Here is a 72089-nt window from a genome sequence, read left to right on the forward strand (position 1 = left end):
TACATCTCATAAGGTTTACTGATACCTTAGGCATTATATTTAAAACTACACAGTGCACTGGTCTCTGCAATTTGTATGTGGTCATTTTACTCCTTCCTGCACCATAAAATGTATTGAGTGCCATCAGATTGAATATATAGTGATGGGGAATTGGTTGGCTTAATGAAATGATAAAGGAATACAGGTTGGACTTGTGGATTAGGCCTGGGACTGGGATCATAAGCAATGTGCTTCCAATATGAGTTATTGTGGCGGGGCGATGACTCACCTGCCACTGGCCCCTGAGTCCCTCCCGGACCCTGGTGTCCTTTCTCTCGGGGTTCTGCCCTCTGCAATACCCCCGCAGTCTCTAGGTCTCCCCATCTTGGGGAGCCCCCAATACTCTATCCTTCTCTTGCCTCAGTGGTTACTGCCAGTCATCATCTAGCCCCCGCTCCCTGGGACAAACTGCAGTCTATAAACCACTCATCATTGGCAAGGGGGGGTTGGACCACCTGCCTCTGCCTATATCTGGGCTGCCCCCTGCAGCCCTGGTACTCTTTTGTGGGCCCTTAACTAGGCCTGAAGCCTGGGGCTTTGCTAGGCTGGAGCTCCCCAGCCCTCTCTGCCCTTCCCCAGCACTGCTCCACCCTAGATACCCTTCTCAGCTTCCCATGCAGCCAGGTCCTTCTCTCTCAATGAGGCTAGAGAGAGTGTCTGTCCCCAGCTTATGGCCCACAGTCCTCTTATAAGAGCCAGCTGGACCATGATTGAGCTGACCCCAGCTGTGGCTACTTCTCCAATCAGCCCAGTTTTCCCTGCTGCAGCCCTCTCCCAGGGCTGTTTTATGCCCTTCAGGGCAGGAGTGGGGTGACCACCCCGCTACAGGTATTTATCTAAAGTAACATGTAATGTTGCAGAATTACATAACAATGCCTTCACCGTGCACTTATTAATTGCACTTAAGTATAATCCATATCTAAAATGCATGTGTTAGAGAAGAATAACTCTTGAATTATTGAATTTGGATCTGGTGCTGAACACTAGATGAGCTCTGGGACCGTTCAATGAGATATGTTTTATGTGGATACTGGCCCTATTTTCCCCCTAGCTCTGTGCAAAAAGGCAATATGAGAACTAGCCTTTTTAAAAAGCAGGTTATTTGTGGAGAGTTGTTTCCTTCCCCCATCCCCTAACATAGTATTTCCACCATAGCATTGCAGGATGGGCAGATTCAGTCCTGCTCCAATGACAACTAGTCTATACATAAAATTACTTCAGAAGTCCGTCCAGGCAGAGATAGAAACTGGAGCTTTTTTATTAGTGGAAAGGGAGATTCCCAGCATTTTCAATGGGACCCAGAACTTGTTTTTAGTCTTGTCAGTGAAGCCTGAAATAAGAGGCTTCAAAAAGCATGTGATTTTTATATTAAGTAAAACAGCTGTTCACAAATCTTTTTTAGTGGTTTTATGGCTACCCCTGAGCCCTATACAATTGAACTCATGTTAACTAAGATAAGAGTAAGATTTCATGTTACGCTATATATGTTTCTGTAGAGTACAAACACAGTTTGGGGTTTTATAATAATATGCAGGGTGTATAGTAGGCCTTATGACTAAAGTGAATGGAAGGTTTTTGTATATTCAGATTTTCAGACTGATTAGCAAAACACTCATCAGTTCAATTAACAAAGCACACACTTTGATTGGTAATTTTATTGAAAATCTCAGGCTCCACAGAATCCAACTGGATCATCAAAATGTGTACCTGGATCCATGAAATATCTAATTGGAGCATCAGCTGTGTGCTGTAGCTCAGACTATACCCTATACATTCTAAAATACAAACATATGCAGATGAAACAATAAAATATTGTTTATCAGTAAGGGATATGAAAAAAAAACCAGGAGCCTACCTTAACTGGGTTATGGCTGCTTTGTGTCACTCGAGCAGTGCAAAGCATTGAGTGTACCAATTAATCTAGACTCATTCATGTCTTTTACAATATAAGTCACCCTGAGTTGAAGCTATATTACATGTTCATGCTTTCCAATTTACTCTGTGCCTACAGTGATTTTTCCCCTTTTCTACTTAATCTGTACAGGAGTTATAGACAGTCCCACAGATTAAAAATGAAAAGAAATCATATAGGCTCTGACTAAGCTTTTGGTTATTCCAACGTGAAGGAGAAATAATTCCATTAGAGTCAGTGGTGTAGCTCTGGCTCAGAATCTATAACACAGTAACAAAAACAGATATCTAAACATCTGCAGGATAGCAAAAGAGCTATTCACAAAACAAAGAGCTTCAGGGAAGAAAACAGAAAGGTGCTAAGTCATACAGTGATCTGGTGATAATTCTGGAACTGGCTGTGTTGTAGGTTGACTACTTCCTACCAGTGAATCACAATACACATATGAGAACACTGCTGTATGTGTTCTCTCTTTCTACAGGTCTGAGAGACTAAGAGATTGGAGTTTGTGACTTGAATTAACCTTAGGTTTTCCAGCATTATCATCTGGCTTCAGCCAGCATGCTCTTTCCTCGTAGAAGAATAAATAGCATTTGTACATATCCTCTTTCAATTGGTCCCCTGCACACACAGATATGAGGAGCTAAAATTTCTCTATAGTTTCATGTGAAGAACCCTGAAGTATTTTACAAACATCAATATACCCTCAAGCCCTCTGTGACAACTGGGTATTATTGGACCATATTTACATATTGCAACAGTTCCTGGTTATATGGTGCCCTTCCTAGATAGGCGCTCCCTGTCTTGCTGGTTCTTGATGTTAGCATGTCCGCTTGCCCAGCTCCCCCTTACCTCTTCTTTCACTGCAAGCTTTTTCCCACTCCTTCCGTTTGTTCATTATTTCACCACACACCTCCTCCATGTCTCCTGCTCCCAACCAACTCTCCGGTCTGACTTCTACTATCCTACACCTTGCATTCACTCCAATATCTTCCCCGTTCCTTCTCTCCCCTGACTCCTCATTACTGTTCCCTGATTTCTGGCTCCCCACTTCTCCTCTTATTCTGTTCCTAGCCCTTTGGCTTCTTGTAGCTCTTTCATACCTCCACTCCCACCCCCTCCTTCTTCCTAACTTGACTTCCACTGAAAATACCAACTTTCCCAATCACTCCATTCTGGAATTTAACATATCAGTAATTCATAGATTTTATGGCATCTAGTCTGACCTCCCATCTGACATAGGCCATAGAATTTCACTAGATTTACCCTTGCATTGAACTAGTAACCTGTTTGACTGAAGCATATCTTCCAGTCTTCATTATAAGAAATGAGGGAGTTAAGGGAAATAATGATTTATACAAATATATCAAGAGGAAATAAATACTAGAGTTAAACAGACCTATTAATAAAGGAGGGGTTTAAATGAATGAAGACTCAAAAATAGCTAAGCTATAGAGCTACTTTTAAAAATCTCTCTCTAGCACAGGGGTTGGCAAAATCTGGCACCTGGCTCGCCAAGGTAAGCACCCTGGCGGGCCGGGCCAGTTTGTTTACCTGCTGCGTTGGCCGGTTCAGCCCATCGTGGCTCCCACTGGCCGCGTTCGCCGTCTGAGGCCAATGGGGGTGGCGGGAAGCGGTGTGGGCGAGGGATGTGCTGGCCACGGCTTTCCGCCGCCCCCATTGGCCTGGGACAGCGAACCACGGCCAGTGGGAGCCACGATCGGCCAAACTGGCCAATGCAGCAGGTAAACAAACTGGCCCGGCCCGCCAGGGTGCTTACCTTGGCGAGCCAGGTGCCAGAGGTTGCCGACCCTGCTCTAGCAAGTAATAGAAGGATGAAGAGTAATTAGGACCATCAATATAGCGATTGATTAAACACAAGTAAGTGAATTCTTGGAAAGTGTGCACATATACATATCAGCAGAAGATTGACTAGGAATAAAATACCTGAACTGAATGGGGGCTTGATTCTATTCCTATTGAAGTCTGTGGCAATGCTCCCATTGCTTTCAAATGATGCAGGGTCATGTGCCTACCAAACCATCAAATCTTTCTAAACTGCTCCATTCTCATATTGTTTCTCTGTCTTAACTCTGAAATATTTCCTTATACTTACTGTATCAATATATTACTCCTTTGCAGACTCACTCTTTTTTATAAGAAAATAAAATAAGTACACAGCTCATATTATGCCATAAGAAAAAACTAAAAGATACAGTAGAATAAAATTAGAATAGCTGATACACCGTAAAAAGGGTACAGTATAGTAAAGACTACATAGTGCAAGTAAGTAATTGTCCAGGATATGCTATAAATTGATTTTATATGTTTTAAAACCCAGTTCCTGTTGTCTGTCAGCCCACAGCATACAGTATTAAGCAGTAAAGTTTATCTGATAAAGACAGAGCAATATAAAGTGTTATTGTGTGTGTCATTCTTTGGTGGGAGCAGGGCCGGCTCCAGACACCAGCAAACCAAGCAGGTGCTTGGGGTGGCACATTCCCACATTTTCAGGGGCGGCATTCCAGCCAGCCTCTTTTTTTTTTTTTTTTTTTTTTGTGCTTGGGCGGCAAAAGCCTAGAGCCGGGCCTGGCAGCAGCAGCGCATCCTGCACTGGAGGTGCCCTGGGGCCGCTGCGGTTCACATCGGAGGGGAGCAGCGCCCGCACCTTCTGGCCGGGTGGGCTCCGAGTGTGGGACACTCTGGCTGGGGGCCGCCCCTCGGGGCACATTGAGCCGCCTACAGGTACCGCAGGGAGGCTGCCCCCCAGCGCCACAGCTGCGGCTGGGTGAAGCGGCCAGAGCCGCCCAGGGACTGCGGCAGGACGGCCAGGAGCAGCAGCAGGAGCGGGGCCATAAGAGGGTGGGGCGCCGCCATGTGGGGCCCGTGTCCCACTCCCCGGGGCTCCGTTCCCTCTGGGGCTGCTCCTCCCCAGTCCCGGCCGGTCCTGGAGGCCGGAGCCCTGTCTGGAGGGACCCTGCTCTAAGGCACGGCCCGGGAGCCCCACTGCTTACCCCGACCCTGCCAGTGCTGGACCAGCTGGAGGCAAGCGGGGAGCGGACGGAGTCAGCGCTGGTGGGGGGAAGCCCAGCACTGGGGCGGCAGGCGGTGCGGGTGGGGTGGAGAGCCCAGAGTTGGGGTGGCAGGGGGTGTGAGTGAGGGGGAGAGCCCAGGGTTGGGGCGGCAGAGGGTGCGGGAGGGGTGAGGGGGGAGAGCCCAGAGTTGGGGTGGCAGGGTGTGCAGGTGGGGGGAGAGCCCAGGGTTGGGGTGGGGGGCAGCCAAAAATTTTTTTGCTTGGGGTGGCAAAAAACCTAGAGCCAGCCCTGGGTGGGAGACTGAATGGGAGTTGGTACATGGGAAAGGTTGTCTGAGACACAACTATTGGTCCTATATTACCAAGGGCAGAATGCATTGTGTTAGCAATATATTTCCTGGAGTTGAGAGTGTAGGGACCAATGAAGGACAAGATTAACATACTGTATAAAAGGTGAATGAAGAATATGGGAGACCCGAAGGAGAAAGCTAAATATTCTTTAAGGAAAGAAGTAAGAGGGAGGGAAAAATCTAACCAGGTGATGCTACTGGGATTCAGTTAGCCCATCAGGGAACGTGAGTCTTTTCAGACAAGGAAAACATACGCTAAAATACAATCCATGTACATTTAAAGGAGTCAGGTTAGAAAAATATTTTTTGCTGTTCAGCTCGTATATAGCAACGTGCGTGTTTTCATCTCAGCAATCTGTATATACCAGTCTTTGATCAGCAGTCCCCCAGCAATCTGTAATTAAATCTTATGTACAGCGTAGTGCTGTGGCCAGGCATTTCCCACTTAGTTTGATACAGCCAGTATGTTTCCAAAGTTAAGAGAAGTTGCTATCAGTGGAAGTCCATTAAACTTTCAAACCCCAAATGTAACAGGTAATATTGATATCATGAAGCTTGGAGGACTCTTTATGACTATTGAAAGTGTCCTATCCACCCCAATCAGCATTTGTACTTTAGACCCATCAAGTGTCAGTAGGTTATAGTCTCTTCTATGCATCCCTCAAGTAATTCCAATTCTTCTTTTCCATTATTTGTATGTTATAGTCCTATCATAGTGGCTTATTATCAAATGCTGAAATGGACACATAAAAAGAACAAAAAGTATCCAGTGGCCAAAAGCAGGAGAGACAAGATATTGCCTTTCTTCAAAAAATGCATTTAGGTGAATCAGCCACTAAAAAACTTTCATAGGAGAGATTTTCTGGAGTAAACTTCTTCTCTGCTGATTAAAAAATGGGGGGATTCCCATGCAATTTGATAAGCACTTGACATTTCCTGTTCTTTCTCGAATCTGTTTATTAAACAGTGTATAACAGCAGAAGTCTGTAACAGGAGGAAAAATATAAATGTGCACAACCTAAGCATATTTATTTTTCTTCCCAAAGGACATTAGTTCCATTTTCTCTATAACAGCCAAGAAAATTTCCACAGGAGGGATATATTCTACGACAAGTTTGTAGAGCATTGTATATAATTCTAACTTGAGGCAACTTTCTAGAGTTATCTCCTGAAAATGGATCGAAAAGAGAATGATGGCATTGTGATGTTCTCCTGGTGTTATCTGGACCGGTGATCTGCTTGGTCACGCCAATCCTCAGCTCTGGGAGCCAGCCTGACCCTGCTCTGCTGTGAGAACCCCCACTTCTGGGCTGTTCATGCACAGCCTCTAGCATGTAAGCTGCTCCCAGCTACGTGAGTGAGCACTTTTAGTCAGCCACTGCTTGGATCGTGCAACCGAATGATGCTAGCCAGTATGTCTGGTCCCAGACACAACCCTAGGAACCTCCATCTTGCAGTGTCCAGTTATGCCCTCTGCACACAGCAAGCTTATATGAGTTTGTCAATTTAACAAAGAAATTTATATGTACCAGGCTTGTTATCCCAAGGGAAGTCTCTGATAAACTTCAAACCAAACACACTGCTTCAGGTCAAATAAACAAACAATTTTATGAACTACAAAAGATAGATTTTAAGTGATTATAAGTCAAAACACAACAAGTCAGATTTGGTCAAATGAAATAAAAGCAAAACACATTCTAAGCTGTCATTCTAAGCTTTCAGTGCTCTTACAAACTTAGATGCTTCTCACCAGAGGCTGGCTGGTTGCCCTTCAGCCAGGCTCTCCCCTTTGATCAGCGCTTCGGTTGCTTGGTGGTGGTGTCTGTAGATGGAGGTGGAAGAGAGAAAACTTGGCAAATGTCTCTCCCTTTTATCATGTTCTTTCTTCCCACTTGGATTTGCCCCCCTCCCCTTCAGAGTCAGGTGAACATTACTTCATCATAGTCCCAAACTGACCAAGGGAAGGGTGGGTGACTCACTCAAGAGTCCAACAGATACTTTGTTGCTACTTAGGCCAGTGTCCTTTGTTCCTGTGAGGATGGGCTGGGTTTGTCCCATACATGACCTGATGAGGTGTGAACTGCCTCTCTGCTCCTGGAGAGTTTTGCCTCACCTTATTTTAAGCCATGAGCACACATTTCAGCCTCATAACTATATACAGGAAATTAAAACCTATAACATTATTATAACAACAATGCTCAGTGCATCATGAGCCTTCCGAAGACACCCAACATGACAAACTTTGCATTGGATACCACACAATCATATTATAAGGATGAACGTGGGGGTGCACGGTGTTCCTCCGAGGTACAGAGCATCACAGGCATACAATGGGACATATGAAAAACAAATATTCAATACAAACATTTCCTCCTTTGTATCATACGTATCCTCTGTTTTTCTCCCTTCTTTAGGATCCAGTTCAGAAAAGCATGTGTCTCTTTCAATATAACTTCTTTAAACTTTGTGCTTAAACTTTGACTTCAATAGGATTTAGATGCTTGCTTGTAGTTAACAATGTTCTTAAGTGTTCTTTCTGAACAGGGATGTTTTCCTAAATCAGAGTCTTCATATTTTTTATTAAGAATGTGTGTGAAAACAGGATCTGTGTTTTCTTAAGAGATTACCTTATCCTGCTGCTTATTCCCACTTTAAGCCTTTATTCTCTATTTTTGACATCATTATTATTTCTACAGAAGCAAATGGTCGTCACAAATATTAAATCAAGTAGTGAGTAAGTTAGATGACATCTGTTGACTTTGGGGGCCATCTGTTAGGTTGGGAAATTATGTATAGGATGTTCAATTTAAATTATGTTAATTGTAAGTACAATGGGACAGTGTAATGAGATGTTTTGGGGGGCTGAATCTCTTAATTCCACCCATGCAAATCTGGCCTAGAACCTGAAATTAATGGAGTTATACCAGTGTAAACCAGTGAGAGATCAGAATTAGATTTAGTGATGCATTCTTTAGTTGTTTGGGAAGCAGGAAAATAACAACCCTTGAATGGATATGGTGGGTATTAGATTAAAAGGTGTGCACTTTTAGGCCCTGATTTCGCCAGGCACTTAAGCATGTACTTCACTTGAACAGGCCTTAAGCATGTGCTTAATGTGCTTTGAGGAATCGGAGGGTTGGACTATAAATTCATGGGGGTAAGGACCTTCTTAATGGTATTTTAACAGAACCCAGCACAAAGGAGCTCTGACCCTATTTAGGTCTCTTGGGTGCTACTGTAATATGAATACTAAATACTAATATAGGTTTTTATATAACTGATGTGTTTGTGGGACAGAATTTTGGGGATACATTTCCACAACATACTTCATCTTGCCTGTTTTTTTCTCTTATCATCAAACCTATATCCGAATTTCAGATGTCCAATTTGTATGATTTTAACAGACTCAGATAGAAAATTATATTGTTTGAGTCAATTTTTTTTTGCACAAATTCACAACATTTTCCATATAGAACAAATGTCAATTTTTCTCTCAATTCCAGTTTGTTATTTGAAATGTAGTCTAGCAACCTCCCTCTTTCCCTCTTCTGCCAACCCTCAAAATGCCATGTACACCAGCCCTTCTTCAGATGCCTTCTCTGAGTTGCCCTCATCTTCCACATCAAGTTTAAGCTCCTTCATAGTTCTTCCCATCAAAGACCTACATGGTCTAGCTCCTTCCTACCTCTCTGCTTTCATATATTTCCCCTCATCCCCCTTGCCCTTTGTGGTTTAACTGACCCACACAGCTAACTGCCCTCTTCATTTCCTCACTCCACTCTCATCTCTGCACCTTCTTCCATGTGTCCTCCAATACCTGTAACCACCCCCTGCCACATTCTTTCTTTCAAAAGGCCCATGGCCTTCTGTCTGCTTCCCCTTCCTCAGCCTATTAAATGATGGTGTGAAAGAAAACACAAGAGCTCATGTATGAGAGAGAGGGAGAAACAAGTTATGGTCAACTACAACATCACTCCTTACTCAGTCATTGGCTTTAGTTGCATCCCATTCCCACCTCCTTCATCTGCTTATTGTCTAATTCAGTTGCAGTTCCCTCAGAGCTGATTTGGGCCTTTTCTCCTGATTTGTTCATAAAGACCGTAGCAGAGTTTGAGTGCTATATAAATAACATTATATGAGACATAGACTCTGAACTGCATAATGTAAGACTATGGACCTGATTCACCTTGGCATAACTCCAGTTTTATGATAGTCCAATTCCATTGGAGTGAGGCTGGAGTAACAGTGGTGAATAAAGCAATTTGTTTTGTTTTCTTTTCCCTCCCTCAGCTCCAGTAACTATATTAACCATAAAAGAGAAGCTCATGTGACCATGTCACTTTTAGTGAAATTCTTTTGGAAAAAAAATATATTGTATGGCCCCATTATACAGTGACATCTGAAAAATAATCAGAATGCCAAAATAAAAATGCCCTATTACAATGTGTACTTTGGCTATGCATTGTTTTAATACACGAGGAAATCAAAAGCAGTAAGGCTTTGTTTTGTTTTTTTTCAAACTTCCTGCTGAATCAGCAGATCATGACAAGCAACATGCTAAAAGCATGAGGACAGATTAGATCTCAGTCACACCAGAATACATCCAGAGCAACACCGTGAGCTTCAGTGGATTTACTAAAGATTTACATGGGTGGAACTGAGAACAGAAATGTGACCATCATCTACTTGTTTCAGAATAACTACAAATCTTTTTTTGGAAAATATCACAAGTCTGCCTGGGACATTGTTTTAATATTCTTTTGAGATGGAATAATCATTGTTACACTCTTTATAACTAAAATACAAAACTTAGAATCATTGCAGCTACATGGAATCGGTTGTTGCATGAAGATAATGCAGATTTTCAAAACATAACAAGAAAAATATTTTCTTATTTATTTTATATTTGCTATGTGTGAGTTTGTGTTGTCAAGGCAGTGTGTGTAATTTCACAGTAAACGCAAAATAAAATTCCCTGTTCAATGTCTCTACTATTCACAGCTCCTCCAAAAATGCATTTCTCCTCTTCTCTTTGTGTTACTGATTTGTATCAACTTTGTGGTTCATTGTAGCAAATTCTGAACAATGATGTATGATATCAATTTTCTACGACAAGTACATGAAGAGCACATACACAATGCTGTACAATCGTTGTGCTGTGAGCCATACACTATATTCAGCAACACACAATAGACAGTTGAGAGGTAGCCAACCCAGGCATCCTGTGACCAAAAAGGAGGAGATATCCAATATTTCTTCCCTTTCAAACATTTTTAACTACTTATTTAGGAAATTTTAACACGTTTACAAAAACTTCCCCAGTTCAAGATCTTTGTCTTACAGACATGCTTCCAGGTGTTAAGATGGGGTGGGGATGGGGGAAGAAGGGCCAAGAGCCACTGTCTCTCTTTTGATTCCTTCTTCTAGCTGCTCGAAAGATCCTTGCTGTGACTTGGGGGGGTCCCCATTGGTCAAGCAGTGTACATTGCATATGTGCTTCTCTAAGAAGCCTCTGTTTTCTTGATGGGCAATTAAAGCTCGCTGGGCCCTCCTTTGTTACAACTGAAAGGCTGGTTGTGGGTGTTCTCAATCTCAGAACATATTTCAGTAACACATAAAGCAATACTTCATAACTTCACATACATACATGTATATTAATGTTCAACAGATCAAGATTTTTAAAATGATATCTCACAAGGTATACTGTGTACAAAACTTATAATCATATTGGAGCGGTGAATATAGGGCAAAGTGTCACAGAGTGATCCTGAAACATTTTGTGAATTCATGTTGGTTTTTGACAAATTGTTTCGGTTGAAAATTCTGGAAAAAAATGTAAACATTTTGTTTTGAACTTTTTGAAAAGAATGATTTTTGAAAAGAATTATTTTTTTTTTTCAAAATGACTTTTGTTTCTAAATGTATTTATATTTTATTTGAATGACAAAAAATCCTTAAAATTGAAATGAAATATTTTGAGTTGAAAAAATATTTTGTTTAAACTAAATATATTTTTTTCTGAATTACCAGTGAACTGAATATCTGCTCAGCTCTACACATGAATTCACATAATGTGGTTATTACTATCATCATAAAGAAAAAATATCCATATCACTTCCCCAAGATTTATTTTTTTCATACAAAAAGAGACTTACAATTCATGCTTGGGAATGTTTTTTATCAAGTGAGGATTTATTTTCACACTGTTTGTATTAATATTCAAATTTTTGTCCCCAAAATACAAGGCAAATATTATTAGTTTCATGCACAGCCCTACCAATTACACAGTTATTTGCATATGTTTTAATTTCTTTTCTACTCTGCCTAGAAATATGGATCCATGAATTAGGAAAATGTGCACTCTTCATTTTGTTAGGTAAGATGCAAAGTGATTGAAAAATATTGCAGCTCCTGTCTTGTGTTCTATGTACAGTTCTTAGCTGTTCTTAAGAGAATAATATTTTATCTCTCAATTTATGTACAATATTATTACTCTTATTGATAATGCTTTGTAATATATAAACTTATTTATCCATTTATGCACATGCAATGTTTAAATTTCTCTGAATTTACTATAATCTGCCCAGTCTTTCTATTCAACATAACCTATTTTGTTGCTTTCAAGTGCTTTCTGTTTTGTCCTTTATAGTGTTCCTTACCCACTGCCCAACTCCAGTGGCTTCTGTACTTCATGACATGCTAAGATAAGGTAAGTTGCACTAGCTTGATCTTTATAAAATATTTTTCTTTTTTGTATAGAGATGATTCAGGAAAAATAACTGATTGCTGTCAACTTTATTCAAGTAAGGTCATTATTTTGCAAGAAAGATTTTAAAAAGATTCATAGATTCTAAGGCCAGAACGAACCACTGTGGCCATCTAGTCTGACCTGTATAACCGAGGCCATAGAACTTCCCCAAAATAATTAATAGAACATTGATTTTTTTTCTAAAATCTATCTTGAATTAAAAATTGCCAGACATAGGGAATCCACCATAACTCTTGGTAAATTGTTCCAGTTACCCCCAGTGTTAAAAAAAATGTACACCTTATTTCCAGTCTGAATTTGTCTAACTTCAACTTCCAGCCACAGATTCACGTTAGACATTTCTCTGCTAGATTGAAGAATGATTATAAAATATTTTTCCTCATGTAGATACTTATAGACTGTAATCAAGTCAACTCTTAACCTCTTTGTTAAGCTAAATAGATTGAGTCAATGAGCTCTGTCACTATAAGGCAGGTTTTTTAATTCTCTAATTATGCTCTTCTCTGAACCCTCTCCAGGGGGGAGGAGGGGGAAGGCAGCGCACTCGGGGAAGAGGCGGGGCCAGGGTGGGGATTTGGGGAAGGGGTCCAATAGGGGCAGGGAAGGGGTGGAGTTGGGGTGGGGACTTTGGGAAGGGGTTGGAATGGGGGCAGGGCACTGGCGGGGCAGGGGTGGAGTCGGGGCAGGGCTGGGGGCAGGGGGGCGTGAGCACCCACAGGCGCCGGGAAAAGTTGGTGCCTATGGACACCAGAATAGGTCACAGAATTCCATCAGTGTTTGCGCCAGTGCCAACTACACAGGTATAATAACCTCTCTACTTCTACTCGAGATTCCTCTGTTTATGTATCCAAAGATTGAATTAACTCTTTTGGCCACAGTATCACACTGGGAACTCATGTCCAGTTGATTACCCACCATAACCCCCAAATCTTTTTCAAAGCCACTGCTTCTCAGGATATTATGTAAGTATGACCTACATACTTTGTTACTAGGTGTATAATTTACATTTATCCATAATAAAAAGCACATTGCTTGTTTGCTTCCAGCTTATCAAGTGTTCTGCATCACTCTATACCAGTGACCTGTCCTCTTAATTATTTACTACTCCACCAATTTTTGTGTCATCTGCAAACTTCATTGGTGATGATTTTATATATTCTCCCATGCTATTGATAAAAAATGTTAAATAGTGTTGGACCAAGAACCAGTCCCTGTGGGATCCCATCAAAAATTCACACATTAAATTATGATTTACTATTTATAATTACATTTTGAGATCTATCAGTTAGCCAGTTTTTAATCCTTATAATGACTGCTATGTTAATTTTAAGTATGCAGTGTTGTTGTAGCTGGGTCAGTCCCAGGATATTAGAGAGGCAAGTTGGGTAAAGTAATATGTTAATTGTAATTTTATATCATTCTAGTTTTTAAAATTATTGTGCAGTACCAAACCAAATGCCTTACAGAAGCCTATTACATCAAGACTACTACCTTAATCCATCAAACTAGATATCTTTTTTAGATGAGATTACAAGTTAGATAGACTAGTTCTATATAACATAAACTCATCTATTTATTCATCTTCATGCATAGTTTCACAAGCATTTTTCTGAGAAATGTTGTGTGATACCTCCTTAACATGGGGTTGGAGCTCTGTGGCAACTTGTCCTATCTCCTGGACCTGACAAAGCCCTCTTCATACAGTCTGAGTCCAGAGGGAGGCTGGGGATGGTCTTCCTCATGGGCAGCAGGTATAATAGGCAAGGGAAGGCAGTATCTCCCCTAGCACAGCCGTCCTGCTGCCCGACACCTGGCCATGGTGTCCCCCTCCACACCCCTCCCTGCTCTGATGCTTCCCAGAGGCTCCCACGGCCTGCTGATGCTGCCTGATATGAGTCTCCTCCTTTCCTCTCCTCTCCTCCATTCCACCCTCCTCTCCGTTTGGAAGTCCCTGCAGCTGCAGGCGCTTCCCCCCTCCTCACCCTCCATCCCCTCAGGGCACGGTGTGTGTGTGTGTGTGTGTGTGTGTGTGTGTGTGTGAGGATGCAAGCGGCAGGGGGGAGAGTGAAGAAACGAGGGGAGGGGATCTCTGAGTAACTTTACACAGTGAAAAAGCCTTCCAGACCAGAGACTTAGGGCTTGTCTACTCTTACATTTTATAGCGCTCTAACTTGCGGGCTCAGGGGGGTGAAAAATCACCCCCCTGAGCGCAGCCAGTCTGAGCACTTTACAGCACTAGTGTAGACAAGCGCTGAATGTTGGGAGCCATGCTCTCAGCGCTTGGAGATTATTCCCTCCTGGAGGTGGATTACCAGGAACGCTGGGAGAGCTCTCCACGCGCGACCACACTCACACTTCAAAGCGCTGGCACGGGAGCGTTACCTTGGCAGCGCTTTGAAGTTTCCAGTGTAGACATAACCCTTGTAGCAGAGATCACTGAATTTGTTAAAGGGCAATTAACGTGGTAATGAAGACATTTAACAGGCATTTACCAATGCCCAGGAAGCCTTTGGCCACATTCAGCTGGCTTTTATATTGAATGAAAATGTGTTACTGGGGTTAAAAACAGTTTCCAAATGACCTGTCAGTTATTCTCTGTACCAAGCAGAAGTATTTTTGACTAAGCTCGCTCAAGAAGGAGCTGACATAGCCAGTGAGTTTATTTCTTAATCTAGTCAGTTTTTTCAAACCTAGTTTAAGTAAATGAGTCTGGCAGGGAATTCTGTGTAAGAAAAGTTATTAAACTACTGCCTTAATGCAGGATGTCAATGGCAAACACTTTTTAAAAGGAGAGATTAAGCTTCTGTTTGGCGCAGGTAACCTGGCTTTTCGTCTCTCTCTATACAGCATACACTGAACTCCCTGCCATGCAGAGGAGAATCCATCTGGCAATTGATCTATAACTGTTTAGTTCTCTTGGGGAATGTTATAAGTCAGGGATCGGCAACCTTTGGCACATGGCTCGCCAGGGTAAGCACCCTGGCGGGCCAGGCCGGTTTGCTTACCTGCCGCGTCTGCAGGTTCGGCCGATCGCGGCTCCCACTGGCCGCGGTTCGCCACTCCAGGCCAACGGGGGTGGCAGGAAGTGGTGACATCCCTCGGCCAGCACTGCTTCCCGTAGCCCCCATTGGCCTGGGATGGCGAACTGCGGCCAGTGGGAACAGCGATCGGCCAAACTTGTGGACGCGGCAGGTAAACAAACCAGCCCGGCCCGCCAGGGTGCTTACCCTGGCGAGCCACATGCCAAAGGTTGCCGATCACTGTTATAAGTGTTTTAAGGTGTAAAGGGGGAAGGGTCTCATGGCAGGGTGGGGTGGGTGGCAGCAGGGTGAGGAGGCGAGCCAGCTGCATGGCAGGTGGGGGTCTTGTGGTGGGGGGCGGGTCTGGCAGGAGGATGAGGAGGCAAGCAGCAGATGGGCAAGCAGCAGGTGGGCAGGGGAGGAGGTGAGCGGAGGGGGGACCTCATAGGGAAGGGTGAAGAGGAGAGTGGCAAGTCAGCAGTGGGCAGAGGTGGGGCCTGGGGCATAGCAAGGGTGGAGTGGGCGGGGCTGTGGAGGAAGAGGTGGGACAAGAAGCTAGCCAGGGGAAGTTTCACCCACTGCCCATGGTCTTACTGGGGTGAGGCCAAGGGGATGCAAATTCTCTTCCCTCCATCCCTCTGGATCTTACCTAGAAAAGGTGATATGCCCTCAAGCTTAGCTCTGCAGAATAGACTTCACCAGTGGTCCTGGGGTCAGCTATGGCTGAACAGCTGTGTGTGTGTGTGTGTGTGTGTGTGTGTGTGTGTGTGTGTGTGTGTGTGTGTGTGTGTGTGTGTGTGTGAGAGAGAGAGAGAGAGAGAGAGAGAGAGAGAGGAGGAGATCCAGAAGATGCAGCACCAGGGATCTGGGAAAGGGGAGACTGGAGCCAGTCCAAAGGCAAATGTCCTTCAAGAAGAAGGTATGGGGGTATGCAAAGTTTGGGGGCATACCTCCTGGCTTCCCTGTAGAGCTAGGCAGGTCTTCTTCTCCTCCCTCTGATTGGACGATCTGGAGGAATCGCATGTGGATACTTTCATCCAAAAGTCCTCTCCAGTGGCCCATTGGGATGAACTTCTTTTTTTCTAGAGATGAAATCTTTCAACTGAGCATCCAGCTGTAACACCCAGGGGATGGGGGAGAAGAGTTCACATGGGTGGGGGTGGGGAAAGATGCGGCAACCCACCTGTAGTCCTAGGTAGGCCTATTTTATCCCAGACACTCCAGCCTCTGCAGTCTGATGGTCAGACTGCTCCCTAGCTCTCTCTGCCCCATTATTCCCTTTAACTATCTAATTAGCCTGAGAGATTGTCTGTCTCTTTAAATCCTTCTAAGACTTTGACCTCCCAACAGCTGGGGAGGGGGGCTTAGTCATTTCTGGAGAAACCTGCTTAACAAGCCTAATAGGGGGTCTAGCCATCCCATCACAGCAAATGGCTCCAGCATTGTTTAGGTGTTGGAGCAGCTGTTATCAGCTTACTGTCTACCTTCCTGCTGAGTAACTACATGCAGCTAACCCCTTCTTGAATTAACCCTTTGTACACTCATAGTAAACAACACAGCAACAATCACACAAATAGATGGAACATAAAGTATTACAGGCAGCCCAATATCCTTGACAAACATAATCTTAAAAACAAACAAACAAAAACTTCTCAAAGTTCTAGTGGAGCAAAATAAAGTTCTAAACTGTAAACGAAAAATCCATTTATTTGTAGTAAGTTATTCATAATGTAGCAATGTTTTCTGATTAAATAAGTTAATGTACAGCTTGTGACATAAAAATAAACAACTTACTTTTTGAAAGGCTGTTAGAGCTGGTAAATAGCTATGAATAAAAATAATCATAATTCATAATATGAAATCTCCATTTTATATACAGCGCACTGAGTATGCTAGACTGTTGACCTGAGAATATTTTGTATTTTTCATTTGAAGATCTCAAAACCCTTGAGAAAGGTGATTCTCTCCCCCATTCTACCAAAGAGAAAAGATAAAGCACAGAAGAGTTAAGTGACTTGCCAAGATCACAGAAGTATTTTAGGACCACCAGGGTTGCCTGCTCTCATTATTTTATCATGAGTCTCATGATAATTATTGTTTTCCTTAAAGCCCCAGCTCCAGGAGTCAAGCGAATATGTGACCATTTCAGCCTTCATTCTTAAAGAAAAAGGAAGATTCTAGCCCTTATGGCTGTGGAGAAAGTTTCAAAATGTGACCCCCATGCAACCTAAAAGTTCAAAAAGCTAAAAGAAAATAAAAAGAACACCAATCTATTATTTTTTTATATAATCTCACGATTTTAAAGCCAATCGCATGATTTTTTGTGAGCCTGACTCATGATTTTTGAACATTTGGGGCTGGCAATACTGGACCACAGATTTGACCTTTGACTCCTCCCCTGCACTATTATGCACAAGTTTCATTCTGGCCAAGTGGGAAACATTATCTTTGGGACAGACTGTTTTGTTGCCTAGACTGAAAATGTGAGAAACTTCAAATGCATTTATTTTCATTATTATGAAATCAGGGTGGGGTCAGTATCCTACAACTTGCCAGCCAATAGATTTGTAATATGCAAATATTTTCACACAGCTTATTCTGTTCACTTTGGAGATCCCCTCAGAACTAAATTCTGTTCTCACAGTTACTCTGCAATTACATTAGTGTAACTCCTATGTTTTCTACAAAGTTTTTCTGGATTTAGCAGAGCAGGATTTGGCCTTAAGTTTGTAATTCAGATTTTGGGATGTTTTGGCATTTAGTGTCATTAGACTGACAGTGGGCCTGTTGTTATCATGTGCAGCACCTGCAGTTTGACCTTTTAGTCATTTGACTCCTAGTCAGAAAAGTTAGGCCTCCGAAGTGTGACCTGGATGCCAAGTAATTGTCCAAAAATGAATGCCAGGAGTTAGACCAAATGTTTTCTCAGCAGAACTCAGCAAAGCCACCGGAGAGAGCATAAAATACTCTCCACACAGGTCATCCACAGAAAACAGGAAGGTAATGGGGAATATTAAAGTGAGAAGGAATGATATCAGAAATTCCAGCTGTAATCATTATTCAGGCAAAGCTCCCATTAAATTCAAGTGAAGGCCAGCAAATTCATGCTTTTTTGAGTAGCTGACTCAAGAACTTTTCCTTTCTTCTGGACTCCATAAACTTACCACTGACAAAGACAGTTTCTCCAATAGCTATTCCTTTTCTCATAATCCTTACTTAAAAACATAAACCTTGGTCATCCTAGGAGAAAGCACCTGCAAAATTCTAATTTATTTTAAAACTGATTAGGGACAGACAGTAGACAAGCTCCAGGCACCCAAAGCTGCTCTGACAAAGCCAGTTTATAAACCAGCCGTAGGCCATTTGGAACCAGTTTTATTTCAAGTTACCTTGGTCTTTTGCCCACACTGTGGGGCAGATCTCCTGCAATCTCGTTTAATTTGTTGCAAATCATTGATGAACCCAGCTGATCTCTGGAAAGATTGTCTGTTGATCAATGCATCAGTGGGTGTTGTCAGCAGGAGGTTACAGTGATTTACTAATCTGGTTTTTGGTTAGATTTCTAACAACCTACTGTGAATGTGCAATGAGAAAGATTTAGGGTTTGTCTTCATTGGCTGCAATAGTTTGCTCAAATTAGTAGACTCAAATTACAGTGCTCAATCCAGCCTGATCGGAGTGTGGGCAATCACATTTCAAAACAAAACTGGAGTTATACAAAATGATTTGATTACAGCCCTGAGTGACTGGATTAGCAGAGAAATTGGATTAGCTGCCAAGAAATTGTAATTTGCGCTGTTGAATACCCACTACATTAACAAGTTTCAACCCAACATCCTCTGCTCCACAATGGACCAACTAGCTTGATCTTACAGCACCACTTAACTTGAGCTACAGATTTTTGTGTGTGGACAGGAGTTGAGTTAAGGGTAACACTCAAGTTATAACTCAAGCAAACTGTGCTGTGAAGATTCATCCTAAGGGTCATCTCATATAAATAGTACTGATGCTGCAGCCAAAGTTTCCCCATCTATTTCAATTCTAAGGAAGTGGGGATGAAATTTGGCACTATTCCCTTCAGTGAAATTCTGCCTCCCCTACTGTACCATAGTACACCAACAGCCCCATTCATTTTTGTTAGACTGCTTTAGGACTAGGTATTACTCAACATATATAAAGGTAACAGAATTTGGCATCCTTGTGACTACAGGTCTATAAGGCCCCATGGGTCTAGCACCCAGGCCTCAGAGTTGCCAGGCACCTTGCCTCTCCATGATACCACCCAGTAGCAGCTGTAACTAGTTTGTGCTCTCCTGCCCATGACACACTATGGACACAGAACATGGAAAGTCCCACCTGAAGAGGTGAGAAAGGCAGAAGACGTATGGCTCCTCAACCTATATAAATCCAAGGAGTAGTCCAGGAGGTGTCCAGGCAGCAGTGTGGATTGCTTATAGTTGTCAAGAACATTTCTGCTTCTTTTGTTGTCCTTGGCTTGATTTGGACTTCATCACCTGACTTGGATTCTGACCCTTGGTATTGATCCTGGCCTTGAATCTAACTGTGAACTCCGTTGTTACTCCCAGCCTCAGGTTTGACCCATGTCTGACACTTTGTCCTGACTGATCTTGTTAGAATTCTGGTAGGCCAGATTGTGATACCCTTACTTCATGAATGGTACCTTACACAAGTGGTGTACTTGCATTTTTTAAACAACATGCACCTTCACAGTTTATTTTCTTTTAGAGCTTGCCTTCACTGCAGTGTTAGCTTGAGATATAATCTAACGGAATTCCTGTCCACACACATCTCTATCTTGAGGGAAGTCATGCTGTAAACTCAAACCAGCTAGGTCATCAGGAGGTGAGCGTTGAAGCTGGAGTGCTCCTGATGCTTTAACTAGTAATGCAGTGGAGATGCAGCAACTCTAGTTAAATTAATCAACTGCTAATCATAGAATAATCGGAGAGGAAGGGAGCTCGAGAGGCCATTTAGTCCAGTCCCCTGCACTCCTGGCAGAACTAAGATTATCTAGATCATCCCTGACAGGTGTTTGTCTAACCTGGTTTTAAAAATCTCCAAAGATGGCGATTCCACAACCTCTCTAGGCAATTTATTCCAGTGCTTAACAACCCTGGTAGTTAGGAAGTTTTTCCTAAAGTCCATCCTAAACCACCCTTGCTGCAATTGAAGCCCATTGCTTCTTGTCCTGTCCTCAGAGGTTAAGAAGAACAATTTTTCTCCCTCCTGCTTGTAACAGCCTTTTATGTACTTGAAAACTGTTCTCATGACTCTCTTCAGTCTTCTCTTCTCCAGACTAAACACATTCAATTTTTTCAATCTTCCCTCATAGGTAATGTTTTCTAGACCTTTAATCATTTGTGTTGCTCTTCTCTGGACTTTCTCCAATTTGTCCACATATTTTCTGAAATGTGGAGCCCAGAACTGGACACAATACTCCAGTTGAGGCCTAATCAGGGTGAAGTTGCGTGGAAGAATTACTTCTTGTGTTTTACTTACAACACGCCTGCTAGTACAGCCCTGAATGATGTTTGCTTTTTTTTGCAACAGTGACTCCTCTTTAGCTTGTGATCCGCTATGATCCCACAGATCCCTTTCCACAGTACTTCTTCCAAGGAAGTTATTTCCCATATTGTATGTGTGCCACTGATTGTTTCTTCCTAAGTGGAGTACTTTGCATTTGTCCATATTGAGTTTCATCCTATTTCCTTCAGACCATTTCTCCAGTTTGTCCAGATCATTTTGAATTTTAATCCTATCTTCCAAAGCATTTGCAAACACTCACAGCTTGGTATCATCCACAAACTTTAAAAGTGTACTCTCTATGCCATTATCTAAATCACTGATGAACATATTGAACGGAACTGGACCCAGAACTGATCCCTGCGGGACCTCACTCAATATGTCCTTCCAGCTTGACTGTGAACCACTGATAACTACTCTCTGGGAACAGTTTTCCAACCAATTATGCACCCATCTTATAGTAGCTCCATCTTGGTTCTATTTCCCTAATTCGTTTATGAGGAGGCAGTATCAAAAGCCTTACTAAAGTCCAGATCTACCACATCTACTGCTTCTCCCTCAATCCAGAAGGCTTGTTAATCTGTCAAAGAAAGCTATTATGTTGGTTTGACATGATTTGTTCTTAACAAATCCATGCTGTCTGTTACTTACCACCTTGTTATTTTCTAGGTTTCTCTATTATCTTTCCAGGTACTGAAGTTAAACTGACTGGTCTATAATTCCCTGGGTTGTCCTTATTCCCCTTTTTATAGATTTACACTATATTTGCCCTTTTCCAGTCCTTTGAAATCTCTCCCATCTTCCATGACTTTTCGAAGATAAGCACTAATGTCTCAGAGATCTCTTCAGTCAGCTCCTTGAGTATTCTAGGATGTATTTCATCAAGCCCTGGTGACTTGAAGACATCTACCTTGTCTAAGTAATTTTTAACTTGTTCTTTCTGTATTTTAGCCTCTTGCTCCTACCTCATTTTCACGGGCAATTGCTACTAACCTTTTTGGTGAAAACTGAAACAAAAAAGTCATGTAGGACTTCTGCCATTTCCACATTTTCTGTTACTGTTCTCCCCCCCACCCCCCGCCACCCCATTGAGTAATGGGCCTACCCTGTCCTTGGTCTTCCTCTTGTTTCTAATGTATTTGTAGAATGTTTTCTTATTACCTTTCACAGCCCACACCCACACCCTATGTCCTGGGCACCGTGAGGAGTCATCTTAGATGGAGGTACTAGGAATCATAGGAAAGAACCCAGACTGTGTGAGGAGAGAGGAGAAGCCACTCCAAGTAGCAAGCACTAGGGGAGGAGCTATATTGAGAACACCAGTAGAGTCCAGAAATATGACACATTTCTCTTATTCCTGTATCTGCTTTAATACTTAAGTTCCCTGCTGTTTTCGATAAATATCCATCAAAACTTTTTACTTAAGGAAATACTCAAAACTGCAGTAGAAGAGAAATTAGGCTACTCTACATGAGTATATGAGTTATGTTTTTTTCCTTAGCTGTGACTATTGAAATATACATTCAAGCAGAACTGTAGTAAAACTGTTTCAAACTAAACTGTAGTAAAACTAATGGGGCATAGTTTTTGTTATGTACAGGCTTGGTGATATCTGTAGCTATAGTGGTGACTTCTGATGGCTAGGTCCTTTCTTTTTGATTTGTATTGGAGTATCCTGGGGGAAAGGAAAAGAGAGACTGATCTTGTTTGGCTATAGCCTGTCTGTTACAGTGCTTACAGTTACTGGCTTTTTTAAATTGGATTTTCTAAAGTGTTTTGATGTCTTAAATTACTTTTCAGAGCTTAATTTCCACAAAAGCTTATGCCCCAAATGCTGCTTGTTTTGTAGAGCTGGCTTTACAGGTTGGACCAAAGAAAACTACACCTGAAAAAAGGGGAGGGACTGAATTTTCAGAAAGTAAAATTCCGATGTCAGTTTGTATAGGATTTTACATATGAATCAAATTAAAATGTATACAACACTGAATATGAAATATGAAAAGACAATTTTTTGCCCTGAAATCTACTCTTCTTCCAGCTAGACTACATAAGACTAAACCAATAGAATTGGGCTTGTAGAGAAACAGATACAAACTATATTTAAGCACCTCCCATGGGTTCTAAATGTCAGTGGAGTCCCTGTGGTTGGAAGACACTACTGCTCGCCCACCTGGATTCGAACTGCTATGTCATCAATGGTCCCTTTTTAACTGATTACAGACTGTGCAAGGCCTCTGTGCAGCACTGTTGGTGTCTTTGACACAAACTAAGCTGCAGGTGTGGTGCAGAACAATGATACACATTGTCAAGGAATGTCCACTATCCAAATTCAACGGTGGGCTCCGAGAACTCCACTTGGCCACTAAGAATGCTATTCCTTGGCTCAACAGATAGGCAAATGCTAAATAAATAAATGGCTTGTACTGATCTCTGAAGTTCTCTTATCTTCTCAAACGTTTTCCTACTGCCTCAAGCCCTCTTTCTGCAGTATTAATAAATGTAGCTCCTTAGTAGAAGAATGGTAGAGTTCAGGGCTTTTCAGCAGGTCAGTTTCTACTGTTAGAGAAAAATGATACCATGGGTTCAGGTCAGATACAATTTGGCTATTTACACTCTGTGTCTTATGCTGAGTTAGGTTGAGAATATGCCTAAACCTCCTGTTACTTTTATTCTCCTCCACTAGGAAGCTGACTTCTAAGCCCTAGAACTCTGGCTAGAATACAAAAATGGACTTAGGTGTCGCAATGCTCAGCACTGTCTCTGGAGTAACTTGTAGGCCCCCAGAAAATGACTAGAAAAACTCTGTGGTCCAAAAAGACTGAGTAAAGTGCTAAGGAACCCTATAGAATGGATGGGGACAGGGAGTTGCCTAAGAATGAGATCCATAAAAGCCAGCACACTAGATGGGGAGCTGTCTAAGCTAGCCAATGGATGATGCTGATGAGAGGGGTATATCCTAAGCTCCTCCCCTTTCATGGGACTAGACACCCAGGCTTAGACATTTATTTCTGCATGCAATTCACAGCTGGCACCCCGTCCCCTGGCACCAGGTGGCTTAGCTGCCTAAGTGACTACTTATGAGAATGAGGGAGGCACCTGCCTCACTCCTCCCAAAACAGATAGTGGTGCCCATCTTATAGCTTTTAATGCAGTAGTTAGAGCACTCACCTGGGATGTGGAAGACCCCAGTTCTCTTTTCCCCTCAGATGTGGCGGGGGGGAAGGTGTGAGACCTCAATTCAAATCCTGTCAGGTACATGCTCTAACTGCCGAGCTATGGGATAGCCTGATGTGGGGCTTCATCAGTCTCTCCTGGTGAAGTTATTTCACTGTGTATAAATCCTTAGTCACTGCAAGAAAGGAAGTGGGAGAGAGGATAATTCTATAGTCCAGGGGTTAGGGAACTGATCTGGGAGACTCAGGATCTGGTCCCCCATTCCTGTGATTACGTACACAGTGGAACAGTTTCAATAGAAGAGATTGAGGGAGCACCCTTCTTTTGCGCCTGTCAAGGCTCCTTCCCCACTCTGAACTTTAGGGTACAGATGTGGGGGTCTGCATGAAAACTTCTAAGCTTAACTACCAGCTTAGATGTGGTCCGTTGCCACCACTCCCAATGTGCTAATTCCCTTCCCTGGGTAGCCTTGGGAGATTCTTCACCAATTCCCTGGTGAATACAGAACCAAACCCCTTGGATCTTAAAACAAAGAGAAATTAACCATCCCCCCTCCTTTCTCCCACCAACACCTGATGGATCCAAATCCAACCCCCTTGGATCTAAAAACAAGGAAAAATCAATCAGGTATTAAGAAAAAGGCTTTTAATTAAAGAAAAGAAAGGTAAAAGAAAACCCTCTGGGAGAGATTAGCATACCAGCTACTCTCACAGACAACAGAGTCCAAACACAGAGGATGTTCCCCTGGGCAAACCCTCAGTTACACACACACACAAAAAAACCAAATACCCAATTTGACTATTCCTCTAATTGCACAACATAGGTTATAAAGAAATAAACATAAACCTATTTATTTCCTTCACTAATACTCACTACTTAATAAGAGGCTGAATTCTGGAGCTTTCCCACTCCGGTCCAAAGTGAAACTCAAAAGACAAAGGGAACTTTCCTCCTTCCCTTTGAACCATCTTGTCCTCCCATTGGTTCCTCTGGTCAGGTGTCAGCTAGGCTAGGTGAACTTCTTAACCCTTTACAGGTAAAAGAGGCATTAACCCTTAACTATCTGTTTATGACAGCGCCACATAAGAATATTCAGTAGCCCAATGCTTAGTGCACTTTCCTAACAGGATTTGAACAGGGGACTTCCACACCTTTTTCCTCCTCAGGCGGGGGGTGGGGAATCTGAGGTGAGTGCTCTAACCAGTGTATCAAGAGTTATATAAGGTGGGCACCTCCTCTGTCCAGATGTTTGAATTGGACCTGATCCCCTGGTTCATGAATTGCCTGGGGATATAGGTGTCTGGACACCTATAGCGAGTCAGCAGTGCATATGCCTAGAACTGGAAACTTTGACCCTGAAAACTTTAAGTGCTGAGAGAGTTTAGGGGCCTACAGAGTTAGGCAGGAGTTTTGTGGATCATAGCGGAGCTTAAATCTGGGGTTTATGCACTTAAATACCTTTGTGGGCCTGAGCCTTTATTACTGCTCAGTTAATGTATAACATTAATGTATAACACCGGTATCATAAGTGGGACACTGCTGTTGGAAAAAGGGGCAACAATGCACCTTTTATTTTAATGGTGATGAGTGGTAAAAATACATTATAATCCTCTCCTGGACCACTCTATGGTCCACAAGAGTGGTAGGCTTCATATGTTCCTCCCTCTTCAATGAGTATGTGGAATACTACCAATGCATGCTGCATGGATAGCAACTCTTTGCCTATTAGTCTTCAACTACACTGGCAAACATGCACTGACTCTATCTAGTAGCTAGATGAGTAAATGACTATATAGCCCAGGAGTCTCAAACACGCGGCCTGCGGGCCGCATGCAGCCCGCGAGATTATTTTCTGTGGCCCGCGAGCTCCTCACGGCCCCCCGGCCATCCTCCAGTGCCCCCCCCCCTGCCATCCTCCAGCATTTATCTAGAGCAGCTCTGGCCCAATGCGCACCGGGGGTAGGGCAACTCCCTGCCTCTGCGCCGCTCCAGGAAGCGGCTGGAACCTGGGGGAGGAGGGGCACAGGGATGTGTGTGTTGCTGTTGCTTCAGGCACCACCCCCAGCAGCTCCCATTGGCCGTGGTTCCCTGTTCTCAGCCAATGGGAGATGCTGGGGGTGGTGCCTGAAGCAACAGCAAAACACACCCCTCTGTGCCCCTGCTCCCCCACGTTCCAGCCACTTCCCGGAGCGGCACGGAGGCAGGGCGGGCAGGCAGGCAGGGAGCCTGCCCCGCCCCCGATGCACGCCGGCCATAGACCACCCTCCAAACCCCTCCTGCAGTCGAAACCCCTGCCCTGTGTCCCATGCCGCACCCTGCACCCCGATACCCTGCCACACCCCTCCTGCACCCCAATCCACTGTCCTGAGCCCCCTGCTGCACCCCACACCCCTCCTGCACCCCAACCCCCTTCCCTGAGCTGCCTGATGCACCCTGTACCCGACCCCCTGCCCTGAACCCCCTGCCGCAACCCACACCCCTCCTGCACCCCAACCCACTGCCCTGAGCCCCCTGCCGCACCCCTCATCCCTCCTGCACTCCACACCTCAACTCCCTGCCCTGAGCTCCTGCCTCACCCCACACCCCTCCTGCACCCCCTCAGGGCAGGGAGGGGGTGGAGTTGGGGTGGGAATTTCAGGGAAGGGGTTGGAATGGGGGCAGGGAAGGGGTGGGAAGAGGCAGGGCAGGGGCGGGGCCTCATGGAAGGGGTGGCGTGGGGGCAGGGCCAGGGGTAGCAGGGGTGGTGTCAATGATGCGGCCCTCGGGCCAATGTACTAATCCTCAGGTGGCCCTCGTGGTCATTTGAGTTTGAGACCCCTGATATAGCCTATGGTTTCTAGACAGTAAGTTATTATGCTTTAAAGGAATCAAGTAAGACAGAACAAACAAATGACTTAGGGGAAAGGGAAGGGCAAAATTGAAAGGGGGTATAAAGTAAAAACAAGGGATTAAATGAAAAGGCAAGGGAATCAAAGGTGATGAAGAAGCAAATAAATAATTAACCTCAGCATTAATAGATTCATTGAGTTTAAGGCTGGAGGGACCACTGGGGCATCTAGTCTGAGCTCCTGTATGTCATAGGTCACTACATTTCACCATTTACTCTTGTAATGAGCCCAAGCACCTAAGTGCAACATTTAGGTGTGATTGGCATTTACAAAAGTGCTTATCAGCTGGTGCCTAACCGTGCAGGAGTCTAAGTTTCTGCTAGCAAAGTTCCCAAGACATTTCAATTTGTCCAGATGGGTATGTGCACAGCTGTCTGAGTCCTGACTGCACATGACTGATGCCTAAATGCCAGTAGGATTAACAAACTAGGGATTCCCCTAATATCTTTTCTTTTGGGACCCAGACTGTTAGATATGCTCTGAGCACATCTAAACTCACACAACTGGCAGACAACTCCCCGCCCCCAACCCAAACTTATAACCATGTCCTAGATCACTCAACCAGGATGTGCAAGATCCAGGTTCAGTTCCCCTCCCCACCTGCTTGATGTGGAGGGGGGATTTGAATTTGGTTCTTGTCCCCTTGTAAGAGAGTGCCTTAACTGCTCAGCTATAATGTCACTGTCACTCTTTCTGGCCCAATGAATATTTATTTATACAGAGTGAAATGGCTTCAAGAGGAGAGAATGAGAACCCCACCCCAGAATATCCTGTACTCCAGTGATTAGGCCACTCTCTTCAGTATCCTCAGTGTGAATCATGGAGTCTCTGGGCTCTGTCTTTCCTTTCTCCCTTGTCCTGACCAAAGCAGGGTGCCTCTCCTCTTTCTATGGAGGTTCCAAAGTATAGAATGATTGGGAGAGAAGGGACTTCTTCTTCTCCCATCTGATGCCTGGGACTGCTGAGGGGTGAACCCTGTGAAGTGGGGTGTAACTTTAGGGGGTGTTATGAGGGTATCTTACCTCAGCTTTCATCTGGAAAGGGATAATGTTTCTTTCTTCCCTCACTTGCAACTTTCAGTCCCCATTTTGAGGAAAAGAAAGAACCAAGCAGCTGCTCAGTGCAACAGAACTTGGTATCCCTATGCCTTCCCTCACCGTTAGTTGATCAGTTGAGCAGGGAGAAGGAAGATGTAGTTTCAGTCTTCCAATGCTTGGATATGCTTTCTCCTCTAGGAGGCCATTCTCATGAACCAACTCAGGAAAAGGAGCTGTCCTCCCTACACCGGTATTATTGCAGACACGGGAAGCCCACTGGAGGAGGAATAAGGCTGAATGGCTTCTCCCCTACCCCAAGAAGGTTCAGAAATGAGAGGATGAAACTGGGGCTAGAGACATTATGGTGGTCACTGCCTGAGGAAGGGGAACCATGGAATAGGGAGCTGGGAAAAACAGGCTTGGTGGGGAAACAAAAGATGATGCACTGTTTGTGGGGAGGCAGAATGAAGTTTTTGAGTCATGGGGATTGAGGGGCTGTGGTAGACAAGGGAATGTTTTGAGAGGAGAGACTGGAGGGTTGGAGGGAGAAGTGAGAGAACGCCTGGGGAGAGGGAAGTATATAGAGTCTTATAGGGGTGATTGTGTAGGAGAGAGTTTATACAGTAGAGTGATTCTGCGGGTGGTCAGAAGGCTTATGGTACTGTGAGGGCCTGCAGCCACTGTTGTTTTGCTGACAAAATTACTTCATTAGTGAAATTGGGTGCTTAGTGTTGGCTGAAAAACAAATCAGGTTTCCTTCTCTCCTCAGAGCAGCTACAAAGCAACTAATCTCCTGCTGCTGCTGCAGCCAAAACATTTTTCTTTCCTCTAGACATGTCTTTTTGGGCTGGGAATGTGTCTAGGAAGTCTTAGTTGTGCTGTTGCTTCTTGGCTGCTGTCCTTTGAGCTGGCTTTTTAACAACCAAAATGGTAAGTGAGCTACACTTTGATAAATTGGATCCATAGATAAAGCTACTATAGGGTTTCAGAGAAGCTTTTGGTTGCTATATATATGATCCAAGAGTGGTCCAAAATGCTACATGGATTTTTTTTGTTTCATGTCATCCCAAGCCTCCAAGTTGTCATCCTTTCCAAAAAAGAAAAGAGTAAGCTCTTAGTTGCACATAGCTAATATTCAGATTTTAAAAGCACTGAAACATAAATATGAATATTGACTTCTGTGTTCAAACCCACTTCTCAGTGTATCTCAAACATGTTCTTCAGTGAGCTGTTTGCTTGATTTCCCATTCTTGTTATGGTTTGAAGTTTTACATAAGATGCAAGCCACTCAGGTTGTGTTTTTACTTTCTACAGTGAAACTCCAATTGTCTGGCTTTTCTTCTTCATAATTTTCTTTGTCTAATTCAAAGGGATTTATTTCCATTCACTGATGTATGAAAAACTTCTTTCACTTTGTTTTTCAAATTACCATTTTCTGACAGGTTGTTCTAGATTCTTTGAAATTTTGCTTGGACCTAATGCTATACCATATTTAATTTACTGTGAAGCCATTTGAAAATAAGAAGATATGGAAATATGCCTAAAGTGATCAAATACTGCCTGCAACCCTGAAAAGCTGAGAGATTGAAAAGTTGAGGGTAGCAGAAGCTAGTGTTTAGCAAAAATATTGCTGGAACACATATTTCACTTAGGCTCACTCTCTGTATATTGGCCAACCTTGATTAAGTGTCAAGAATGTTGAGTAATCTAGTTCTAGGGTGCATCTTTTAACAGGGTAAAACGGGCATCTGAAAACTGATTTTGCCCTTGATGTGGAATTTATTGAATCTATATGCTAATGAGCTTTTCGCTATCTGCAGCCAAAGCACTCGTTTGTGATCTCATCACATCCAACAAGCAAAGCATTGTTGCACCAAGTTTTTACTTGCATGAGAGCTCTCCAGGGAAAATCTCTGTGTTAAAGAAGTGTATTTCTAATTTAGGAGATGGCCATCTTCCATTACAAAGTAGGGAGGAACTTTGCGGCTCGATGGTACCATTGCTTGGATGAGACATAAAATTCAAGTAATGACAACAAATAGTTCATGCTTTTTACCAGAGTGAGTGGTGCCCTTTCTGTCCCAGGTCAAATTCTGCTCAGTCTTGATTGTGCACTTATTTTATGTTGGATCCCTGTTTCCTACTGTGCCAGTCTATACACAGACACTCTCCTTGCAAAAACATCTTCTCTAGGTATTCTCTTGATATATACCTAGTAGTACTTATTCATCTTGCTCTTCTATAGTTTCAGGAACTGTTCCTTTACCTCCTTACTCAATATATGTTTGTAGCAAAACATTTCAGGGCTCTGTCCACATTTTTGATAAATGAATGACCCAGTTTTCACCTCTATGTATTTTATGGTGTTATAAGCCAAATCAGTGTTTGTTCAGCCCTGATCTTTGTGGTCTCTCAGATACTTTTTTCACTGTTAAATCTGACCTAGATATTTTAAATGTATTACTTGGCAATTTTTCTCTTCAGCCCTGTTTGTAATACTGTGAATGTTAGCAGTTTGCCATGGGGGAATAGCTGATTTCTATGGATTTAAAGGGAAGGAGTGCTGCAAGATTTGAAACTGCATGTAACCAGTTCTCTTTCATTTGGAAATTGACCCACGGTGATAAAAGTTATTTTATTTCTAAAAATACTTAGTTACCAACTGTCAGCACATGTACAGGTATGGAGAGGGAAAACATTGGAAATTGACTGTCAGTAAAAATAGTAAAAGGTTTTTATTTATCAGCCTACAGTCCTTTACTCTGGCAAATTTCTCAGTGCAGTCAGAATTGCTGGATATGGATCTATGCGGGCCTGGATAAATTCGTCCTGTACCGGGGAGAGAGTGTTTCTTTAAACTGTAGGGTGAATTCCATTGAATAAACTGGGAATTTCTGTTTAAAACTTAACTCCCTGGCTTGAAGGCAGATTAGATTTAAGGATTCAAGACTGTCTATGGGCTTTTACTATGCATTCAAGATGTATGGGATTTCTCCTAATGGTTAAAATGGTCCATTCTGTAAAAATGGACATGTATGACCATAAACAGGTACAATCTGATGTTGTACAAACATCAGATTACTTAGAAATACACCTTTTCCCCTGATATAACGCGACCCGATATAACATGAATTCAGATATAACGCAGTAAAGCAGCGCTCTGGGGGGGCGGAGGTGCGCACTCCGGCAGATCAAAGCAAGTTTGATATAACGCGGTTTCACCTATAACGCAGTAAGATTTTTTGGGTCCTGAGAACAGGATTATATCGGGGTAGAAGTGTAGTTATTTTCTGGTCTCTGAGTACTTTAAATACTGGCCTGTTTTATTTTTCAAAGTGTTGTCCGTTAAAAAATCTGAATAGTAGCAGCACTTTTTTTGAGGTTGGCACCACTCATTGTCCATACAGTACATATTCATTATTGCATTTCAGACTGCTCCAGAAGTAATAAACATCCTTTTAGGCAAGTAAATATCCAAAGACAACATGGATATTTTGATGTTTGGTTTATTTGTTTTAGGCATATCCAGAATCTAGGAATAAATTGACTTGGATCATGTAGTTGCTATCAATCTGCACAGCAAGCATTTGCTATGGTGTTTTTATTTTTTTAATTTTTGTCAATAAAAACAGAGAACCTTCTAGAAGCAGATGCAGTTCTGTGCTTTCAGTACCACTCACAAAGGCAAGTGAATAGGCATAGTGCCATTGGTAGTTTTCAATCAGGCAACTGGCCTGCTAGGGCAGCAGCTGAATCGTATATTTATTTTTTATTTTATTGTAACTAAATGAAGCTAGAAATATTGCAAAATGTAACAATCGGTTGGTTTTTTTAAATATCATTTTTCTTCTTTTGAGCAGAGAGAAAAGAAGGTGTATGTGTGTGACCCAGGAGCAACCACTGCCTGGTTGGAAAGTCTCTAGAGTCCCATGGTATAATGCTAATTGCTTCTGGTGACCAAAGGCTTTCAGTCTCTTTTGTGCTTTGGTTAAGCTTCAATGAGAAGTATAAAATTCCCCCACATCCTCCAGGACACAAACCAGCGTCATTCTTCTTGTCTTTTATAGGCTGCCCCACATATGGTGATGAGAACCATCTTGCAGGCCTGAGATAGAGAATTCAGCCAGGGTAGAGTATAGCACCATTAGAACTGTTCCGTTTATAAATTATTTCTTGTTAGTTAAATAAAATGCATATCTTAAATATACCTGAGATGGCTCTTAAATATTACATTTTAATTTGCCCTCCTGGGGATTTCCTAATGGTTACTGGCAGAACAAATTTTCTCTAATATTTGTGTTCCATAGTGCTTACAAGGCCTAAGGTCCTGACTCTGCAAGTGATCCCTGTGTGCTTGTGAGAATCTATCCACCTGGATCCATTTGGGGATCAGTGCCTAACCTATGGAGGTGACAGGATAACATGGATAAAAAAAGGGGAAGGTGAGGAAGCATGAAGACTGATACAAAATTATGTGGCTTTTTAATTTGCATAAACCTTAGTAATTGCCTGGCATTTGTCCATTCATTTAGCCATTTATATTTATATATATTCATAGATGATCTAAGTTGAATCCATGTATATATACATGGATATATATATACATGGATTCAACTTAGATCATCTATGAATATCCATATATATACATGGATTCAACTTAGATCATCTATGAATATATATATATATATATATATATATATATATATATATATATATATATATATTCAACTTAGATCATCTATGAATAAATTATCTTATATCCCAAACAATTTCAGTAGCTACCTGTTTTGCAAGCAAACTAACCCTAAAATGGCAAATTGAATTACACTGGATGAAAAACAATTTATTTCTTGCCCCATAGTCTCTTCCTCCCAGATGACTGCAGTAAAATCAGTATGCGCTTGTGGTTCTGCTATATAAGGGAAAGGATTCACGCCTTGAATGCCACATGGGCTCACTTGGGCATAGGCTGGAGGAGCAGAGGAAAAGTCAATGAATCTGCCTCTCCATCAGCCACGCTTTGCTTACTTTGACTGCCCAAAACTTTCATTGAAGCTCATATGTCTCCTAGACGCAGATGCACAGGAACTTGTATAGATTGTGCTGCTCCCTTTGGACATGGCTATTTGTCATGGCAAAGCCAAAGGAGAAGTAATCATGGCACAGTACTTTAATATAATTTTCCAAAGGGACTTCAGAAAATTGTCACACATATTTATCAATTTACAATAAAAATCTTTTAAGTTTAAGATTAAAGTAATTTATGTATGTAATGGATTATGTGTTTAAAACATAGGCATGCATGCAAACATATCAACATTCATAAAAAAAATCAGGGATCAGTGTTCAGTAACAAGCTGACCACCGTGTCTATTAAAAATAAAATCCCTAAAAGTTATTTTAAAACAAACAAACAAATAAAAAACACAGGAGCAGTGGCTGACACATATATATAGCCTTTACCCTATAGATTTGTTTTGTTTTTCTGTTTTCCCATCACAAGCCAAGATTACCAAAGATTGCTACCACAGTACTCTGGAAAGTAATATTAAGCTTGGAAGGATTCGATTTTTATCAGTTAATGCTGGTAAACATCGATTTCACGTACACACACAAACAAAAAAAAAATTTCCATAGATGATAATCGACATTTCAAATAGGCAAAATAAGAAATTACTGCTTGAGAATTTTTGGTTTAAGACTATTTACTTTGTATATTTTTGGCATGTGATGTTGATACTTTGTGTTTTAACAGTTCTAAAGCTTTCACGTTTTGAATCTCAGCATCTACTGACACTGAATAATTATTGTCTCATTTCCCCTTCCCCCCATAATTTCCTGCATCTGTGAACATTTAAATTGATTAAAAATAGACATCAGTATTATCTGTCAGAACTGTTAAATGAATAAATATCAAATTCTGCCATGCCTAGTAATAGCAAATTGGAAAAATCACAAATTTTTGGACTAAACGAATAGTATTATCTGTGACAAAAGTTTGGGTGCTCCCAAATTCACTGAAAATAAAGTGTTGATGATTCAAACCCCACAAAATGATGGACAGATTCATGTGAAGTTTTAGGACAGAAAGAAATCATCAAATCTGAGCAGTCCTAAACTACAGCATATATAGCAAGGGTTGTGAAACAAACATTTTTTCACACCTCTGTTTTGACTGTCTAAATTCTTATATTAATTTCATGGCCTCCTATTTATTCCTTTGTAAATGAAAAGCTACAAAAGATCAATCAGCACAGCTGTCTTGAGGATTAAAAGTCGTTATTAATACAATTGCACTGAAAAAAAAAAACATTCATGAACATGAAGCTCCAGACAACTACTGTTGTGGGAAGACTAGGGGGGAAAAGAATAAAGAGAAGCTGAACTAGAGAGAGACTTCCAGTCCTATAGTTTATAACTGAGTTGAGCTGCTGTAGAAGATTTAAGAGTCAGTAAAATTATGAAGCATAACATTGGAATTTAAGCATGAATCTATTCCATCTTTTCCAGATGGGAGCAGATACTTTTCCCCGTCAAGGGACAGCGGGTTGAGGGGTGCAAAGGTATATCTTTCACAATAGTAAAGTTGAAAGGCAGTCACCAGGAGAGTGTCAGATTTTATCATCTATAACAAAAGTAAACCTACGTACCTAATGCTGACCCACAGCCTACTCAAACAAAAGCAACATACAGAAAAAAAAAACTGCTTCTATCAATGCCCAGTTACTATTGACTAAACAGTTGCAATGAGGCTCATTAAGAAAGCTAGATGCTATGCATCTCCTGTCTGCCTCTGCATGTGTTACCTCAAAGCAGAGGTATTCCCCTATGGGACTCCTGGAAATCAGTTCTTCAAACTCCATTATAAAGATAATCAGTGCTGGGGCTTGTTTAAGGATCTTAGTCAGGAATCCACTTACACACCACGCTGCAGGGTTTTGCCTTCGTACTGTCAGTGATTAAGGAACAGGATATTCAAACCAGAGTTTAGTACACAAGTTTTTCTGCCAAGCTAGTGCTGTCCTGGCCCTGATTACTTAGAATCCAATCTAGCTAAGCACTATACCACACAAACTGTGTATGACACTCAGATTAGTATAAATAATATTACTAGTATTTACTAGGCTCTTGTAGTTAACAGTAATGACTATGGGGGCCAGTTTGGGAGGCATGCCCATAGCAATTAACATGTTGATTAGTATCTGGGAAAGAGCAGCTGTAAGAGTACTTCTCATATTTCTATCGTAGGGTTTGAATAGTGCCCATCACAGTAGGCCAGGACATTTTTTAAAGGGCTTAAAATTAAGCTTCTATATCCATGTTTAGGTACTAATGGGCAGATTCACAAAGGCACCTAACTGCCCCATTAGATGCCTAGGTGAAACATTTAGGCACCATTGACATTCTCAACCCCCTTGTTCAACTGTCATCTAATCCGATTAGATTTCGTGGGCATTCACCCACGAAAGCTTATGCTCCAATACTTCTGTTAGTTTTATAGGTGCCACAGGACCCTCTGTTGCTTTTTATCTAATCCCATAGGCTCCTAATTTCCCATAGAATTAGTTTCCACCTGTGGGCATGCACAAAGCTGCCTAAGTTTCGAAGCCACTTCACAGCTAAGGAGCTGTTTGGAAGCTTAACCTCTGGTGAGATTCTCAAATTGCTCCCCTGCCTATCTTCCCACTATGGCCTGAACCAGTAAGTGTGCTCTAAGCATGCCTAAATCACACATAATAGGCCAGGGGACGGCAACCTCTGGCACGCGGCTCGCCAGGGTAAACACTCTGGCGGGCCAGGCCAGTTTGTTTACCTGCCGCGTCAGCAGGTTTGGCCGATCACGGCTCCCACTGGCCGCGGTTCGCCGTTCCAGAGGTTGCTTACCCCTGTAATAGGCCAATCATTCACTTCGGGCATGTGAGACCCAAGATCAGATCCTTGCTCTGCTTGATGTGGATAAGGGATTTGAACTTGACTCTTCCACATTTCAAGTGAGTGCTCTAACCTACCATGAGTCAGATATAATACATACTTTAGCTGCTCCATAGGGAGGGATCACATTTATTGTCAGGACTATTACAATTTATGCTACTGTATACACAGGGTGGGATTTTTCGAAACTTCCCAGTGTTGACCTAACATCCAGTGACTTTAAAGGGAGCAAAGTTAGGCCCGCATTGAGTATTTTTGAAAGTACCATGCCTAGTATATTAAGTTAGTGTACAGAGGCTAATATTATTAGATTTTTATTTTGGGGGTGAGGAAGGCAAACATTTGATTACAAATATGCTCAGAGCCCAACAGGAGATTTACTTGGTGAACAGTTAGATATGGCTTAAGGTTAAATCACAAACTTCTGTGGAGGTCCTTGTACTGTATCTGAGAGCTAAAGAACTCATAGGCCAAAGTCCTTCCAATACAAATCTAGAGATCTTTTATACTATACTGTCTCTCCCCTTAGCTGTCCACTTGCATTCTCACAGCATATACCAATTGTCCACTCCAGTAGCAGATATTTGGAAATAAGTCTGGTGCCTCTCCTATTGTCCAACAACACAGGTTCCAGTCACAAATAAGTTTGTTTAAATAAAAGTAGCCATGGTTGCAACTACCTGGAGACATCTGAATGTCAGTTAGTGTACCACTTTCTTTTGGAAGTATTTTGTTACAATGGACAATCTACTTTATATCCCTGTGAGAACTGGCTTCTTGTGTAGGTCATTGTTTATTTCCTAACATTCCTACTAAAGATGTGCAAGCTTAATATATTTCTACCATTTACTGAGTTTGCTGAATCACAAAGAACATGCACATGTTTTATGAACTCTAGTGTGGGTTACTGCGCACAGAAATGAAAACAATATATGTTATCTCCACAGTCAGCTGTCAGCAAAAAGATGGGGGGGGGGAAGCTATAAAAGTCGTTTGTATTGTTTTATTATGGCTCTCCTAGGAGTCAAATGCCAATGATTTAGCTTGTTACACTTTGTAAAGCAATAACCTTGGGTGATGTTAAAGAAGCTGTTTCCCAAGGTGCGGTTTATGAATGACTATCATCTATCAGAAAATATAATACCATAATGCTATACTTCTACTTTAAATATTGTATGTTGAAACTTACCAAATATATATTGTGGAGCCATGGTAACAGATAAAGTTAAAGCTATTACTGGCTTTCTAATATAAGCCTGTTCAGGATCCCTGGCAGGTAGTGGTAGAGGAATTATGTAGGAGCAAAGAAGTAAATTCCAAAGCCCCACAGAGTACTTCCGGGGGCTGATCTCTTGTGGAGGACCAGGGAGATCCATAAAGTCCATGATTCTTGAAGAGTTTGTCAACTTCAATAAGTCAGGGCTAAAATAGAGGTTTCTGTCTTATTATTTGTATTCCCATAGCTCCTTGGAACTCTAGTCATGAATCAGAACTCCATTGTGCTAGGTGATGTACAAACATGAAACAAAAAAGACATTCCTGGCTCCAAAGAACTTACAGTTAAGCTTACAGACAAGAGACAACAGATGGGTCTGGACAGATATCTGAGGGAGTAAAAGGAAACAGTGAGACAGTATTGGTTAGTGTGATCAGCAGTGACATCAGTGCACCAGTTGCCATTATTGCAAAGGAGATAATGAGATAGCTTTGAAGATAATGAGATAGCTTTGTGGATGTTTATGGGGAGGGCTTCTGAAGCGTGAGGTGCAGGAGTAGAGATCCCTGACCCAATGGCTCATCCTCTGATCAGGTTTGGGCAACTAGCAGGAAATCCTGCTTATGGGACATACCCTGGCTCATTACTACAGTATCCTATACCTACTTGGGTTATATGTATTTTTTTATAAACTGATTTTAAAATCCAAATAGAGGGGATGGGAAGGGAGGAGGAATGCTTGTAAGAGATTTATCTCATATGAATACTGTGGGGATGACAAGCTGAAATTTTATTTTTACCTTTTGCCTAAATTGTGTCACTGCAGTGTTTATGGTAATCATTCTGTGAATATTATGGTCACATGAATTATCTACAAATAACAAGTCTTTATATTTTAATGGTAACCACAGTGTAGATAATAGGATTTTGCTTTTTTTTATTTACTGATCTTTTTCAGGGCCTTAACACTTTAAAGCACTATTTGGAAGAAATACAAATAATTTTAGTGATATTGAGATGTTTTAGGGTTTTGTTTTTTAAGACGGAAATGTAGAGAAAAATCTCCATACAGAGTTAAGAAGGTAAATAGTGATCTATTAACTAAAGCCAAGGTTATTACCGCAATTATTTATAGAGGGGCAAAGGGTCAGATTATGACTTTTTGAACTGTGTGTTGGAAGGTGGAAGGTTGCCCCATCCCTTAGTGAATGGGGGAGGGAGCCAGCTGCCCATCTCCATAGGCTTCTGCAGTCTTTGTATTCACTTGGGGGAAGGCAGAAAGCAGAGAGTGGACCCTCCGAAAAGAGGGTTGGTGAGATCCTGCACTGCCTGCGCATAGCATGCCTGCATGCAGTGGTGCCACGCAGCTAGCCTCCTTAAAAATGCAGGATCTGTGGCCATTATTTTCACCGACCTCAAAGTATAAAACTAGCTGCCTCTGGTGTGGAGACTGTGATTAAATTATGTTTAGGAAAAGTCTAATTTCTATAGAAAAATCACTTATAGGCTTTGAGTCTTTGCGCTGTTTGTTTCCTTGGCTACTTTTTCAAGGCAAAGGGCTAGAAATGTACACTGTTTATTCATGAAACAGAGAATCTTCTTTCCAGTTCCCTTAAATCAAAGCTTGCTCTGCTTCTAACTTAGTCATTCATTAGTCATGAGATAGCTTATATCTTTGACAGAAGTAAATCACATTTTCTTAGCAAAGTTTGGATTGCATTATATAAAGTATCTGTGCCAATAGGTGTAAATTTAGGGGAATGTTTATTTTTTCTCAGTTTATTGCACAGCTTCTGTAACAGAAGTAGAGAGAAGTGTATGTGAAGGGGACTGTGGTGGGAGAGAAAGCCTTCTGATCATATTCTCCCTGTCTTTTGTAGGGTTACCATTCGTCCGGATTTACCCGGACATGTCCTCCTTTTTGTTCTAAAAATAGCGTCCGGGGGGAATTTGTAAAGCACTCAAAATGTCCGGGATTTCCCCCCTCCCCCGGCAGAGCAGAGCGAGCAGCTGGGAGGGCTGCAGGAAAGTCCCGGGCTGGACTCCGGAGCAGCTGTAGAGGAGCCGGATCCGCCCTGCATTCTGAGCCGGCAGCTCTCCCCTGCAGCCCGGTCCAGCAGCACTGTGCAGGGCCAGGGACCGGGTTTTGTTGTGCTGGGGAGCGCAGCCACGTGTCCGGCTCGGCTCGCACAGAGCCCAACACCCGGTCTGAGCAGCAGGGTAAGGGGGCCAGGGGGCAGGAGAAGGGGCAGGGAGGTTCTGGAGGGGGCAGTCAAGAAACGGGGGGGCTTTTTGGGGGGAGTGGAGAAAGTTTTGGGCAGTCAGGGTACAGGTAGGAGTAGGGTCCTGGGGGGCAGTTGGGGGGGGTCTTAGGAGGGGGCAGTTAGGGGACAAGGAACAGGGAGTCTTAGGTAGGGGGTGGGGTTCTGGAGGGCAGTTAGGAGCAGGGGTCCCAGGAGGGGGCAGTCAGGGGACAAGGAGTGGGGGGGTGGGGGGCTGGGAGTTCTGGGGGGGAGCTGTCAGGGGGCAGGAGTGGGGAGAGGGATCGGAGCAGTCAGGGGACAGGGAGCAGAGGGGTTTAGATGGGTTGCGAGTTCTGGGGGGGCTGTCAGGGGGCAGGAGTGCGGAGAGGGATCGGAGCAGTCAGGGGACAGGGAGCAGAGGGGTTTAGATGGGTTGGGAGTTCTGGGGGGGGCTGTCAGGGGGCAGGAGTGCGGAGGGGGATCGGAGCAGTCAGGGGACAGGGAGCAGAGGGGTTTAGATGGGTTGGGAGTTCTGGGGGGGGCTGTCAGGGGGTGGGGAGTGGTTGGATGGGGCGTGGGAGACCCAGGGGTCTGTCTGGGGGTGGGGGTGTGGATAAGGGTTGGGGCAGTCAGGGGACAAGAGGCAGGGAGGCTTAGATAGGGAGTGGAGTCCTGGGGGGCAGTTAGGGGCAGGGGTCCCAGGAGGGGGCAGTCAGGGGACAAGGAACGGGGGGAGGGTTGGGGGTTCTGGGGGGGCGGGAAGTGGGAGGGGCAGGGGCGAGGCTAGGGCGGGGCTCCTCCCGTCCTCTTTTTTGCTTGCTGAAATATGGTAACCCTAGTCTTTTGTCATCTATAATGACTCAGAAGTTTCACATTTGTCTGTTACACTTCCTTCCTTACCCTGCTGCCTTCACGTAGGGGACATCATTCAGAGTCAGAGAGAGAGGAGGGAGATGAAAAAGGCCACTTTAAAGAGCCAAATTGTGTAGGTGGAGCGGAAAGCCCGGCCTATAGTAATGGTGACCTCACACTTTTAATTTTCATTGTTTTGTAAAACTTTCCCAGCCTTAAACTGTTATGACTGAAATTTTCAGTGTCTGGTGTCTGCTGCTTTTATTTTATTTATTTATTTATTTTAATTTCAGAGTACACCGTCATTTCTGAGAATGATGTTAGGTGAAAACACATTGTTTTTCTCATGTTAAAAGATTCTTGCATTCATTTCACTAGAAAGCTCTAGCACCTCCATGCTTTGCAGCATGGATTTGAAATTTGGCAAAGGATGCCAGAGATGTGCTTTTTGCCATCCCTGTGAAAATCCACAGAAATCTGGCCAAGTTGTACACCTCTGCAAAGCACAGTTCACACGTGCTCAGTAGAGTTTGGAGTCACTACTGGTACTCTAGAAATAATAAAAAATCATCATCATGAGCATCATCATCATCTCAAAAGAGACACATAGATGTAGTTTTGGGCCTTTATGAGTGAGCAAAAGATGAGAATAACAAATCACAAGAATCCTAAAAATTATGAAGGATGTGGAACAGAATCTGGGGTGGGTTTTTTTACATGATATGAGTGACTCCCATTGATTATAATAGGAATTATTAGTATCTTCTGTTCAAAGGGTGGGGGCGGAAATGAGCAGGGGAGAAATGGAGAATATGGCCCTTTCTAATCTCACTGTTGCCAATTCTCATGATATTACTGTGTCTCTCACAATATTTAGTGTCTTTCTTAAAGCCGCAATTCCTGAGGTTGTGCTTATTATATAAGAATATCAGTAGTCATTTAGAAAATAAGTAAGTTCCCACCCCTCATGTTTGCAGGGAAAGACTTGATATAACATGAGCCCTAAAGGTTCAAAAACCAGAAGGCAAATAACAATAACTCAGCAAATGTTATTTTTTTAATCTCACAATGAAGCCAATTTCATGACTTTTGGGGAATCTGAATCATGGTTTTTTAATATTTAGGGTTGGCAATACTATAATCTTAAGGAAAAAAATCAACTTTATTTTCAGTTCATTCATAGGATGCATGATCTTCACACATATGTTGTAGCATATTGTTTTTCATAAACTTCAACATTCAAGACTTTTCAGTACAGGACGTGATAATGACAAATTATCACTAAGGAACAAATTATTGTATATTAACTATATAGCATAAAAGATAATAGTTTGTACTTTGTCAGGTTTTGCGTATAAATTGTCACTGTCTGCATGGCACTAAGACTGTGAGACTCTCATTGGTCAATGATCGCTTCTCTGGTGCAGCATTTCTGTAATGAGACAGTGAGTGGGAAAAAGAAAGAAGGCACCAACTGGTAGGCTGGTCTTAGTTTGCTTTTGGTATCTCTTTTTTAAGCATACCAATATTTAGACAGATCCTCAGCCGGTGAAAATCAGCATAGTGCCATTTATCAGAGGGGTAGCCATTTTAGTTTGTATCCACCAAAACAATGAGGAGTCCGGTGGCACCTTAAAGACTAACAGATTTATTTGGACATAAGCTTTTGTGGGTAAAAACCCCACTTCTTCAGATGCATGAAGTGAAAATTACAGATACAGGCATGGATATGCAGTAATCAGGCTTAGATATACAGTATACAGTAGGCTTCGACCCTGAAGGGGAGGGGGTTGGCAGAGGATAGGGGGACCCAGGCCCACCCTACTCCACCAGGTCCCAATACCAGGCCCTAAAAATGGTGGGTAGTCCCATCATGGGGCAGCGGGGAAGTCACAAAAAATGCTGACTCATTTTCCGACCACATAACCAAATTAATGTCTGGATCCCCTTGGTTACTTCCTACCACCCTTTCTTGGCATGACTCTGTAGTTCATGGGTTCCCAGTATCACTGGGGTAAACGGCGGACGGTTTTTCCAACAACTCCTCTCTACAATTGGTCTCTTCTGGGGGCAGGGCACTGCACAGCTTGGTCTCTGCTCCGGAGTCATGAAGCGAGGTAGAGACATCATCCTCTTTCAATGACTGACCCAACTGAGGTGCATGGCCTCCCTCTTATACTTCCTGTCCCACCCTTCCACTTCAGGCATGAGAGGATGGGGCTGGCTTGGCTCCACCCACCAGGGACTTTGGGGCAGTTCCTCCTCATCAGGGTTGGGGGGAGGCCACCCTGCCTCACTACAACTGCAGGGATTGGAAACCTTTGGCACACGGCTCGCCAGGGTAAGCCCCCGGCGGGCCGGACTGGTTTGTTTACCTGCTGCATCTGCAGGTTCAGCCAATCATGGCTTCCACTGGCTGCGGTTCGCTACTCCAGGCCAATGGGGGCTGCGGAAAGCAGCGGCCAGCACATCCCTTGGCCCGCACCTCTTCCAGCTGCCTCCATTGGCCTGGAGTGGTGAGCCGTGGCCAGTGGGAGCTGCGATCGGCCGAACCTGCGGACGCGGCAGGTAAAAAAACCAGCCCGGCCCACCAGGGGTCTTACCCTGGCGAGCCATGTGGCAAAGGTTGCCGATCCCATATGTAATGGAATGCATTTTATAAATCCCAAAATAAACAAATGTATGTAAGCGGTTTTCACTGTTGCTAAATTAATCCACAAACAGTAAGGACCAAATTCTCTGTTGATGTAATTTATGACAGCAGAGAATTTGGTCTTTCTGTAAGGAATTGGGCAACAGTTTCTATAAGTGAATATCAGTATATAAAGTTCTTATGTGCACATTTCAATAGTTCTATATTTAAAAAAATGCAAAGCTAGAGATGAGTCCATTAGCAGACTGATCATCTATTCATTGCACATCTTTTCCTTGTGTGTGTGTGGGGAGAATACCAAAGAAACCCACCACAGTAGCATTTAATTTCAAATAAGAGAACTACACAAAAATGAGGAGGCTACTTAAAACAAATTGAAGGGAACAATCAAAAGAGTGAATTGCCTGCATGCTACATGAAAACTCTTAAAAAAAAACACCATTAGAAGGGCTCAAACTAAATGTGTGCACCACATATAATAATAATAATAATAATAATTAATAATAAATAAATAACTAATTAATAACAAAGTAAGAGGACCAAAAATGTCACCATGGCTAAACTACAGAGTAAAAGAGGTCATTAATGACAAAAAGCCATCTTTTATAGAATGGAAGAGAAATCCTGCTGAGGAAAATAGAAAGAAGGATAAATTCTAGCAAGTCAAGCATAAAAGTATGATTAGGCAGGGCAAAAAAAGAATTTGAAGAACAGAGAGCAACAGATAAAAACGAAGGGTTTCTTCAGGTATGTTAGCAACAAGAAGAAAGTCAAGGAAAGTGTGGGCCCCTTACTGAATGAGGGAGGCAACCTAGTGACCGAGGATGTGGAAAAAGCTAATGTACTCAATGCTTTTTTTGCCTCTGTCATCACGAACAAGGTCAGCTCCCAGACTGCTGCACTGGGCAACACAATATGGGGAGAAGGTGACCAGCCCTCTGTGGATAAAGAAGTGGTTCAGGACTATTTAGAAAAACTGGACGTGCACAAGTCCATGGGGCCAGATGCGCTGCATCCGAGGGTGCTAAAGGAGTTGGCGGATGAGATTGCAGAGCCATTAGCCATTATTTTTGAAAACTCATGGCGATCGGGGGAGGTCCTGGATGACTGGAAAAAGGCTAATGTGGTGCCCATCTTTAAAAAAGGGAAGAAGGAGGATCCGGGGAACTACCGGCCAGTTAGCCTCACCTCAGTCCCTGGAAAAATCATGGAGCAGGTCCTCAAGGAATCAATTATGAAACACTTAGAGGAGAGGAAAGTGATCAGGAACAGTCAGCATGGATTCACCAAGGGGAAGTCCTGCCTGACTAACCTAATTGCTTTCTATGATGAGATAACTGGCTCTGTGGATGAGGGGAAAGCAGTGGATGTGTTATTCCTTGACTTTAGCAAAGCTTTTGATACGGTCTCCCACAGTATTCTTGCCGCCAAGTTAAAGAAGTATGGGCTGGATGAATGGACTGTAAGGTGGATAGAAAGCTGGCTAGATTGTCGGGCTCAACGGGTAGTGATCAATGGCTCCATGTCTAGTTGGCAGCCGGTTTCAAGCGGAGTGCCCCAAGGGTCGGTCCTGGGGCCGGTTTTGTTTAATATCTTTATTAATGATCTGGAGGATGGTGTGGACTGCACTCTCAGCAAGTTTACAGATGACACTAAACTAGGAGGCGTGGTAGATACACTAGAGGGCTAGGATCGGATACAGAGGGACCTAGACAAATTAGAGGATTGGGCCAAAAAAAACCTGATGAGGTTCAACAAGGACAAGTGTAGAGTCCTGCACTTAGGACGGAAGAATCCCATGCACTGCTACAGACTAGGGACCGAATGGCTAGGTAGCAGTTCTGCAGAAAAGGACCTAGGGGTCACAGTGGATGAGAAGCTGGATATGAGTCAACAGTGTGCTCTTGTTGCCAAGAAGGCTAATGGTATTTTGGACTGTATAAGTAGGGGCATTGCCAGCAGATCGAGGAATGTGATCGTTCCCCTTTATTCGACATTGGTGAGGCCTCATCTAGAATACTGTGTCCAGTTTTGGGCCCCACTCTACAAGAAGAATGTGGCAAAATTGGAAAGAGTCCAGCGGAGGGCAACAAAAATGATTAGGGGTCTGGAGCACATGACTTATGAGGAGAGGCTGAGGGAACTGGGATTGTTTAGTCTCCAGAAGAGAAGAATGAGGGGGGATTTGATAGCAGCCTTCAACTACCTGAAGGGGGGTTCCAAAGAGGATGGAGCTCGGCTGTTCTCAGTGGTGGCAGATGACAGAACAAGGAGCAATGGTCTCAAGTTGCAGTGGGGGAGGTCCAGGTTGGATATTAGGAAACACTGTTTCACTAGGAGGGTGGTGAAGCACTGGAATGCGTTACCTAAGGAGGTGGTGGAGTCTCCTTCCTTGGAGATTTTTAAGGCCCGGCCTGACAAAGCCCTGGCTGGGATGATTTAGTTGGGAATTGGTCCTGCTTTGAGCAGGGGGTTGGACTAGATGACCTCTTGAGGTCCCTTCCAACCCTGATATTCTATGATTCTATGATTCTATGAACCACATTTTTTTTAAGTACATCAGAAGCAGGAAGCCTGCCAAACAATCAGTGGGGCTACTGGATGATTGAGGTGCTACAGGAGCACTCGAGGAAGACAAGGCCATTCCCGAGAAGCTAAATAAATTATTTGCATCTGCTTTTGCTGCAGAGGATGTGATGGAGATTCCCACACCTAAGCCATTCTTTTTAGGTGACAAATTTGAGGAACTGTCCTTGTTTGAGGTATCAGTAGAGGAAGTTTTGGAAGAAATTGATAAATTAAACAATAATTCACCCAAGAGTTCTGAAATTGTAGAACTACAGAATGTGATATGTAACCTGTTGCTTAAATCAGCCTCTATACAGCATGATTAGCAGATAGCTAATATAATGCCCATTTTTAAAAAGGCTCCAGAGGCGATCTTGGCAATTACAGGCTGCTAAGCCTAACTTCAGTGCCAGACAAAATGTTTGAACTTATAATAAAAAACAGAAATACCAGACACATAGATGAACAAAATATATTGTGGGAGAGACAACACAGCTTTTGTAAATGGAAATCATGCCTCACCAATCTAGTAGAATGCGCTGAGGGCATCAACAAACATGGGGACAAAGGTGATCCATTGCACTTGGCCCTTCAGAAAGTCTTTGACAAGGTCCCTCACCAAAGGCTCTAAAGCAAAGTAGGAAGTCATGTGATAAGAAGGAAGCAGGGCCTGCTCCAGTCACCAGCTTACCAAGCAGGTGCTTGGGGCGGCCACTTCGGAGAGGGGCGGCACGTCCAGCTGTTCGGCGGCAATTTGGCGGACGGTCCCTCACTCCTGCTTGGAGCGAAGGACCTCCCGCCGAATTGCCGCCGCAGATCGCAATTGTGATCATGGCTTTTTGTTGTTGTTGTTTGTTTGGCTGCTTGGGGCAGCCAAAACTCTGGAGCTGGCCCTGGAAGGAAGGCATTCTCCTGGATCATTAACTGGTTAAAATATAGAAATGATCAGTTTTGACAGTGGAGAGAGATTAATAGCAGTGTCCAAGGATCTGTAGTGGGACTTATGCTGTTCAACGTATTCAGAAATAATCTGGCAAAAGGGGTAAACAATGACATGGCAAAGTTTTCAGACAATACTAAATTACTCAAGATAGGTTGAAAGCAGACTATAAAGTGTTATAAAAGCTCTCACAAAACTGGGTGACTGGGCAACAAAATGGCAGATGAAATTCAATGTAGATAAATGCAAATGCAAAATAATGCACATTGGAAAACATAATCCTAACTATATATACAAAATTATGGGATCTAAATTAGCTGTTAGCACTCAAGAAAGAGATATTGGAGTCATCATGGATTGTTCTCTGAAAATATCTGCTCAGTGTGGAGCTGCAGTCAAAAAAAGCTAACAATGTTAAGAACCATTAGCAAAGGGATAGATCATATATGCCACTATATGAATCTATGATACGCCCCCACCTTGAATACCATGTGCAGTTCTGGTTGCCCCATCTCAAAAGAGATATATCAGAATTGGAAATAGTACAGAAAAGGGCAACAAAAATGTTTAGGGGTATGAAACAGCTTCCATATAAGGAGAGATTAAGAAGACTGGGACTGTTCAGCGTGGAAAAGAGATGACTGAGAAGAGATATGATAGAGGTCTATAAAATCATGAATGGTGTGGAGAAAGTGAATAAGGAAATGTTATTTACCCCTTTACATAACACATAACCAGGGGTCACCCAATGAAATTAATAGGGAGAAGGTTTAAAACAACATAAGGAAATAGTTCTTAACACAACACACAGTGAACCTGTCGAACTCATTGTTAGGGGATGTGAAGGCCAACAGCATAACTAGTTCAAAAAGTATTAGATAAGTTCATGGAGGACCATCAATAGCTATTAGCTAGGATAGTCAGGGATTCAGTCCCATGCTCTGGGTGTCCCTAAACATCTGACTGCCAGAAACTGGGAGTGGATGACAGGGGGCGGGGTGGATAACTTGATAAAGTTCCTTGTTTTGTTCACTGCCTCTGAACAATCTGGCATGGGCCACTGTCAGAAGACAGGATACTGGACTAGATAGACCATTGTTTAGACTCAGTATGACCAGGCTTATGTTCTTATACTACCTAGTGTAGTCAATGGGAGGTTTAGGTGCCCATGGAATACAGGATTGGGCCACAAGTTTGGGAACTAAAAGTTTTCCTCCTAATAAAAAAGAAGAGTACACACAAAAGCATATGAGTGAGATAGATATTTATACTATTGATGTCAACCCCTGATAATTAGGAGCAATATCATAATTTTTAAGGTGAGAAAACCTCAAAAATGTCGACGTTGGGTTTTGACAGTGTCTGAAAGTTTGGATGTTTATGTGAAGCTTACCTATGTGAGAGAAATAAAGCATCTGACTTGCTGTACCCAAACAAAAAGTGAGAACTGTTTTTTTCTCTGACACCTAGGAGTCTAACATCCGTGAAAACAGGCTTTAAGAGACTTCCAGAAGTTCAGCTACTACTCTTAGACAAAAACAACGAGGAGTCCTTGTGGCACCTCATAGACTAACAAATAGTGATCCCCGTCAGATTACATATGGAAACTTGAAGAGAAATCATATTTAACTAAACATTTTAGTACCTCAAACTGATTTAAGCCAAACTTGATTCTAAAAGCAGGCAAAGGTTAAAGAAGTTAAATTTTATCTCCAGTGGTTCACTGATCCCAAAAGATAGCATTTCCGAGAATTATACTGTGGCATCATAAACAGTTTTGGGTGAACTGTTGTTACAGTTCAAGCCAAAGACTGTGGCATCAGAAACAGTCTTTGGCTTAAATTGTAACAATAGTTACCAAAATCTTTCTTCTAGTACTGGCCATTCTGGGAACTCTGACATACAATTCAGTCTTTAAAGTATCTGTATGAACTGAGAGCAAGTTCTTTGGGAACTGAAAGGGAATTGATAATTAATATTGTGTTTAATCATTTATTTCTGTTTAGTTATGTAATGTTTTGTAACTAGTGATTTTTTTTTAATACTCAGTGTTCAATAAACATACTTTAATCTGTTCCCTGGGATATCCAGATGGCAAAATCTCTAACTTTCCTTAAGCAGTTAACAAAATAAGTCAGGAAAATGTTTTGCAATAATCAATAGCAAATAATAAAAATGTGTGGATTAGTTTCCCTATTTAGCCTTCAAAGATCACAAAGTCCAAAAACATTTCTATTAACTCTTGTTAAAATAAATAAGGTTTTAGCACTGGAAAGCTTATTGGCTGATTTGCACTGTAATACAATTTTCAGAAGTAAATCATGTGAATGTTATCTTTTTTTTTAAGAACGTTACACCCTGATAGCCAAATATATTCTCTAGGGCTGAAATCCTGGCCCAATTGAAATCAATAGGACTTTTTGCCTTTGACTTTAGTGGATTCAGGATTTCACCTTAGGTGTTTCAGCTCCAGCAAACCAGACAGACCACTATTGCACCATTTCAAATGTATATCCCATTCTTCATTGTGTTAAGACCCACAGACCCATTACAGCAGGTACTTCAGCCTGCTTGCATTTTTGGTACAGAACCCAACCTATCAGTCACTTGCAGCAGAAGTATTTTTCTAATTCTGCACTGTGATCCCCATGGCTGGGCTGCTGTACCTGTGCAAAGCCCAATGGGACTCCACATGGCTCCAGAAATTTGCCCACGTGGATCACAGTATAGGGCTGGGGACTTAGGGGGTTACCAATTCACAAAAGTTGTGCTGCTTTAAATGTATCAGTCTAGTTAACACAGTACAACTCCCCAAGACTGGGCACAGTTATATTGTAATGAAAGTATCTGATAGTGGTATAGCTTATCCCCTTTCCATATGGGAATACATTTTACCAGTATAATACACATTTATAATGGTATAAATGGATCCACACTAGAGGTTGTACTGGTTTAAAAAAAAAATCACACCCATAACTAAAATAGTAAATTAGTACAAAAACTGTGCATAGACCAGGCCTTAGTTACCACATATTAAGATAATGATAATGAAGTCCTGGTGCAGTAGTGTTGACAGTGTAACTGACGCTATTTTCTGAATGCTTTGGCAGTTTAGCATTGATGATGATGATGTTTGTAACTGATGAGGGATCAGAGATTGCAGGATGCAAAAAATGAGTACAGCTGAACCTTTCAAGTATTTGTGAATAATCACATTAACATAAATATTTAGGCATGTTCTGAAAAGATTTGTAATATTATTTCTAAACAAATATTATGTTGCACAAGTAATGTTTCCTAAAACCCTTATAGCAGGATTTAGTGGCTATTCAAACAAAGATGATAGTCTCCATGCAGACATGATTATGCACACTTCTAGATTCACAACATTCTATGAGCAGTATTCAGATTTCTAAATCCCCTGTATGTAGCTGATTTTAAAGACATTTTTCTCTGAACTCCTTTCCTACATTGGTATATTATTCAGAATCTATTAATGTGAATGTAATACTCATGAAAGTTGCCAGCTGCACAACCCTAGAGAGGGAGAACCAGATCATCAGCTGGTTTGAATTGGCAGAGCTCCATTCATTGCAAAGGAGCTATGCTGGTTTTATACTAGATCTGACCCTCAGTTCTCTATTAATACACAGAACAGGCAGTGGCAGTGCAAACTTCTGTACATCACTCAGCATCTAATCATTTCTAGGGGCAGGAAAGTAGTTGACCTATCAGTCTTTTCCCTTAACCCTCTCCAATTTCTATCTCACATACCTTCCCTCTCCCTCCCCCGGTCCATGACAGGAGTGATAACACCTCTTCTAGTGCTGCAGAGCTTTTGGTACTGGTGTGACTCCTACTCTCTGCTGTTGCCTTGCCTTGCCTCCTCATATGCTCTTCTCTTAGATAAGAGCATGTGTGAAAGTATCACAATATACAGCATGCTGGTGCAAGGAGAAAGAGCATAATCTATAGGTAATGTGGCAAGAGCAAAGGCAGATGTCTGGCCTGAAAACATTAGGGGTTCACTCCCAGAGTAGCTCTCAAAATAGAGATTGCTGTAAATTAGAATTGCCCTTTATCAACAAAGGTGTGTCATTGTAAAATCTGGGCATCTGATTACAGCTGCAGATGGTCTGTCACTTCGGGGATGTAGGGGTATAAAGGCCTGTGTTTCATTGGCCTAAGGTTACACAGACACAATTCAGTTTGTATTCCTATTCAAACCTTGATTTCTCTGCTGAGATTACTAACAAGGGTGCCAATACAGTCATTTTGTTTGATGTGGACACTAGTTCACTAGGTAATTGACTGAGACCATCAGCTAATTTTCTATGAACCACTGAGCAGATTTCAGGTGTTCTGAATGTTGCTTACATTCAATGTGGATCTGAAATGTCTAAATATTTGCAGAGTATTATCTACATATAGCTCCTTTGTGTATCAGGTGAGACACGAAGGAATTATTTGCCTATTGAAATAATACCTTGTGTTCTTACTGTGAGAGCACTGCAAACCAAACCTGACTCCCTTGCTCGTCCTAAGGATGAAGCAACTATTTTGAGTAAACAAAAGGTGCTGGAGATTCATTACTTCTTTAGCTGACATTTTAGGCATATAATAGCTATTTTAGCTCATCATTACAGATTTTTTATGGCTCCCTTTGAGCTATGGACAGCTGGACTGATGTTGACTATGGCACCTGGCCTGACAAGTATAGAGAGATGAAAAACAGTCCCAGTAACATATTTAAACTCATAGACTGAGAAGCGACCATCATGATCACCTAATTTCTCTAATGTATGAGGCATATACAGAATCCATGGTGGGACCTGTTCCAGGGATACCGAGGTTTGTGAGCACCTCACCACCACCAGCGCTTAGCGTGAGGAATCCTCGCCCGTGCCTGCCGGGGTCAGCTCCTGATTCTACCAGCCATGGGCAGCACAAGCACTTCCCTCTCCACCCACTCACCATCCCTTTGCAGGTTATAGCAATAGATACATTCTTCCCCCATAGTCTCCGAGCATCTCTCTGGCATGTCCAACCCCAGTTCCCCTGGGCACTCACAGTAGCCACAGATCCACCTCTCCCAGAGGCCTAGTACACACCAGTTTGCCAGTTCACCTCAGACCACAGCTCAACTTAACACACGACACTTAAATTACTTTGATAGTGAAAACAGAAATACGTTTATTTAACAAAGAATAGACATTCAAGAAGTAGCAAGTAGGATCCATAGAAACAAAATGGTTACATATACAACAAAGTCAGAATATGCATCATAGAGCCTAAACTTAACTAACAAGAGTCCCTCTTGTCTAATAAAGTACTGCTTACCTGAAGTCCTTCTTGCAGCATCTTTCAACCTGAAGGACTGCGACCCTCCTTTCATAAAACTAAGCCCGTTGGTATCTTGTCTTCCCAGATGAAGAATGCCTGGGCATCTCCCCTATATATATATTAGACCAGTCCTTTGTTCTTCCTTTGTAAACAGGGTTCCTACTCCGCTGTTCACCTTTTCCTATAAATGTATTCTCCTGAAGTCCCTCAAATCACTTTATTAGCATTTGATTCAGTATGCAAATAGCTTTCCATTGTACACAGTGTTCTGCCAGGGAAACAAGTGTTTCCTACCTGCTGTTTGCTGGAACCTGTTTTAAGGCATGTCATCTCTGGGTGACCTGACTTTAACTTCAAAGCTTTAAGAACAGAATTTTCAATATATATATCCTTACATATCATCTGCACATACATGTCACGCAGAGTATGATAACTAGTGTGACTCGGGCTTTGAGTAGAGACCTTATGTGACACTCTTTGTTGAACTAACATGTAAATAGCAGATACAGGGGATCCCTATAACTTTTGTAAACCCCTGTGCCCTCTGCCAGTTGGCACCAAAAGGCCTTTGGGCCGCACACATAGCATCTTATAGAACACTGGCTGACGTAACTCGCACATGGCTTTGCCATGTATGTGTAATGTCCCAAAAGCAGGTATCACAACAAGTACCACAAGTACCACAACACATCATTAATTTCACAATATATACCATCTCTGTGTGCATGTGTACATTTTATATATATACACACTCTGTATGGAGCAGGATGATCTAGTGGCTAGGGCACTTGGAGCCAGCTCTGTCTCTATTAGTATGTCTATGCTGCATCTGGCACTGAGCTTCCAAGACTGGGTAGACAGGCTCACGCTAGCTCAGCTTGAGCTAGAGCACTGCAAATAATAGTGTGGATGGTCCAGTTCAGGCAGCAGCTTGGGCTGTCAAGCCCATCCAAACCCCTGGGTCTGAGTTTGGACCGCTAGCCTAAGCTGTATCTGCTATTTTTAGCATGCTCGCTCAACACAGAGTGTCACAGGTCACTTAACCTCTCCACTCCTATTCCCACCCAATGACTGTCTTGTCTATTTAGAATATAAACTTTCTGGGCTCAGGAACTGTCACTCTCTCTTTGTGCTATAGTTGCTACTATAAGACGAATAATAATTACAATATTATACAGCATGCATAGAATAAGATACACAAATGTATACATGTGTGTACATGTATATATATCAAATATCCACATTCCAAACATAATTTAAAAGGGATATCTGACTAGCATAGCAGAGATGGCATGTATTAAGATTTAGAAAGATAAAGTGTATGCTTTTCCCTACCTTGAGTTATATCTGTTAGCCAGTACATATATGTTAGGCATAGGGCACACCATATTAATATTGCATTTGCATTATGTCCAGCCTGTGGGCAGTTATGTTAACACTTTTGCTCATTTATGTCAAGATACATTATATATATATATTCCACAATACTCTGCAAAGCAAAACATAGCTTTTGGTATTAGCAAATATAATACATAATATACATGAATGTTTTGCCCTGGTACCAGCTTGAGGAGGTGCCTTCAGGCCTACTGGTACCTGGGATGTGGTAACAAAGAGATATGGAAAGGTACAGAGCAACAAGTTAAGGAACTGATAGAAAATTAGTGGGTTGGATCTTAGGTACTGTATAAAGTGCTTTTAGCTTGAAAAGGACCCTATTATAAATAGAAGTAATTTAGAGGGTGTGTCTTTGAAGCACACCTACTGTGTAAAATGAACATGCTGTGAGATAAAAATTATTTCTCAGAATGTGGGATATGAATGTCTCCTTTTCATATTGTACTGTTTGGTCTTTAGGCAATAAATTGGCTGACCTTGGTTGGTTGGTCTCTTGAACATTTTTTAGCATCAAACCTCAAGTGTAGTCAATCAATCGGCTATACATTTTAATCAATATCGCTGAGAGATATTTTTCAAATCTGCAGAACAGCCTTTTTCTCTCATCTAATACTGAGCCTTTAAAATCACACTGATAAGTTAGAGAACTGTTAGCTGACGGCTTTTCTTTTCTATGATTATTTTTTGGTGTCATTAAAAGCCTAAAAAGATTATTGTTCATTTTTTTCATATTCATTATTTATTGAACTGTGCATGTAATATTTTTCCATTTGGATTTATTTGAGATGGTACAAATCAATTATCAAAAAAGAAAAATATGCTGCCCGAGCTGTGGTGTCCACACTGCCATTTTTACTGTGCTAGCTTGAACTCCACTACACGTCTGTCTACTGGGCTGGGAGGCTTGCCCCCAGCTGCAGTTTAGACATACGCAAAGTTAGTTATTATTCAGAGAGTGACTTGAGTTCTCCCAGTAAGGCAGTTTAAAGCTGGGTGAATGTCCCAGCTTCTTGATTTTTGAGACTAATAAAATTTAGTTTCTCTCGTATTTCATATTTTCACAATAGATGCAATATTGACATCCGTACTCAATACTTACTAGGGTAAAAGTCCAATAAAGGTAACAGTAATGAAACTTTAAAATTCTATAAGCCTGCACATTAAATTAAAGGATATCAGGGTGCTTTGAAAGCCCATTTAATTAAGTGTCATAGCACACATGTTGTATTATGTTTTTGTGAGGTAGTTATTGTTATATTGTCATCATGCAATGGATGGACAATAACTTAGTAGTTAAGACTTTGAAAAAGTTTTAGCCCTGGTTCTCAAAGCTTAACAAAATGTTACAAGTAAAAATAATTATACCTTGAAACAGGCAGGTGATGTTTGGTGCCATTCGACACTCAGTTAGTTAATAGTTTCTTATTTAGATTTTCATTATCTACGCAAAGGTTTAGTGGAACAGTTGCCAACTCTTGTTCAGAAGATGGAATTCATTACCTGCAGTGGCTTACTTGCATTGTTTTAGAGCTTTTGGGCCTGAATTTGCCACAGCCTACAGCTGTACATTGATTCCCACGTTACCCTTTACAAATGTAATTTTAAAGCATTACTTTAAAAGCCTTGGGAAGCCCCTGAGTCATTCTAGCTTGGTTTAATTCTTTCCCTATATAAGTGCCTTTTATAAAAGTGTACCCCATAGCAGTAAACAAAATCTAATCAATAAAATCCACTGAAATTTGACCTCTTCCTCACCTTTAGACTTGTTTGATTTAAAAAAAAAATACTAAACAGAAAGGCGAATACAATTTTGTGTGTTCCGTTGTGGTTGGCTGAGATTGTTGTGTATGTGTGTAATATGTTAACATTGTAATAGCTCTTTGATTGCACACCATATCTAGAAATGGAACAATGTAATCATAAATGTACTTTTGGTTTTCATTTAATACCTGAATGCTCATGAAAGGGGGAGGCTGATAATACTGGATAGACCCAGGCAACATGCAAGATTTGCCCACAGCAGTTTTACCACTGCACTGCAGTCTGGCCAAGCAGCAGAACATGCTGTCCCTGTCTTGAATGTGAGCAGAGGCAATCATATGTATGAAAAAAAATGCATGGTGAATTTGTGATGTGAACAAGGATCCACTTGGGAGATGGGACCACAGCAAGATAACTTCATTCATTCATTCATTCATTCATTTTAACTAAGTGATAATGCTTAGGATAAGATTAACAAGGAGGCTTCAGAACTGCAATATTGAACACCTAGGTGGAGTTCACAACCTTCAGTTAGGTGCCCAGGCTCCCAGTAAAATGCATAGAGAGCGGGGCACCTAAGAATGGAATTCACATAAGCCATCAAGCTGAGTGGGAAACTGCCTAAGCTAGCCAATAAGAAATGATGAGGAGAGGGGAATAAGACCCACCTCTCAAAGTCTGGGTCAGAAGGAGGCACCTAGCTCTGCATGAGACTCTTAGCCATGAACCCTCCCCTCAAGTTGGATGCCTACCCCAGGTCAGTCCTTTTCAAGAAAAAAACCAAACAGGAGGCAGAAGTGGTGGTGATCCCCCTTATAACTTTTGGCCCACTGGTTAGAGCACTCACCCAGAATGTGGGAGACCCCTCCCCCCATTCAAGTCCCCCCTTCTGCCTGATATAGAGAAGGAATTTGAACTTAGGTCTCCCTCCACCCCGAAGAGCATGTCCTAACCATGGGTGTAATTTGGGGGAACCAGGAGGTGTGTTGCCTGCCCCCCCCCCCCCCAAAGTGTGCAAGCCTTGTGCTGGCATGGAATTTGCCCCCTCACACGTGACCCTGTTGGCCTGACTGGAGCTGACCCCCCAATATAGAAGTCAAACTATGCCTATGGTAGCCACTGGGCTATGTGGTATTAGTGGGCATGGCTTTCTCAATCTCTCCTGCTGAAGCTGTTCCACTGTGCATAAATAATTAGTCATTGGGCCAGAGAGAGAATTTAGAATGACTCTCTAGCCCAGTGGTTAGGACACTCACTTGGGATGTGAGAGACCCAGCATATAGTCCCCCTGCTCCAATGAATATTTAATTATTTATACACTATATTTACAATATTAGAGTTGGCAAAAAAAGTTTGCAAAACTTAAGCAAAATTTGTGGCAAAAAAACTGAACTCTAACCCTGAACCTTAGCTTAGCTTAAACCTAATCTAGATCTGCACCTGATCTTAGGCCTGGTCTACACTTAAAATTTATACTGGCATGACTATGTCAGTCAAGGGAATGAAAAATTCCCTAGAAACATATCTGGGCTGAGAAAATGCACAGTGTAAGTGCACCTATGTTGACAAGAAAGTGTTTCTGTCAGCATAGCTAACATCATTCAAGGAGGTGGTGTCTACTGGCAGCAAAACTCTTTCTGCAGGTGTATGCTGTGTCAACCCCAGGAACTATGCCAGCATAGGGTCTGTAATGTAGTCATAGCTTAGCTTCCTTGGCCCATATCCAGTTAAAAATCTTCCCTCTGTTGTCTTTAACTTTGTTTTCTGAAAGTATGCAGCATGAGAAACTCTGTTTACATGAAGACACTAAAATGTTCTTTACCATTTCAGATTAGAAGAGGCACTTTTCATCAAATTGCTGGTGGGAGTCATCTTGCGGAAAGGGCTACCATTTGTGATAGTGGCATCATTAGAGTCCAAAGGAAGCTGTTGCAAATCAGTTTTTTTCCCCTTCTGCTTTTGTACTAATTTAAATAATCAAAGGAAGACTTTACTGTTTAACTTTTAAACAAAGTCTTTAATTTTTAAGCATAAAAAATTCTATTCCAATAGCTAAACCGGCATAAAAGCTAGATGGAAACTGGTTTTACAGTATCTTTCATATGAAGCCAGAGTTGCAGGCATCTTGCAGGCAAGTGACATAATTTGTAAGTTGACTGCCCCAAACAGTTAGCTCAGAAATGCCAATTGTAAATAAACACTTCATTTTGAAATACAATTCAAAGTCAGTACATGGTAATGTTTTTCTCCATATGAACTTTCAGATTGCTCTGCTGTGAAAAATGGGCCTAGTTTTCTTCAATTCATATTTTCAGTTCAACACTGCCTTCAAATACATTGGGCCTGTATTTTATTACCGTATCATGCAGCTCTCTGTTTCATATACAGCAGTAGCTGCTTTTAGAGCTGTGCAGTGATGATTCACCCACATGGTTGGGGGCAGGATTGTGCCCTTGAGGTCCAATTCTGAAGGGTCTTAAGTACAAATTGGCTTTATTAAAGAATAAGTTATATGAAAAACTCACTTGCAACGCCCCCATAACCTTGCACAGAATTGATTTTAATCAACGTTAATTACTCACCAGTTAATGGGACTCTTAGCTGATACCTTCTGGGGTTGAGTAAGTCTCAAATGGAGTGAAGAAAAGGGGGAGGATCTGGCACAAAATTCAAAGTGTACTTAGTCATCAGTGCAACATTTAAAAAAATTTCAATAGAGACAGACACTAATATGGCAGATAACATATGCAGACACTGATCTTGGCATCGTTACAAGGGTAATTCTTATAACTCTTCTAATTTCTCCAGTCTGCTAGGCACTTGAATACTTTCCTTTTATATTAGGGATACACAGTCTCTTGTATTCTTCAGAGCTAATGGGCTGAATCTTAAAGTCCTTACTCTGTCCTTATTTCTGCTGACTCTTAGGAGAGTTTTGCATGAGAAATGACTCAGTAAAGACATCAAGATTTGAACCTCAATGCTTTATTTTTGTCGCTGTCCCACTAGATCAGCACTTGGTTGGTTTAGGAACTGGTCCTAAACATAGTTGTTGGTATCAAAGACATTTTTTATTATCTGAATTTGTGAATTGTGATTATGGCCATCATAATAAATCAAGCAGTTAACTAGCATATATCCCAAATTACAGCCATTTATACTAATTATAGGATTAATTCTCCAATAAAACTGATATTTATATAAATACTGCTTACAGGCACCTAAGGAAGTGTTCAGCTTTCATCTGGACACCCTTTATACCCAGATCTTGCTTAAGTTCACTACCACTGTTTTTCATATTTCCAGATGCCAGTTTGCTTTGCTCTCAACTTAAATTTTCAGAAGTAACTAGTGATTTTGAATTTCCAAGCTGGCACATATTTAACAGAACCTGCTTTTCAGCTGTGTTGAGCACCATTAAAAAGCAGGTCCCTTTTAAGTGGTCTACACTACCCCTTTTAAGTTGGGGTCCCAACATTTGAGACATTCAATATCTGGAAATTGAGGCCCTTGTGTATAGTTAGGGGTCATAGACCAATCACCAATTACACTCATTTCCCTTGCTCTTATAGCACAAACTATTTTGTAGTTCACTCCCTTCTCCTTCTACTTGAAGCATTACCTCAACCAAGCTTTTCAAATACACTTAACCTGTATTTTCCCCACAAATCTCCTGCATGCCTATGCAGCCATTTTTACAAACTTAGTGGTAGAAAGTTTTAATTTCTTGCAAATATCTCCAAACTGTTTAAGATCACTAGCATCAAGGGCAGCTCTCTCTCTCTCTTTAGATTAACAACAAGGAGTCCGGTGGCACCTTAAAGACTAACAGATCTATTTGGGCATCTGAAGAAGTGAGGCTTTTACCCATGAAAGCTTATGCCCAAATAAATCTGTTAGTCTTTAAAGTGCCACCAGACTCCTTGTTGTTTTTGTGGATACAGAATAACACGGCTACCCCCGATACTCTCTTCAGATTAAAATTCATATCACTGTACCCACGATAAGCAACTTCTGGCCTTTATGAAGTTGAGCCTCATGCTCTTCCCTCAGCCAGTCATCTACTCTCTAATGTTCTTGTCTAGGTGCTCCACAGGTATGTTAGATACAATTAAAGTGTAAAAGGGATATAACTCCTCATGCCTCAAGGCAAAAGTCAACAACTGATTGGTGAGAGTTAGAAAGAAGCTTCTCCTATGGGCCTAATTGTTTGTTATAGGATTTGTTACCTTCCTCTGAAGCACCTGGTACATATCACTGTCTGGGACAGGATATGAGACTAGACCAGGGGTCGGCAACCTCTGGCACGCGGCTCGCCAGGGTAAGTACCCTGGCAGGGTGGGCCAATTTGTTTACCTGCCATGTCTGAAGGTTCGGCCGATCGTGGCTCCCATTGGCCGCGGTTCACCGCTCTAGGCCAATGGGGGTGACAGGAAGCGGCGCGGGCCGAGGGAAGTGCTGGCTGCAGCTTCCTGCCGCCCCCATTGGCCTGGAGTGACGAACCGCAGCCAGTGGGAACCGCAATTGGCCGAACCTGCGGACGCGGCAGGTAAACAAACTGTCCCGGCCCACCAGGGTGCTTACCCTAACGAGCCGCGTGCCAGAGGTTGCCGACCCTTGGACTAGACAAATCTTTGACCTTATCTAACAACCCTACCACCTGCTTGCTACCCACCTGAATCTACTGCATATCTTCTTTAGAACTTTCTGATTCCTTCAAGCGCAAATCAAGCCTGCTTTCCAATATTCCAATATGTCAAGGTTCTAATTTTATTGCTTAAGTTAAAACAAACAAACAAACAAACATTTCCCTCATTCCAAATACTCACCATCAGCCTTTTTCATTTCAACACCGATGACTCTACATCAAATCATAAACTACTTGTTTATAAACCCTCTCTGCCACTGCTACTGTGCTAAAATTTACTGGTTTAATAAATACTTGAGTTTCATTATCTGGCTACATCAACTTTAGCATTTACACACTTTCCTTGTTACTCTCAGTTCATTTTTTTTTAATTAAAAGATTTCCAGTTTGTTTTACTTGCTTTCTTCTAAAACCTCCTGGTTATTTTAATGCACTTCCTTCTGCCTCCCTCTTTTAAAAATGAAGGATTCTTCCCAGGTTCATATGGGAAAATTCATGCCTTCCAGGATCCAAAAATATGTTTTCACATCAATTAGGCAAGTTTACAGCAGTTTAACACATCCCCAATTATGATTGTTAGGACAAATCCTTAAACCATTTACAGACCATTCAGATCAAATAGTCTTAATCACAGCTTAAAAGGTAAAAAGTCTGTAAACAGAGGGAAAGGGAAATCTAGTGTTGGGCAGGGCGGGTGCAAGGATGTTTCACGCCCTTGGCGAAACTTCCACCTTGTGCCCCCCCTCTCACCGAGCCCTGTGGCAGCTTTCCGCCCCCCGCTCTAAGATGCCCCCCCGCGGCAGCTCCCCACCCACCCTCCACCCTGAGGTGCCCTCCCCCCCCCCCGTGGCAGCTCCCCCCAGCCCAGGGAGCCATGTGGCAGCTCCCCACCCCAGCTCACCTCTGCTCCGCCTCCTCCCCGAGCATGCCATCGCCACTCCACTTCTCCCGCCTCACAGGCTTGTGGCGCCCATCAGCTGTTTGGCGCCGCAAGCCTGGGAGGGAGAGAAGCAGGGTGGGGCGGCATGCTCAGGGGAGAAGGCGGAGCAGAGGTGAGCTGGGGCAGGGAGTTCCCCTGCGTGCCGCCCCCTCCTTACTTGCTGCAGGCGGCCGTCCCCGCGCTCCCCTGCCCCAGCTCCCTCCGCCTAAATGCCGACGACGACCAGGGCGGCCGAAGATCCGGCCGCCACGGTCACCGCCAAAGGACCCGAAATGCCGCCCCCCAAATGCTAGCGCCCTAGGCGACCGCCTAGGTCGCCTAATGGGTTGCACCGGCCCTGGTGTTGGGAGACCACTCTGCTTGTCAAACATGTGAAATTCCTCTTTTATTTTCTACTTTAATAATTCGCTGCTGAGCCCATTAGTTTCTCAACTGATGAAGAGTCATAGAAATGTAGCATAATTATTTATTTCCATGACTCTTCATCACTACCTTAGGAAGGAGGGTAAGGTGGGGACTTTATGAGGTTTTTGTTGCTGCATTTGTGCCACGCATAAGAAAACAGGATCTGTGAAGTGTGGTGCTTGAAGTTAGACATGCAAAAGAGACACCTAGTCAATCATCTTGCTTATCCCTTGCCAATTCAGGATTGTTTCCTATACGAGAGGGTCACATGCTTCATTGCTTAGGTGGTTTAGTGCAGTGCACACACTGGAGGCTTCTTGTATTCCCCAGTCTATTTCAGAGACTCCCTCCAATACTTCCTTCTTTATACCTGGGGAGGGTTTCCAGGACCAGACCACCCAGTCAAAAGGGACCCTGGTGGCTCCGGTCAGCATTGCTGACCGGGCCATTGAAAGTCTAGTTGGTGCAGGGCTGGCAGGCTCCCTACCGGGCTCCACTCGCCTCCCGGGAAATGGCCAGCATGTCTCTCTGGCTCCTAGGTATAGGGGTGGCCATGGGAGCTCCGCGTGCTGCCCCTGTCCCTAGCGCCAGGTCCGCAGCTCCCATTGGCCAGGAACTCCACAGCCCCCGGTCCCCTGGCCTAGGAGCTTCCTAGTAGCCACCTGAGGTAAGTGTCACCTGGAGCCTTCACCCCTCACCCCCTCCCATACCCCAACCACCTGCCCCAGCCATGAGCTCCCTCCTGCACTTTGAATCCCTTAGCCCCAGCCCGAAGTCCCCTCCTGCATCCCAAGCCCTTCATCCCAGCCCCACCCCAGAGCCTGAACCCCCAACCAGAGCCTGCACCCCTCAGCCCCAGCCCAGAGCCCCTCCCACACCCCAAACCCCTCATCCTCACCTCACCCCAGAACCTCCACCCCAGCCAGCACCCTCACACGCTCCTGCAACCCAACCCCCTACCCCAGCCCAGTGAAAATGAGTGAAGGTGGGGTAGAGCATGCGACAGAGGGCAGGGGGATAGAGTGAGTGGGGTGTATGGCCTTGGAGAAGAGGCAGGGCGAGGGTGGGGCCTCAGAGAAGGGGCAGGGCAGGGGCGGGGCAAAGGTGTTCAGTTTTCTACTATTAGAAAGTTGGCAACCCTATGCCTAGGGACTCTGTCCTCTCTCCATGACTTGTCAGGGGTTCTGCATCTCTTCCACGTCCCCCTCTTCGCATACCATTTCCCCCCATTCTCCTTATCCCAGGAAACACTTTTGGGGTAATTTCTTTCGGTACTGAACTAGGGCCTGCATTGATTTTCATGCACTTAGTATCAAGCCATAACGGGCTTACAACTTGTGGGTTCAAGTTGCTTATGTGATAATTTCAACATCCACTCATTACAAATCTCTAAAAAAAAACATATAAATGATATAATGTAGAGATCAGTAACAGAATTTTTTAAAAAAAAACAACAACCAGGGAGAGGTAGATCCACAATTGGAGTCAGGTTGATTTATACCTGTTGAGGACCTAGCTCAATATATGTCTTATAATGTTTTTAAAAGGCAGTTACATAGGATTTCACTTTCTGATTTTCACATTATCCATAAAGGTTAGCCATGGAGTCCTGAAAGTGAAAATCCTTACAAGAGTCAAGAGCTGATCTTTGTGGAAAACAGCTGAATGCTGAAAAGTGCCAGCTGAAAAAATTGGAAAAGCTGCCTCAGTCAGTGCAATAAAACTGAGACGCTTCTGCTTTGCAAAGCAAGTCACCGGGTTATTGAGAACGAGAAGTTAAGGTAGATTGCACATTCTGATTAATGGTGTGCACACTTCACAAGATTGAAAGGTTCACATAAGCATGCAAATTTCTGGACTCTTCTCCAAAGTGTATCTGACTGATTCAAATGCATGAGATTCCTACATCAGCCTTCATAATGCACCTCACACATATATTGTGCAGCTTTCTATCTACTTATATGTCTCTATCTAGTTATATGGCCCTCATTATTATAGCATCTGAGCTCCTCCTAGACATTGATGAGCATGTCTTCTCAGCTACCCTGTGGGGCAGTATTATTATCCTCATTTTCAGATGGGGAACTGAGGCACAGAGAGGCTAAATTACTTGTCCAAGGTCACATAGGAAGTCTATGGCACAGCCAGGATTTGAATCTAAATCTCATCAGTCCCAGTCCAGTGCCTTTGCCAGAAGATCATCCTTCCCCTGCCAGTTTTTCTCACTACTGAGGAGGGGAGACAAGGATGACCATAAAGTCTTGCCTATTTCCTTCCCAAGTTCTCTCACAGCTGTCTTCCCCTTCAGATGAAAGCTAAATGGCCTGCTGGTCTTTCTGATGCAACAGGTAGGTACTACTGGGACCCAGTAATCCTTCCATTCAGTCTTTCTTAGATGTATTTTATAAGGGAAGGGAGATCCCTTCCCTTGCATTTGATTAGCTGTTCACAGGGAAGGGTGGAAATTATTCTTCACATGCCAGGAATTGAGAATTGTATGGGGTCTTCTGCTGTTTGGGTTGTAGGAAAGCCCCAGAGTTTATCAATGGTGTTGGTGGATTCTCTTTCACTGATAATTTTTAAATCAAGATGGGATTTCTTTTTCTAAAAGATGTGCTCTAGGAATTAATTTGGGGAAGTTCTATGGTGAGCAGTGCCATTGTAAGAAAAGGATCTTGATTTGAGAGGAAAGAAATCCTCAACCATTTCAAAACTTCAGAAAAGTTTGTTTTTGTTCTTATTTTATTCACTCAGCATGGGCTTTCCTCTAGATCTCATGTGGTACTGTTGCTTTAATTATGTTTCTGGAAAAGCTCCCTGTCTCCAGCCCTGTCTGCCCCTCTCGTTCATATTGCCCTATAGGTGCCAATGACAGTTCTAATTTGTGTTGATCATTAGTTCCATTGGATTCTCCGACCTCACTGTTGTTTTGGTGCTCTGAATTCCCTGATTCTGCCAACCCTTGCACAGTCCTGCAGAGTTTAGGATTTCTTCTGGGGGTTTCTATTTCTCCCTCACTTTTCCTTACTCTGCAGAGACTTTGTAAAATATTCATTAAGCCACAAAAACTTTAAAAAACATGTAATTCTGGTAAATGAGGTTTTTGAATTTTAATGGTATTTATCTACATGCAAAGTTTGAAGTGTTTCAATAAGCTGTTTTATAGCTAAAAACAATGGCTTATGTCCACCCATTCAGAAATACTTTCAGGGTCAAGGCCCAACTGCCATTAGCCATCAGAAGGCAAACTGCTCAGACAGACAGTAACCATTAATGTTATAGGTAGGGTTGCCAACTTTCTAATTGCACTAAACCGAATACCCTTGCCAAACCCTTGCCCTGCTCCTTCCCTGAGGCCCCACCCCTCCTCTGAGGCCTCGCCCCCACTCACTCCAGCCTCCCCTCCCTCCATTGCTCACTCTCCACCACCCTCACTTTCTTTCACTGGGCTGGGTCAGAGGGTTGTGATGTGGGAGGGGGTGAGAGCTCTGGCTGGGGATGCAAGCTCTGTGGAGCTGGATATGAGGGGTTTGGGGTGCAGGAGGGGGCTCCAGGCTAGGGCCAAGAGATTTGGAGTGCCGGAGGGGGCTCAGGGCTGGTAGAGGGGGTGGGGTTCGGGAGGGGGTGTGGGGTGCATGGTTGGGGAGGGAGTTAGGATGCAGGAGGGGGTTCCGGGGCAGGGCACTGGGGGGTGGGTGCGGGGTCTGGGAGGGAGTTCAGGAGGGGGTTCCAATCTGGGTCAGGGGGTTCAGGGTTCAGGCTCCGGTCGGGCGGCGCTTCCTCAGGTTGCTCCTGGTTGGCGGTGCAGCGGGGCTAAGGCAAGATCCCTGCCTGCCCCAGCTCTGCGCTGCTACTGGAAATGGCAGGCATGTCTTGGCTGTTTGCCAGAGGCATGGCCAGACAGCTCTGTGCAGTGCACGCTGCCTGCGCCCCACCCCACAGCTCCCATTGGCCATGGTTCCCAAACAATGGGAGCTGCAGAGCCGGCACCTGGGGCACGGGCAGCACGAGAAGCTTCCCTGATCGACCCTGCACCCTAGTGGCTGGACATGCCAGCTGCTTCCAGGGAGCTGTGCAGAGCCAGGGCAGGCAGGGAACCTGCCTTAAGCCCCGCTGCGCCACCGACCGGACTTTAAATGTCCCAGTCAGCAGTGCTGACTGGAGCTGCCAGGCAACTCTAGTTATAGGCAACAATTATTAATAACTTTGCTTAATTATAAGCTCTCTTTTAAAAAAAAAAACAGCCAGCACTAGCCTATACAAATGACATTCTTTTTATAATTTGAGATGTACTGATTTTTTTTTATTTCTATTTGAGCATATGAATAAATGTAAAGAGTTCACTGTGTTAGTTAAAATTTTCCAAATAATTTAATTATGTGGAAAGTTTAATGGGAAAGTAGCAACCTGCAATATAAAGCAGAGGCCCCCAAAGGAATATCATGCACGAGTCAAATTTGGAGAAAATGTAATGACCTGCAAATTAAATAATAATAACAATATCATTATTATTATTTATTATTTATTAATAACTGCAGGTCATTTATTATTATTTATTAGTAGTGGTATTATTAGTATTAATCGTTTCTTTGCAGTGTTGTTGTAGCCATATTGTTCCCTGGATATGAGAGAGACGGGATGGATGAGATGGGATGGGTTAGGTAATATCTTTTATTGGACCATCTTCTGTTGGTGGAAAGGACAAGCTTTCCAGTTTCACAGAGTCTTCTTCTTCAAGTCTTGGGAAGGTAACCAGATGTGAATAATAACAATAATTCTTTAAATTTGCAGAAAAAAACATCTTTAACAGTCAGAGTTAATGTGCATCTTTCAGAAATAGAAGCAAGCAAATGAATATGATCCTGAGAAGAAATCTCCATTATGTACTTTTCATTAATAGATTTATACATTTTTTAAAATCATCCATTTTTGCAATACACCTCTGTAGTATTTACATATACAACTCATAGATGTTCCCATCCTGAAATTTTAATTTTAATTCAAGAGAAACGTTATTTCTACAAGTCATATTTTATAAATTAAATAGCTGGAAGCAATCAGCATATTTATGCTGTTTTTCACTGTAGCAAAAAATAAATAAATAAACCCAAACCCTGTAGTAGACTTGATTATTTGTACGTTTAAAGCCAGTGTTTACTTTTTAAATTTTCAATAGCACCAAATATATTGTTGCAAATGATTTAGAACTATTCATTGTGACATAGGAAAGGCAGTAAAGGAATGTTCTCTTGAAAACTTGATATGCATAACAGTCTTCAGCTATCATTTTAGCACCCAATGCCTGATACAAGTCTTACGTCAAATTCTATAAAAAACACACACACCCAAAAAGTGATCTATTGCCATTTGGAATTGTTATTGTCTCTGTGTATATTACCTCAGAGATAGTATGGTGCACATATGAGATGCTGCGTTGTAGTGTGATTGCAAGATGGCATTCAATTGGTAAAATTACAAGAAACAGAGGAGAATGTAGTATTTTCTGACTGAGTTATGTTGCACTTGCTTTGGATATGCCTATTTATTCTCTGCTAAGGAATGTTGTCTTCAGAATGTACAAGGCCCTTCAAATTCTGTTTATGCAAGAGCAGAGAGATACTTCAAATATTTCAGGAAGAAAAGCTCCTAGATTGATAGTTGACTGTTTACTCAGATAGAATTATTTTTATCTTTTTGAGGCTAATAATCCTATTAAAGAACTTAAGAGAAAGATTAATGCCAGCTACACATAAGAACCTGCATCTCATTAAGGTTTCATTTGCTTCTTTTGGAATTAGAAAATGAAATAATGGTAATGCTAGCTATGGTTTCATTGACATTGATATTGAGGGGGGGTGTGATAAACAACTTAATTTACTAACAAATACAAATAAATCTAGTAATAATTAGACCAGTAACCTATTAAGATACAAAAATAAGGCCAAGTATTGACAATATGAGCGAAAAGATAGGTTGTTACATGTTATCTGGGTCTTATTTGATCAGCTGTTGGTTAACTTAATCAGTAGTAAAGAAAGCTTTTGAATGCTTCAGATGTTTTATGGGAGACAGTAGAGAATCCTCTTCAGTGATTTGCTGGGACACTTTGGAGTGAATGCCAAAATGCCCTGTGGATGTTCACAGGTAAAATTGAGTTGTCAAACCGAATGGGAAAATGGAGTAACAGTAACTGTAACAGGGCTGTTTATTTCAGTTTCTCAGTGACTGAATGTATAATGGAGGAGTGACAGCTATATCTCTAAATAAGAAACCCTTTCAGCCAGGCTGCGCAGCTAAGAACTTGAATTCAATTTTAAAGAAGCGATTCACTCTTCTTTATAACAAAAGGTTAAGTATTATGACAGTGTGTGACAGAGAGTGGGATTGGGGCAGAAGGGTAAGGAAGGAAGGTTTTCTGTAAATGTACAGTATATAAATTAAGCTGTAAAGCAGAACACAATTGTCATTTTAGGTTGAACACTTTCTCTCCTAAGGTGGTAGCTATATAATATCTTTTCTACAATTGCGGTGGCTGCTGATGCCACTTTTTGACTAGCTGAGTAGCTGATCTCCTTTCCCTGGAGATTGCCCCTGATTGCTGATCCTGTGAATGAAGCTAGTGTGAGTACAGTATATCTGCACTATTACGGATTACATCAGGCAATGCACAAGGCTACAAGTTGTCAGTGAGTCAGTGTCATGGTGATAGCTACAAATTCTCATTCCTTGAAAAAACAGAAGAATGCTTCTTTTATTCCTCCACATAAATTGTTCTGCTTAAAAAGAAAAAAGAAAAAAAAGGGGAGGAAGTGTGCAGGTACTGAGAACCTGATGTAATCTTGAAAAACAAAGCAAAAATCACCCTTTTTTCAGAAAAAGTCCACTAAAAACTGTTTCTAAAAATAAAAGATTTAAAAAATTAGAAAACATAAATCATTCTTGAAGAGGAAATTTTCCTTCCACATTTTATAGCAGTGTTTTATGTTGGATTGTTTGGTAGTGCCTATATCAGGGGTGGCCAAACTTACTGACCCTCCGAGCTGCATATGACAATCTTCAGAAGTTCAAGAGCCGGGGCGCACCTGGCAGGGCTCGCAGCTTCAGCCCCATGGGAGGTGCCTATTGGGACTCAGGGCTTGAACCCTGTGGGGAGAGAGGTCTCGGGGCTTCAACCCCATGGGAGGTGCCTGCCGGGGCTTGGAGCTTCAGCCCTGCTCCCGTTGAAGCCCCAACCCCAAGACCCCCCTCTCCACTGGGCAGAAGCCAGAGATGACACGTGAGAGAGGCATGTGGGGTCATGTGCCCCCCCCCCCCAGATGTTTGCTGGCCCCACTTGGTCACATGGTGTCACCAGATTCCCTCCCTGCATAGCAACTGCTGGAGCTAGCAAGCTGGAAGCTGTGCCTTGGGTAGAGGCAATGGCAAACAGCTGGGAGCTGCAGAATGGGCCGCTGATTTTGCTGCTGCCTCTTTCCAGGAAGCTAAAAAAGTGGCCCCTCCCTGCAGCTCCCAGCTGTTTGCCACTGCCTCTCCATGCAGAGCTAACACCTCGGGGCCGCGGAGGGTAAGAGGGGGTATGACTCAGGCTGTTGGGTCGATGGGGGGCAACCTTTAAATTGTGCCCCCCCCACTCTCAGCAGGCACCAGTATTCTCTGGCAGATGCTCCTACCCCACCACAGGGCAGAAGTCCCGAACTCTGCACCCCCAATCTGGTAGGTGGAAAATAGGGGGAGTGGCGGGGGGGACGACGACTCTGCGAGCAGCACTTTAACTGTAAAAGAGCTGCATGCAGCTTGCAAGTCACAGTTAGGCCACCCCTGGCCTATGTCTTATCACTTACTGTGTTGTGGCTGGCAGTTTTAGACCAATACGCTAGAATAGTGCAGTGAGACACCTGGATTGTGTATGTGTGTGTGTTTGCTTAGTATTCCTGACAGAAGAGAGAATATCTACTGATCATGCAAGGAATCTTGCTGATGATGTCCCTGATGATAACATGTAACTTGAAAGAAAAGGGGAGAAACAAAATAATCTGAAAATGCAATGGCCTAACTCATGGACAGGTGTTAGTGCACATTGTGACTCAACTGTAGAACCATTGTAACACCTTAATCATGCTCCATTACAGGAAGAGATTATGCATATTAATTGACTTAGTGCTCAATTTTAACTTCAGGCACAGCTCTGAGCAAGGAGAACAGTGTAAACTGAACCACTCCAGCAGTCACCTCTGGAAGATACTGTGACTCAGATGCATCCCTCGGAGGCACAATTCTTTTACCCAGGGTGGGAGCTAGTAATATGTTGTTTGCCAATGTCAGCAGCAATGTAGGACATCCACCATGTCAACTCATCTGTGCTGGCTAGTGAGTGAAGCCAAAACTCTGCCCATCCCCTGCTCTTTCTGCCAACTCCCCATTCGGGGGGGGGGGGGGGGGGGGAGGGTCGGTGAACAGGGATGCAGCACTCACCTAATCCTGGGCAGCCAGCCCCAAGGACTACTTCAGGCACATAGAGGCCGAAAGGGTTGTTCTTGCACCCCCTTACTCCTCTGCACAGGTGTGTAATTCAGTCACAGTCTATCCTTTAGAAAGATACAATGTATATGAAGTTCAGTTCCAATGCTTTTCTCCCCACAGGAAAGTGCCAGCTCACAGCCAACCATGCTTTAAGTCAACAACTGCACAGATTTCCTTTAGAGCATGTCAGTACTGATAAACTGGCCAGATGAATCATTCTTGAATGACATGAGACATCCTCTGACTGCAGGGGTTGACTATACTGTCTCCTTAGGTCTTTTAGCCCATGTCAACCCAAAGAACAAGCAATCAGGAGACAAGAGACCATATCACTACTAATAAACTATCAGATTGGCAATGCACGTAAATGGGTACATAGATTTCTTTTTAACTAAAAAAATTGCCTCTTACAGTTTCTGACTACATATCGAAGTAAAGATGATCCCTGTCTAAGGATAGATAGCCAAGATAGATTTCTGTAAAGACTGCCTGTCTAGCAGAATAGATGGGTTTGATGAGTGTGAAGTAAATGAGAATATGTTTCCCTATTAGGCAGATCAGGTAATACTTATCTCTGTGGTACTCTGTATCATAGTAAAGCTAGTAAAGGCATGCTATAATGCTGACACACTTAACTTATAACTTACTGCAAGGAACATTTTACAGCCTTTCATTACCACATGTAGTACCTGAATTAGACTGGGAGAAACAGGCTTCGAAGAATAATTCAGTATGATCGTTATAGTCCAAACAGTACCCTTTTCCTCAGAACAACATGGGGAATACAGGAGCAGTTATTACCTGAGCTATATAACTATAAAAAACCCTGACCATATTATGTAGAAGTAGTAGCAACTCCATATGTAAGATTTTAAACCTCTTTTTGTAGGGATGGTATTGATCCTGTCAGTCTGTGTAGCCTCATAGATTCATAATTTTTAAGGCCATGGGTCCTTTAAGATCATAAACTCACATAACACAAGCCATACAATTTCACCCAGTGATTCCTGCATATAGCCCAGTATTTTGTTGTTCAGCTAGTACATATCTTTTAGAAAGACATCCAATATTGATTTAAAGACTCTAAATGCTGGAAAATAAACCACATACCTTTGTAATTCTCAAAGTTAAAATTATCCTCACTATTACAGATATGCATTTCTGTTAAAAATTCTCTCTCTTTCCGGAGAAAATTTTATTGCAAAGTCTGAGTGGATTGGACCAGCTGTTTGATATGTGAACTTCCAAAAATGGCTGGTACTTTACATTTGGAAGAAAACTTTTTTTCCTTCCATTGCTTATCTCAAAAGCAGCTTGGTCCAGGAACTTCACATTTATTGCATTAACTAAGCCTCAAGGTGAACTGTGCTTAGGAGTATATCTTAGGTGGATAATTTAAAAGTTATTTGCTAAGGCAAAAATTAACTTCTGGGTGCTCTGCAAAATCACTACAAAGATAATAGCTTTAATGAGGAGTTCTTTATAGCCTGCAGGATTTGTAAACCCTGTGCTCAGAATCATTTCAGGTCATTAATGCATATATGCCGATTGTCACTATTTAGCAAGGACAAATCCATATTATTCCATTTCTTTTCCCCCACTCTGTCCCTACCAAAAGTTTTCCCCAAACAGTGTATTTCCAAGGATTTAAAAGCGGTGTCACTATTTTCATCCCCAAATTTCCCTGTTTATAGCTTTCAAATATTAGCATGTGCAGTGTATGAAAGTCACAAATGCCATGTATTCTGGTTCTGAAACTTAAAAACACTGCCAGTTACAAGCCTTGACCCAGCAAAGTTCTTAAACATCTGTAGGGTTGTAGGTGCTTATGTACTTTGCTGGTTAGAGTCCTATAGCTATTATTTTTCTATGGATGCAGGTTCCAAAATAAAAGCCCACAAGATGTACTTTATCTACATAAGAATTATAGGAGATGCCATACTGTAGTTCATCTGAGAGTGGTCAGTATCAGATATTTCAGAGGAAGGTACAAAAAACCCATAATGGAATAATCTGCCCATGTGCAATTTGTTCCTGTACTCAGGCAGCTGAAGTTTGTCATGTGGCCTGAAGCATAAATTTCTATCCTGTTTAATGTTAAATGGTTATCCTGTTAAATGTAGATTTTCTTGGGATTCATATAAAATTATAATCCTTTTAAAAATCCTCCTCAAGGTTAGGTTTCCTATCTGTTCTTCCTACCGTACACCTGCCAGTATCTAGACTGCCAGAAATTCAGGGCAGGGACTATGTATTTTGTACAGTGCTGAGTACATTGCTGGTTCTTAATAAGACAATAAATAATAACAATAGAATTGGATCAGAACTAGAACAGTAGATCTACCTCCCTTTATAAACGCTGGGGATGTTCAGATTTCAATCCTGATCCCATACAGCACAGCTCAAATCCTCCTCTATAAAGGGCCAAACAGGAACACTAAATCCAAAAACTGTGTGCTTTGGAGAAGTCCTTATGTGATTTTGGTCCATCTCTAAGGTCCTAATACCGAATTAGAGACTACTAGCATGAACCTTTGTGGAGTTCAAGCAAATGGGATTCTGAATGGGTTCAGGGCTCTGTACTAGTCGATCCCAATGGCGGAGCAGGGTCAAGTAGTTAAAATATGGGGGCTGTATAAAATACGTACACCAAGATGACTTTTAATCACCTGCATGTAAAATGCAACTTGGCTATGCGCTGAATTAAAGAGAATCCTAGATCTTTATATATGAGGGCATAGTGCATAAATCTGCTGTTCTGAGATGATTTTTTTTTCTTTCCCTTGTGCAGGTGTTAGGCATCCTAAGGAAAAACAAGACGGGTTTTTTAAAGTCTCAGTTTTGCTTAGTATTAAGAACACTCTAATTATGTAGTTCATAAACCATTTGTCTTCTCTGAAATT

General features: G+C 42.5%; 1 long non-coding RNA gene across 3 annotated transcripts; it reads right to left on the bottom strand.

The window, feature by feature from the left end:
- Positions 1-6918: 6918 nt before the first annotated feature.
- LOC122172409 (uncharacterized) lies at positions 6919-24899 on the bottom strand. Of its 3 annotated transcripts, none has more exons than XR_010597770.1 (4): positions 24716-24899; positions 23837-24017; positions 16075-16238; positions 6919-7157 (listed from the first exon to the last, which is right to left on the bottom strand). It is a non-coding gene; the product is annotated as an uncharacterized LOC122172409 (long non-coding RNA). The 3 variants fall into 3 exon arrangements; XR_010597771.1 differs by lacking the exon at positions 6919-7157 and adding an exon at positions 16919-16949 and having other exon boundaries at positions 15294-16238; XR_006172717.2 differs by lacking the exon at positions 6919-7157 and having other exon boundaries at positions 15296-16238; positions 24716-24894.
- Between the last annotated feature and the right edge of the window lie 47190 nt (positions 24900-72089).

The sequence above is a fragment of the Chrysemys picta genome, chromosome 1 (assembly GCF_011386835.1).
Source record: "Chrysemys picta bellii isolate R12L10 chromosome 1, ASM1138683v2, whole genome shotgun sequence".
NCBI classification, from domain to species: domain Eukaryota; kingdom Metazoa; phylum Chordata; order Testudines; family Emydidae; genus Chrysemys; species Chrysemys picta.